The 71,702-nt window shown below is 44.7% G+C and overlaps 1 protein-coding gene and 2 long non-coding RNA genes across 3 annotated transcripts; 1 reads left to right on the top strand and 2 right to left on the bottom strand.

Moving 5' to 3' along the window:
• Window positions 1-23,345: 23,345 nt before the first annotated feature.
• Window positions 23,346-24,894, bottom strand: LOC145532196 (uncharacterized). The gene is made up of 2 exons (XR_014073080.1): window positions 24,822-24,894; window positions 23,346-23,589 (listed from the first exon to the last, which is right to left on the bottom strand). It is a non-coding gene; the product is annotated as an uncharacterized LOC145532196 (long non-coding RNA).
• Window positions 24,895-28,990: 4,096 nt separating this feature from the next.
• On the top strand, window positions 28,991-51,790 carry LOC145532193 (uncharacterized). The gene is made up of 3 exons (XR_014073077.1): window positions 28,991-29,887; window positions 40,714-40,800; window positions 51,632-51,790. It is a non-coding gene; the product is annotated as an uncharacterized LOC145532193 (long non-coding RNA).
• On the bottom strand, window positions 46,235-70,991 carry MSRB2 (methionine sulfoxide reductase B2). Its single transcript, XM_081556779.1, has 5 exons — window positions 70,847-70,991; window positions 60,758-60,858; window positions 54,593-54,669; window positions 48,210-48,357; window positions 46,235-47,220 (listed from the first exon to the last, which is right to left on the bottom strand). The coding sequence occupies exons 1-5, from the start codon at window positions 70,962-70,964 to the stop codon at window positions 47,116-47,118; spliced, it is 549 nt and encodes a 182-aa protein (XP_081412905.1). The 5' UTR covers window positions 70,965-70,991; the 3' UTR covers window positions 46,235-47,115.
• Window positions 70,992-71,702: the final 711 nt, after the last annotated feature.

Below are 71,702 nucleotides of genomic sequence, written 5' to 3'. Positions count from 1 at the left end.
TCTGGAGACTCATCTGGTAAAGAATCCACCTGCAATGTGGGAGACCTGGCTTTGATCTCTGGGTTGGGAAGATCCCCTGGGGAAGGGAGCAGCTACCCACTCCAGTATTCTGGCCTGGATAATTCCATGGACTGTATAGTCCATGGGGTCACAAAGAGTTGGACATGACTGAGAGACTTTCACTTCTATTAGCAGTGATCCAAGTAAATTTTGAACACAATACATTCAGACCCAGGGCAGAAAGAATTATAAATAAACTCTAAACTGCTTTAGTAGGTCTGATTTTCACAGTGGTATAGGTTAGCAATTTTAAAACAACTTTCTGTGTGATCTAGGAGTGAATAAATGAGTAAATATATTGAGAATAATGAGAACTGGGATTTTCATTGTTAGAGAAGAAGTTGTAAACGTGGAAAGGAGAAAAGACTAGAAGGTATAGATAGAGACATGTGGATATAGATATAAACATAGAAGTACTTGTAAATGTATACGTACATTCTTTTTGTTTTCTCCTAGCTCTGTCTGCTAAAAAGGCCCTTGTAGCAGTGAACACGTTTTGTTCTTAGATCTTGGTTTCTAAAATCCATTCTCCACTTACAGGTTCCAGAGATCCTTAGAGAAATGGCTGATTTCGGGCAGGGGCAGACCAGGAGGAAGCTTTTTTTTTTTTAAGATTTACTTATTTATTTTTGGCTGTGCTGGGTTTTTATTGCTGCACGAGGGCAATGAGAATCTAGTATAGCCAATAAATAATAAAATACAAATATATGTAAATAAAAATATTTTATATATACATATATAAGAATGAGATAAAAATACAGATGACAGTTCTAATATTTTCCACCAGGGAAACCCCCAGGAAGAAGCTTTAAGAGCCTGTGTACTATTTGGGTCTGTTGCTTCTCTTTTCTGTAAGGATGGAAGAAACACAGCTTAAGGCAGAACATCTGTCAGCCTGGGACCTTAAATGACTAACAATGAACAGGGTCTCCCTGCAAACTCGAGTAGAACAGGAAATCAGGACTACAAATAAACTTCTGTTTTGTGAGGCCACTGAGATTTGGGAGGTGGCTACTCCAGCATAAATTGGCTTATCTGATGTACCTGTGTCAATTTTAAATCTCTTGGTTTCAGGTAATGGAAATCAACATGAACTAATAAACGTTAAAAAGGAGCTATGATATGGGATTCAGGATATGTCCTAGAATCCATGAACAGGAATGTAGCTAGGCCTCAGGAAGGCAGGAGTACCAGGAGTCTCAGAGACTGAAAATTCTCCTCCATATCAGTATGAATAGAAACCCATAATTTTAGCTGGGCACATGGACACTCAGAATAAAAACCACATTTTCTAGTCATTCTTGTAGCTCAGTGTAGTGATGAAACTGGCTTTGGGGTGTAAGTGATATTCACCTTTGGGGCTCTTTGAAAAGGAAGGACATGCCCCACTTTGCTACTTTCTCTCTTTCTACTGGTTGGAATGCCAATACAATGGCAGGAGTTGGAGCAGCCGTTTTGAACCATTAGTAGAAAGCTACATATTTAGGATGGAAAAGTAACTAGCTAAAGGAGACTGAGTCTCCTACATCATTTAGATCCCACATGAAGCCTGAAATGCCTAATCAGTTTTGTTTTAGTTTTGTGAGAGGGAAATAAATTATCTAATTTAAACCACTATATATTTCAACTCTTTTATAGAGCAGTCTAACTTGTATCCTAGTTAACATGCCATGGTCTGGAAAGATGCTAGGACATTCTCTCCATCTTCTTTGTGCTTCTTTCTGTTCTCCTCTGTGTCCCTGCTTCGTTCTTTTCTTTTTCTACGGATCAGTTTTCAGCTTTCCAAGCTCTTTATAGAAAACATGGCTTCCTCCAAGAAGTACCTTGTTTATTTACAGAACAAATGTTGAAGACCAATTCTGTGCTGAGAACTGTGATAAGCACTAGTCACAGAACAATAAATAGAACAGATCCTTTTTTCATGGAACTTACAGACTAGAGGGAACAGAGAGTAGAGGTTGAAATAAACAGGAAGCAAAAACAGAGAATGCTTAGCATGGCATTCGGAAATATCAAAGAACTTTGTTAAGGATGAAGTAAAGGAGATATGAAAATGAAATTGTAGGCAGGATCTAGATGAAGGAAGTTTCTAAGATGTGTTAAGGACTTTGGCATAAAATATGGACCAGATATTTCCAGAGTGTAGAAGTAGATCCACGGGGGTATTGGAAGAAAATATCTGAACTGTCATCTGTATTTTTATCTTATTCTTTTATATATATGTATATAATTTTATTTTATTATTTAATTATTGGCTGCCCTGGGTCCTCGTTGCTGAGCAGGGTTTCCTCTAGTTGCAGCAAGAGGGGGCTATTCTCTAGTTGCAGTGTGCAGCTTCTCATGGTGGTGACTTCTCTCCTTGTGGAGCCCAGGCTCTAGAGCTCACAGGCCTCAGTAGTTGTGGCACATGGGCTTAGTTGTTCTGAGGCATGTGGGATCTTCCCAGACCAGGGATCTAATCTGTGTCTCTTGCATTGCAAGACAGATTGTTAACCACTGGACCACCAGGGAAACAGTATCTCATTCTTTTAAAATCCGTTGGTCTGATTCTTTATGATCTATGTAATCAATTAGTACAGTAGCAAATGTTTGTAATTTATATGTAATTAATCAGGGAAGGATGCAAAGCCAGAGGTAGCATGATCAAGTCTGCCACTTAGAAAGGATACAGAAGCTGCAGGATTGGAAAATAGATTGGAGCAAAGCAAGATTAAAGGCAGGGAGACTGATCAGAAAGCTGCAGAAGAACAGCTAAGAGATTATGAGACTTGAACTAGGTGGTGGTCGAACAGATTGGAGAAATGGTTTGCAAAGAGAATTTTAGGACCTGGTGTCTTATTGACTGTGGGCTTGGAGGAGACAGAGAAATAAAAGATGGTACTGAGGATTCTGCTGTTGGTATTAGGATGAATGGTGGGCCTGTTTATTGCAGTTTTAGGTATGACGAGGTCAAAAAGTGTCCTTAAATTGAGGGCCATGGAAGTTCCTGGTGAAAATGACTAAATGAGTGAGAGTTCCAGAATGAGTGTGGGCCAGAATGCAGTGTGCTGAGGACCAAATAAAGATGAGGGAATAGAAACTTCCTCCTTTGGATAACTTATTCAAGAAGTTTAGTTGTGACCATCATGTTAGAACAGTGGTAATTTTTTTTTTAATTTGTTTTTCAGATGGGAAAGGCTTTCTTTCACCTTGTAAGGAATCTATTCCTTCTCCTTCATTCTCTCAAACCATTCTTTTCAGACACACACCCTTCTTCACCATTCCTTGTCCAATTTCTCTGTTACTTTAAGAAAAAAGCACTCAGTCATACTCAGAGATTAATTTTAATCAGAGGTGACATGTAAAAATAATGATGATGATGATGGAGCTGCAGAAGGAAAAAGAAGTTTCCAGATAGTATTAGATAATGAAGCAAGGCAGACAACCTCTGAAACTTTTGGGAGTATCTGGAGGCTTCCTACAGACACACCTAAGATTTCTGTCTGCTCATTCTCTTTTTCTAGTTGGCCCTGAAAATCATTAAATAATTAGTTATTTTTTTAAAACTGTCTTGCTTAATATCCTGGCAGTGGTGTTTGGGTTGTCTTGCGGTACTATTTTTCTTTATTAGAATTTTGGCCCCGTGAAGGCTCAAGGATCGACCTAGGTAGTACACTCCATTAACAATCTCCTCCCCAAGGGAAAAAGCATTTCCAGGTGTTCCTTTATAGAAGCCATTCTCGGCTTGCCGGGTCGTGAGGGGGTGGTGGGGGAGAGGGGCCCACGAGGTTACCTACTGAGGGTAAGGTCTTCCTTGGTTTCCTCTGGGTCGGAAGTGACTCTGGCGGTCCCAGGCCTCAGGCCCATCTGTGCACAGGAAGATAGACAGAGAGACGATGGACGGAAATGGGGAAAGTTCAAATTAAATCCGGGAAGGCCCCTGGGGACCCAAGTGGCCCGAGCAGCCCAACAGGCCGGCAAAATGCCTCTTCCTTGCCCGGCCCAGCGCCAGCCTCCACTGGGGAGTTTCAGTCTCCCGTGACCTCTTTGTGCCCTCAGCCTTGAAACTGGATTGGGGCTGGGCAGAAGCTCAAAGCCTCCCCCGACTCCCCTCTCCATCAAATGCAGCCCATAAATAACGTACTGCAGGCTCTGCCCGACCCCCCACCCCCAACCCCCACCCCGGCTGCTTTCTCTACCACCCCCAACCCCCAGGACCTGGGTCTGCGCCCCAGGCCGGCTGCTCTCGTTGCAGAAGAGAAAGAGCGAAATTGCGCGAGCGGCTGGCGCGGCGCGGCCTGGCGCCCCTCTCCGGCCCTCCCCGGCGTCCTGCCTCCTCCGGGGTGCTTGTATAGTGGACACCTGCAGCACGGGCGGCCGCCGGGGCTTCCCGACACAAGGCGCTGGTACCTGAGCCCTTGACTGGTAATGTACCATAAACGGCTTCTTTCAGGCCCTTTCAGAGCGGGAGCGCGGAGGTCAGCGTGTCTACAAACCCCTCTGTGTCCGCCCTGTCTCCCGGGCCCCGGGTGCCCGGGCCTCCAGCCGCAGAGCCCGCCGGCCCGTGGGAATCGCAACACTTGTGCCGCGGCTCGACCGGCAGGGCGGGCGGGGGAGGGAGACCACCCGCCCTCCCCCGGCCCGGCCTCCCCCGCCCGCCCCGCGCTCGTTCACAGGGCGCAGTGACTGGAACGAATGGGTGCTAGCGTCCTCGGACGCTCGCGGAAACCAAATGATGAGGAGGCAGGCGCCCCCGCCCCGCGGCCGACGCCCACTCCCCCCTAGAAAGGTACAGGATGACGCCTGGACTGGGCCTCCCTCCGCCCCCCTCCCCTGCCGGCGTGCGCGGCCCGCAGCCAGAGGCCGGGCTTCCAGGGGCGCGATCCCTTTGGGGGCGTTAGAGGGTAATGGTGGTACCTGTGGCTCCGGTGACCTAGAGTATGAGACCCAGGCCGAGGCTGTCCGCAGACCTGCGTATTCGGGGCCAGCTCTGGAGCCGGAGCCGCTGTTGCGAAGGGAGTGTCACTGGCCGTGGTGGCGAGGCAGCCATTCGCCATCTCCTAGGGCAACTATGCGCCCTTTTAGCGCACGCGGCGCTGAGACGCAAAGGTGGATAAAGGGGAAAGTGTCTCTAGTGTTTCCTCAAAACATCGTTCCGATATTTCCCCGAAATGGGGTGAGGGGATGACACGTCATGGAGAGGACACCCCCTCGCAAGACAGTTAGGACCACCTGTCTTGCCAACCAAGTTTCCATCTCCCCGGCTGGCAATGGGGACAGAGAGGAGAGAAGACATCGCAGGCGCCCGAAAACCGCTCGCGTCCGGGATCCGCGGGCGCCGCTGGCCAAGGTCACTCAAGTCCGGCGAGCGAGCCTTTGGCCAGCTGGAGAGCCGGCCCGGAGGGCAGGTGGGCGGACGGCGGCGGCGCGGGAGGGAGCGCACGGCCAGAGGCCAGTGCTCAGGCGCGGGGCGCCCCCTCCCGGGGCCGCAGGAACCCCGGGGTTACCTGGGGAGCCAGGCTTTGTCGGCCGCGCTGGCTGTCGGCGGCCCCAGAACTAATTAAACGTCTCTTTTGGCGGAGGGAAGGCTCGCGTCCGGCGGGGGTGGGGGCAGCCCGTGGGCACGGGAATAATCAGCGCCATTCTTGCGCTTCCACAAAACCCGCGGCGCAGCGAGAAGTGAACAGCGGCCGCCTGAATGGCAGTTTCAAAAGGCGACACCTGCAAGCGCGGCCGGTTGCGAATTGAATGGAGTCAAACGCGGCGCCCGCTCGTACCTGAGCTGCGAGCTATTAGTGTCAGGCGCGCCCGGGCGCCGGGCGGGGAAGCGCGCGGCCAGGCCGCCCGCGCTGAATGCGACAAGCTGCGGCGCGGCCGCTCCATGGGAATGTCGCCACTTGTGCCGCTCGCGGTCGGGAGGGGGTGCGCCGCCCTTTCAGAGACAGACACAATTAGGCAAAATGCTCAATGAACATTATAAATGATGTGCGATCGCTCTGCAGATTGCCTGGCAAATCAAATTATATGGTCGCTCGCGGGCGATTTCCATGTGCTTTTAAAACTTAAACAGGTATTCGCTGATTAAAAAAAAAAAAAAAGCCGACTCAGGGATTCCGGAAAATACGACTGAAAGCCTCGGTGTTGAATATTCACACGTCCCCTTTGTTAGAGATTGACTTCACAATGGGCTTGGGGAGGGGGCGCGTTTGCATGAGACACATTTTTTACTGTCTTACATACTGCAGAGGACGGCACCAGAAGTTTGCATTTATTACAACTCACAATTACAGTGGGACCCTCTTTTTAAGATTAAAATTCTTATAATGAATGACTTGAAAGCTACTGTCATTCTAATCAGATGGGGCGAAACATTCTAATCAGATGGAAGCTGGCCCGGTGCGCTTTGGGGAGGGGTGGAGAGAGACCCCCGCTTCTGCCTGGCACTGAGTGCTAACACAGGAGGGAGCTGGCTGGGGAAAGCCGGGGCTCCGCGCTCCACACAGCCCAGACTCTGGGCCTGGGGCGCAGCCGGAGGCTCCCCGGCTGCCCACAGGCCTCCCCAACGCTCCGGGAGGAACAGCGCACCGGGTTAGCATAAGCGAGCAGCGCCCTGCCCAGTGCGCCCAGGGCGGCTCCGGCAACAGCACTGGCTTCGGGGGCACCCCGCGCACCCTCGCACCGCCCCAGCTTGGCCCTGCGCTCTGCGGCTGGCGACTCTGGAGAAGGGGCAGCTGGAGGCGCCCAGATTGCTCGGACCCCCGCCGAGGCCGGGAGCTGCGCCTCAGGCGAGGGGCTGTCACCGAGGAAGAGCACAGTCGATTTTAGCTTCTGAAAAAGGGGGCAAGGAAGCGGCAGCAATCCGCTGCCTCACGTCGCTGCCGACCTCCATCTCATTTTCGATTTTCTACTCTTTTGGTTTTCAGATAATTGGGCCAGAGGGAGGGGTGCACAACCTGGATCCTGGGGACAATTGGCAGATATATATCTATGTATCTTGCTGAGGAAGGACCACCAGAAAGGAACACTGGAAATCTGACTGTTTTGGTTGGCCTTTGTCACTTATTCACTGTGTTCTCTTGGGCAAGTAGCTTAATCTCAGGCTTAGCTTCTTTATCTGTGAAATGGGAATAGTATTACCAACGAGAGATATTTGCCTTCGAGGATTTTTATTACTTAGTTGGGAAGGACAATCTTTATGGTAGGTTGTTATTGTTTCTTAGCCTTAAAGTCAAGAGCTATACACAAACTCCAAGATAAAATCTCTCACAAGCACGAATCTATAAAGTGCTGGGCGCGGGGCGGAGGGCTTCTCACCCATCTCCCCTCCCTGTCCCGGCAGAGAAGACTCGCCTAGTTGGGACAGGAGGCCAAGAATGCTTTCCCCAACTGCTTCTACGTGAGAAGAGGTGCTGGGAGTGACAGGAGGAGAATTTAACCAACATACAGCCCATCTGACAGCGTTTGTGTGAGTGGGTGTGCGTGCGCACGGGCCCGCACCTGTGTTCAGAAGGAGTCGATCTCCAATAAATTGACTATTTTTATTTCTCATTGTCAAAAGCTTTTCTGCTGGTAGCAGTGACTACTCCATAAAGAGCAACTTATGAAGCTCATTTCAAGAATTAAGATGGCATGTTTCATTGAGAAAGGGCATTTCTTTATTGCAGTTCTGGGGCGTGAGAGTTCTGCAATGGGGAAAGTTGGGGGATCCCGAAGAACCAGGTGCGCTGGCCTTGGTGCTGAAGGTAACGGCCAGGCCTCTGGAGGCAAAGTCCCTCAGATCAAGGGCCATTGTTAGGGGCTTCTCAAAGAAACCTGATCACACTCTCTTACTACCTCCTGCCCAGAGTGTGAGCTTGTTTTGTGTGTGTGTGTAAAATGGGAACCGCATGTTAAAGCGCAGTGCCTGAAGTATAAACAGGCACTCAATAAATTTTAGTTACTAAATTTCAGTTAATATTTGGACACCTTTCTCTTATCCCCTTCCATGAGTAACTTATTGAATTCAATGTGGGAAACTTTTTACTAAGTAATAGTCTTAGGATGTCTTAAAAGCACGTGAATTTTTTTCTAGCTTTCTGTCCATTGGATTTAAATATTATTTTGGGAGAGTTTGGATAGAGAGCAACATTAATCAAAGCCAAGAGATGTTCACCCAACGTTCTACTTTTGAATGGTAATTTGGTTCTGTACTATCTCTGGGTGCAGAATATGGTGATTCTATCTCAAGAAAAGAGATGATGACTGGGGCAGAGAGTTGTTAGAAAGGTACATGTGGTTTTAATTAGTGATTTTTTCTGAGGTCTCTGAGAAAACAGTTTGTACTGAATTACATTGATGATTAAGGCTTCATGCATGTCATTTGTGGGGAATATTTCCCTTGGGCTAAAACATGGTCAGAAAACTAAGAACCAATATTTCTGTTCACTTTTCTGTCACAAGATCTATTCAACCATTAAAAATCAACCTGCTCATTCAAAATAGGTATCAAGTGGAATGTGCAAATATGTGTATTTTAGTAATATAAGAAAATAAATAAATGGGAATATTTGGGTTGAAAGCAGGAAAAATAATGTGTAGTTGGGATTAAGTTTCGTGTACTTACTAGAGGTGGTCTCAAGTTTTGGCTCCAAATTTCCCAGCAGTCAATACAAAGAGGAAACACAATAAATCCTATGATTCACCAAAAAACAGCTATTTAAGTTACTGATGCCTGAGAGAATTTCTTCCATGTGTCCCCATAAAATGATGATGCCATGAACATTGACCTCAACAATGTCCCTAAAGCAGATAGATTTGGGCTGTGAGGACTGGCTCCTATTTTTGCTGTTCATTATAGCCCTGCACTATCCTCTTGTCTGAGTAAGGATAAAAGTGCTGAGAAAGGAACCCAGCAAATGTTATGCTTACCCACACTTTTAAAGGAATACTGGAATCTGAGTGTTGAAGACAAACCGTTCTGGAAGTCCTTACAGTACAGTTGTTGCAGCTTCTGAAAAATTTGCAAAAATGCTCTGGGTACCCAGCCTGGGATCCAAGGGAAGATCAATGGCATGGCTGCCCTTGGAGAAGACATGTTTGTGCTGGAGCCCTTGTAGCCATCTCTGGGCTCCAGCTTTACTGCTGATAAAAATCATCTGTTTAAACTTCACATTCCTAGGCCCCTAACATTCTGATTTAGTAGGTCTGGGTTGCCTCAAACATACATCAGATCTGAGACTACCCAGACCTCCTGAAAAAAAAACAAAAACACATATATATTTACAATCACTCTAGGTATGCAATGAGATCACCAATGTCATTTCCATTTCCTCTGGGACAGAGTTAAATCACAGTTCCCAGCCTCTTCCACAGCTGTGTGAGACTGGGTAATTGAGTCCTAACCAACAGAATGTCAGCAAAATGATGTAGATCCATCCCTTCTAGCACTGGTCCCTAAAACCAATCCCCCCCCCCTTTGGCCATGCCATATGGCTTGTGGAATCTTAATTCCCTGACCAGGGATTGAACCCCTGCCCATGGCAGTGAAAGCATGGACTCCTAACCATTGGATGGCCAGGGAAGTCCCTTAATACCACTCTTGAATTCTCTAAGTTGGCTTTTCCCCTGTCTCGTTATCTGCAGCTGGCTACAGAGCATCTGGCAGAGGACTCTGTGGCCCTGGACGACTGCAGAGACTTTAGGTGGAGAGAACCTTAGCCAATGAGTGGGAAGACCAGTTGCTAAAGACCCCTGAATTATGAAATGAGCAATGACTAGATCTTCACACTGTTAAGCCACTGAGACTTGGGGACTGTTCATTACAGCTTCTAGCTTTACTGGCCCTAATACACAAGGTTGATTCTAAAAAGATCCCATAACCATATTCAGTGAAGCACTACCTTAGACAAAACTATGGAGAAGAAACTCACTCAGCCTTCTGATGACCATTTATTGAAAGTGAAACTGTAGTCACTCCGTCATATCCGACTCTTTGAGACCCCATGGAAAGTGGCCCACCAGGCTCCTCTGTCCATGGAATTCTCCAGGCAAGAATACTGGAGTGGGTAGCCATTCCCTTCTTCAGGGGATCTTTCTGACCCAGGGATCAAACCCAGGCCTCCCACACTGCAGGCAGATTCTTTACATGAGTCACCAAGGAATTCATTAGCTTGTAAGAATAACTTGGATGATAAAGGTTCCCAGATGTAGTCCAGGTGAATGCAAGAATGGGGAGAAGTTTCTCCCTGTGTGTGCCAAGTCACTTTAGTTCTATCTGACTCTTTGAGAACCCATGGACTACAGCCTGCCAGGCTCCTCTGTCCATGGGATTCTCCAGGCAAGAATACTGGGGCAGGTTGCCATGCCCTCCTCCCGGGGATCTTCCTGACCCAGGGATTGAACCCGTGTCTCTTAGGTCTCCTGTATTAGCAGGCGGGTTCTTTACCACTAGCACCAACTGGGAAGTCCATATACTTGGAAGTCATGATTGCTATGTTTCCTGAATATTTCCCTCTTCTTTCTCTCTTGCTCCTGTAACCATTGGGGGAGAAAGATGGGTCTCAGGAAAAAGGGAAGAAGCAGCACTCACATATGAAGACAGACTGTTATGGGGCAGACACTGTATTTAATACTTTCCATGCATCTTCTCATTTATGCTCACACATATTCCTTCAAATCTGACATTCATATTCTCATTTTACATTGAAGACTCTAAGGCTTTGTTGGAATTATTGCTCTAAGCATTTGGAAACTTACAGGTGAGCTTATAGCTCTGCTCTTTTAAGGAATCTTGCTTGGTGCTAGAAGTGACCCTGAGCTGTGCATCTTCTCAATGGGAAGATAAAGGGGTGTAAACTAATGTTTAGTGGCATCCGTGGACTCGACCAGCAGTTTGGAGAGATAAACAGATTAACTGACCTGGTTCTGGGAGGAGCTATCCCAAAGGGACCCAAGATGACCTCCTTGAACTCTGATCCTGGGAAAGGGACATGTTTTGTGTAAAGAGCCTTAGAAAGAAACTATTTTTGGCTCTTGAAAAATCCATCTCTAGGGATCAATTCTAATGAAGCAGTTTGAAACAGGCAAAAGGCTGTACATGAAAAGCTCTGCCATGACATTGCCTATAGATAGAAAAAGAGGAAATAACCTAAATATTGTTCAAGTTGATATGCCACTTACTGATGCACCATTAAGTGAAATATGTGGTTATTAAAATAATTACATGGAGAGTTTGTAAGAACTTTGAAAATGTTTACAGGATAATGTTAAGTGAAGGATATTAATATATAGGTTTGAATAAATCTGACTACCATGAGAAATAAAACATCAAAAACTAGTCATGGAGAAAAGATTGGAAAGAAATATACCAAGATATTAACAGTATTTGTCTTTAGGAGAAAGAATTTAGAGGTGCTCTCCCCCCCCAACCCTTATCTGATGTTTTTCAAATGTTCTCTTAAGCTCTTGAATATGTTTTCTAATGGAAATTCATAAAAAAAGAAAATTTCAGAGAATTCTCTGGCAGTCCAGTGGTTAAGACTCTGTGCTGCCCAACAAAGGAAACTATAAGCAAGGTGAAAAGACAGCCTTCAGAATGGGAGAAAATAATAGCAAATGAAGCAACGGACAAAGAATTAATCTCAAAAATATACAAGCAACTCTTGCAGCTCAATTCCAGAAAAATAAATGACCCAATCAAAAAATGGGCCAAAGAACTAAACAGACATTTCTCCAAAGAAGACATACAGATGGCTAACAAACACATGAAAAGATGCTCAACATCACTCATTATCAGAGAAATGCAAATCAAAACCACAATGAGGTACCATCTCACGCCAGTCAGAATGGCTGCTATCCAAAAGTCTACAAGCAATAAATGCTGGAGAGGGTGTGGAGAAATGGGAACCCTATTATGCTGTTGGTGGGAATGCAAACTAGTACAGCCACTATGGAGAACAGTGTGGAGATTCCTCAAAAAACTGGAAATAGAACTGCCATATGACCCAGCAATCCCACTGCTGGGCATACACACCAAGGAAACCAGAATTGAAAGAGACACATGTACCCCAATGTTCATCGCAGCACTGTTTATAATAGCCAGGACATGGAAGCAACCTAGATGTCCATCAACAGACGAATGGATAAGGAAGCTGTGGTACATATACACAATGGAATATTACTCAGCCATTAAAAAGAATACATTTGAATCAGTTCTAATGAGGTGAATGAAACTGGAGCCCATTATACAGAGTGAAGTAAGCCAGAAAGAAAAACACCAATACAGTATACTAACGCATATATATGGAATTTAGAAAGATGGTAATGATAACCTTATATGCGAGACAGAAAAAGAGACTCAGATGCATAGAGCAGTCTTTTGGACTCTTTGGGAGAAGGTGAGGGTGGGACGATCTGAGAGAATAGCATTGAAACATGTATATTATCATATATGAAACAGAACGCCAGGTCAGGTTCGATGCATGAGACAAGTGCTCAGGGCTGGGGCAATGGGATGACCCAGAGGGATGGGATGGGGAGGGAGGTGGGAGGGGGGTTCAGGATGGGGAACACATGTAAACCCATGGCTGATTCATATCAACGTATGGCAAAAACCACTACAATATTGTAAAGTAATTAGCCTCCAACTAAAATAAAAAAAAAAAAGACTCTGTGCTGCCAAATCAAGGGGCGTGAGTTCGATCCCTGGTCCGGGAACTCAGATCCCACACAGTGTGTGGTACAGCCGAAACATTAAAAAGAAAACTTCAAGCGCAAGGAATTTGTTTTTAGGGAAATAGTTAAGAATTAACACTTTAAACTTTTCATCTTAGAAGTGTGAAACACAGCACACAGACAGTAAAATGTGTAAAATATACAACTCAAGAATTTATCAGACAAGCACCAGGTGGTCAAACCAGGGTGAAGAAACAGAGCAAGGCCTGTCCCCCAGAAGCCCCCTCAGGTCCCCTCCCAATCACCAACCCCTCCTAGGAGCAATGAATTTTAAACTTCTCTGGGAACTCCTTTCTTTTCTTTAGAATTTTGTCTCTAAGTCCGAATCCATAAGGGCTCTGATTTCATCTGTTTTTTGGACATCTTGTAAATGGAATCAGAGAACCTTCCTTTCTATCTGCTTTCTTTTCTCCAACACTCTGAGTAAGTGTATCATCCACGGTGCTGTGTTCACTGGAGAAGGCAATGGCACCCCACTTCAGTACTCTTGCCTGGAAAATCCCATGGACGGAGGAGGCCGGTAGGCTACAGCCCATGGGGTCGCGAAGAGTCAGACACGACTGAGCGACTTCACTTTCACTTTTCCCTTTCATGCACTGGAGAAGGAAATGGCAACCCACTCCAGTGTTCTTGCCTGGAGAATCCCAGGGGCAGCGGAGCCTGGTGAGCTGCCGTCTACGGGGTCGCACAGAGTCGGACACGACTGAAGCGACCTAGCAGCAGCAGCAGCAGCAGCTGTGTTCACGGCTGCGTAGTACTGCATTGTATTCATGTGAATACACCCATCATTCTGTAGCATTCTGCTATAGATGGTTCCAGTGTGCACTGCTATGAGTGATGACGCTATGAGCCCTCTTGTACAAGTCCCTTAGTGCACACCTGCAGACACTTCTTTGACTATAAACCCAGAAATGGAACTTCTGGGTCATGGAGTATGTGTGTCTTTTACTTCAGGAGATAACTCCAAACTATTTTTCACAGTGGTTCTGACAGTTTATACCCCTGGGAGCGGGAAGCATGTACTTGAACTCTTTTTGAAGTGGGAGCATATGGTTCATAAAAGGAAATTCAAGGAATTGGTTTTCAGCCCTTTCCTTTCCAGGGACAGAGTGGGGAAAGCTTTTGTATCAGATTACAGGGTCTCCAAGGCTCACCATGGGCGCCACCATCACTGTATGTCGGCTGACCAACATCTAAGCTGACCTCAGAGTAAATCTACCAACACAGTGAAAGCAATTCTCCACCCAGAGAACTGAAAGACATTCAGAAATAACACTGGGGTGAAAAGACTTAGACACTGAAGAAAGAGTAAAACTCTGGATCTAAATGGATCTCGCAGATGAAATCTTTTTCAGTAGTTCTCAATCTGGGGACTTTAGGAGGCCATAGAGGTGATATCTGGGGTTCATTGAATATTATTTTCAACATGAAATAAAAGCTTAGAGAAACCAACCATTTACTGAGGATTGAAAAGGGCAGGATTTCTAAAGCTTTCCGGCTTGGCTCTTGCCTGGAATTATTAATAGATGAATTCATAGTGAGAGTCTGGTTAATTCATGCTCATTACAAGCTTTGGCTGAAAGTCAGATGTATCTCTGATGAATAAAAATAGAAAAATTAGCTAAAAATTAACATATGCATAATCTCTCTCCTTCCTCTCACCCCCCACCCCCCACCTTTTTGGGCTGTGCAGCATGTGGGATCCTAATTCACTGACCAGGAATCGAACCCTTGCCCCCTGCAGTGAAAGTGGGGAGTCTTAACTACTGGACTGCCAGGGAAGTCCCCATGCATAATCCCTTAAGCCTTGGGCCCATGAGGTCTGTGGTGATGAAGAGGTTGGGAAGCATGGAAGGGTTTATCAGGCAGAAAATGGGAGCTCTCAGCAACCCCCAAACACACCCACAACTGCTGGCTCCAATAACTCCTTCTTGGTCATTCTTACTTCCTTGGGCAGGATCTCCCAGGGGTTCCCTTGTGTGATGATGATTTTTAACTATACTTGGGGGGCACAGGGTCTTAGCCTTTGACTGGCCTGTTCCATCAAAGTACAGTAAAAATTACAGAGATGATACCTCTGTAGGAAATACACCTTGGGAGGTAGAATGGATGTCACCAGATGATGGGTGGAAAGACTGTATTCATTTTCTGTGGCTGTCATTCAAATGACTGCAAACTTGGTGGCTTCCAACAATGCAAATGTATTGCCTTACAGTCCGTAGGTCCAGCCTGACACAGGTCTCACTGAACTAAATCAAGATGTCAGCAAGGCTACATCCCTTTTGGAGGCTGGTGAGGGGTGGGGAGTGGGTGATGGGGGAGGAATCTGTTTTCTTGCCTTTTGTGGCTTCTGGAGGCTCCCACATTCCTTGGCTTGTTGCCTGTCTTTCCAATGACATAGCACGCCTCTAACCAATTTTCCCCCTTGTCACACCTTCTTCTGCATCCTTTTCCCACTTTTAAGAACCATGTGGTCACATGGGTCCCTCTATCATTCTCTGGGGCCATCTCTCTGTCTTCCAGCCAGCTGATTATCAGCTCTAATTCCATCTTCCACCTTAGCTGCCCCTGATTGTGGAACCTACCATAGTCACATGTTGCAGGAACTGCTGCTAAGTCGCTTTAGTCGTGTCTGACTCTGTGCGACCCCATAGATGGCAGCCCACCAGGCTCCTTCGTCCCTGGGATTCTCCAGGCAAGAATACTGGAGTGGGTTGCCATTTCCTTCTCCAGTGCATGAAAGTGAAAAGTGAAAGTGAAGTTGCTCAGTCGTGTCTGACTCTTCGCGACCTCATGGGCTGTAGCCTACCAGGCTCCTCCGTCCATGGGGTTTCCCAGGCAAGAGTACTGGAGTGGGGTACTTCTCCGGTTGCAGGAACTAGGGTACAGCTATTCTCAGCTTGCTGTTATTCTGCCTACAGCAGACCATTCCTTACACAGGCTTGATTGACGTGGGGCGGGTCTCCAACGGGGAGGAGCCCTGGGCAGAGGCGGGAAAGTATAAAAACAACTGCCTCCCTGCTTGTTCCTGATCAGGCAGAGGTGCAGGAAGATGAGCAAGTCCTGTAAATGACCTGACTGTGCACTGCGGTCCTGGAAAGGACATCCTTGGGTTAACTCAATTATCTATCGACTCTCTGGGTGTTTTCAGGCCACTACCTGACTTGTTGCTGAGACACCAATGTGCTGGGTAGCGGTATGTTTGAGCCCTCTCCTCTTGCATCTCAGGAGACATATTGTCTGGAATGTTTCCGGGTGATGGAGGGACTGTGTGTGTGTGTATGTTAGTCCCTCAGTAACGTCTGACTCCTTGCAACCCCATGAACTGGCTCCCCTCCAGGCTCCCCGTCCCTGGAATTTTCCAGGCAAGAATACTGGAGTGGGTAGCCATTCCCTTCTCCAGAGGATCTTCTGGACCCAGGGATGGAACCCGGGTCTCCTGCATTGCAAGCATGCTCTTTACCGTCTGAACCACCAGAGAAGTCCAGAAATAACAGGTGGAGGGACTAAAAATACTATATATCAACGTGGTCATAACAGCTACAGTGAAACTGCTATGTGCCAGAGGTCAGCCCTAAGTCCTTCCTAGGCTCTGTCTTAATCTTTGTGAAAGTAGGCATCATCTATTACTACACGGATTTAGAGATGAGGAAAAGAGGCAGGTAGCCCACCCCGTTGGCCATCACTCTCCCGCAGGCAGGCCACGCAGGGCCAGCCCGGAGGCACTGTCGGCACATCCGGGTCTTTTCTGGAGAACGCGTGCCTCTCTGAACCAGGAGGCTTTGGGGTTGCGCTTTCTCAGGTTTTGCTAAGTCTCGCGGAGCGCACTTGGCTGCTTGTACCTTCTCCCTGCCAGCCTGGCAAATGGAAGCAAGAAGTTGTTACATTTCAAATTGAGCGGATTAAAAACATGCCAGTTCCCAGGAACGGATGGCAGACTGGCCCTAGGTGCCACCTGGCCCCTTCGAGGCCGCAGCGAGGCCGAGAGGGGCGGGGGTCGGGGGTGGCCAAGGGATTTAGGTCTCCTTTGTCCCCAAACTCTCGTGTTTGGGTGGGGCGGCATCTGTTGTGGGGGACGGCTGTCCTGTAATGAGGCTTGTGGTGCGGCCGTTTCTGCTCCCTGGCCTCGTTGGCGTGGGACCAGCCTTTCCAGGAAGGGTGTGAGCCTGATGCCCTCTTTTTGGAGGAGGCGGGGCAGAGCTCTGGAGATTGGCTTTCCAGACCTTCATTCTGAGGCTTCTTTTTACTCCTATGGTTCTCACTGGTCTCTCCTGCTGGAACCCCCACATGTCCAGGGTAAGGTGCCTGGCTTCCGCCTACATCAGTATCTAAGTTTGTGCTGTTTCCGGGTTCAAATTACTTTCTGCGTGTTACTGTTACTGCTCAAGGAATTTTCAACAATGCAAATACCATCCTTACTCTTTGGTATCTCTTCACTCACCCCAGTGCTGAAACAGAAGAAGCACATATATAGTTGCTTATTTATTTATTTGCTCATTTATTTATTATTTATTTATTTATTCTGCTGAATTCTAGCAGAAATGAAGCTGTCTGGATTGCTGACATACATGGACATCTGGTAGAAATAACAGATCAGCAACTTATGAATAACATGTATAAATATAAAATGCTTTTCCTGCTTTACTGAAAAATGATTTTCCACTATCTACATTTTATCCACCGAAACAAAGAATCATGTCAAAAAATTCTTTCAGCTGTTGTGTCAGTATCTCCTTTATATTTCGGAAATGTGGTATGCCTTCTCCTTCTTGAAAATGAGAACAATTCAGGCAATTCTGTTTTCCTTTTGTCAGCAAGCTCAGAGAGACCCCCAAACTTAGAGCAGTGATATTAAGTCCTCCCTGGGGGGCTCAAACTTTCCATTCTGTCCTTGGATCACTTTTGATGAGAAGTGGAGTGTTTATGAAGAAAGGGAAAGTAGATGTTATAGGAAGCTTAGGGATTGTGAGACTGGCTTACTGATAAGGAAGCATCACCGGGAGATGTTTTTAAAGCATTATACCTATGTTTTAAAAGATTATACCATAAACAAAGATGATTGTCTTCTTGTCAGAGCCATTTGATTCCTGATCCCCTCCCTCAGCTTCCTTCACTGGCATCCACAGGGAGCCTGGCAAGAGGGTTGCCATTGTGGACCCCTCCAACAGCCCTGAATGAAGAGGACTTCCACCCTGATCTGTGCAGCCTCTCCTCACCCGACCTGGTGATGGGAGTCACAGGCCCGCTGACACCAGTGAGTCAGACAGCCTGAGGCCAGAGCAGAAGATTCCTCTGACACTGGAAGCTTTGGCAGTAAATGCCTTAGGATTTCCATCTTTCCCGTTTGTTTTTCCCAGTCGTGAGTTTAGAACCGTGAGTGGGCTCTTTTCCAGAGTACTCGGGGCTTTAAAGCTTGTAACAGCCCCTGGAAGTTCTGCTGGAAGAGGACAGCCTTCACTTCAGCATGTTTAACTGTTCTGGCAGCCCCATCCTGCTGTTTGCTCATAGTGAGCTTATGATATACTGCAATCCTGACTCCCCGCCCCCTTTCCCTGGTGTCACTATCAACACCTGTCTCCCCATCCCACACTTGTGCAGAGGGTTTTCAGAATCTGCGAGCTGGATGTTAGACAGGGCGACAGTACATTTCATTTGTTGGTGGAGCCCATTGTTCTACCTGCTTGTGTTTTGTTTTGTTTGTTTTTGGCCATGCGGCATGCAGGGTCTTGTCTTAGTTCCCCAACCAGGGATGGAACCCATGCCCCCTGCAGTGGAAGCTTGGAGTCCTAACCACTGGACCACCAGGGAATTCCCATGATTGTTTTTAACAGCTTTATCGAAGACTAATGTACATACCATACAAGCCCATTTAAAGTGTACAATTCTGTGGGTTTTAGAATATTTAATATACTCACTATATACTATATCCATCACCACAGTCAATTTTGAACATTTTTATAATCTCCTGAAGCAACTCCACATCCCTTAACTGTCACACCTCTCCCCGGCTTCCTCATCCCTCCAGCTCTAAATAACCACTGATCTCCTTTCTGTCTCTATAGATCTGTCTGTTCTGGACATACCACACAATTGGAATCATGCAACATGTGTCCCATGTGACTGGCTTTCTCCTCCGAGCTTACTGTTTGCAAGGTTCATCCATATTGTACATGTATCAGTCTTTTACTTCTTTTTTAAAATTCAGGCATACATTGTATAATTTATTTTTAACTTTTAAAAATGGAATTGTAGTTGGCTTACAATAGTACATTAGTTTCAGCTGTACAACATACTGATTCACTACTTTTTAGATTATGCTCCATATAAAATTATTATAAAGATAATAATAATTATAAGATCCTCTGGGGGTAGGAAATGGCAACCCACTCCAGTATTCTGCCTGGGAAGTCCCATGGGGGAGGAGCCTGGCGGGCTACAGTCCACAGGGTCACAGAGAGTCAGACACGACTTAGTGACTAAACAACAACAACAACCAGCAGTATTTAAGAGTTACAGTTTCTCCACACCCTCTCCAACACTTGTTATTATCTGTCTGTCTGAGAATAGCCTCCCTAGTGGGCATGGAGTGCTGTCTCAAGGGTTTGATTTGCATTTCCCTGCTGGATGATGGTGTTGAGCACTTTTCATGTGCTTATTGTACATTTGTATATCTTCTTTGGAGAATTAGCTATTCCAGTACTTTGCCAATTTTAAAAATTGGGTTAATTTTTTAATAATAATAAGGTGTAATAGTTCTTTATATATTCTAGATAGAAGTCCCTTCAGTTTAGTTCAGTCACTCAGTTGTGTCGGACTCTTTGTGACCACCATGGACTGTAGCACGCCAGCCTTCCCTATCCATCACCAACTCCTGGAGCTTGCTCAAACTCATGTCCATTGAGTCAGTGATGCCATCCAACTATCTCATCCTCTGTCATCCTCTTCTCCTCCTGCCTTCAATCTTTCCCAGCATCATGGTCTTTTCCAATGAATTAGTTCTTTGCATCAGGTGGCCAAAGTATTGCAGCTTCAGCTTCAACATCAGTCCTTCCAATGAATATTCAGGACTGATTTCCTTTAGGATGGACTGGTTTGATCTCCTTGCAGTCCAAGGGACTCTCAAGAGTCTTCTCCAACACCACAGTTCAAAAGCATCAATTCTTCGGTGCTCAGCCTTCTTTATGGTCCAACTCTCATGTTCATACACGACTACTGGAAAAACCATAGCTTTGACTAGATGGACCTTTGTTGGCAAAGTAATGTCTCTGCTTTTTAATATGCTGTCTAGGTTGGTCATAGCTTTTCTTCCAAGGAGCAAGCATCTTAATTTCATGGCTGCAGTCACCATCTGCAGTACTTTTGGAGCCCAAGAAAATAAAGTCTGTCACAGTTTCCATTATTTTCCCATCTATTTGCCATGAAGTGATGGGACCAGATGCCATGATCTGTTTTTTGAATGTTGAATTTTAAGCCAGCTTTTTCACTTTCATCAAGAGGCTCTTTAGTTCTTCTTCACTTTCTGCCATAAGGGTGGTGTCATCCGCATATCTGAGGTTATTGATATTTCTCCCGTCAATCTTGATTCCATCTTGTGCTTCATCCAGCCTGGCATTTTGCATGATGTACTCTGCATATAAGTTAAACAAATAGGGTGACAATATACAGCCTTGATGTACTCCTTTCCCAATTTTGAACCAGTTTGTTGTTCCATGTCCAGTTCTAACTGTTGCTTCTTGACCTGCATACAGATTTCTCAGGAGCCAGGTAAGGTGGTCCCATCTCTTTAAGAATTTCCCAGAGTTTGTTGTGATCCACACAGTCAAAGGCTTTAGTGTAGTCAATTAAGCAGAAGTAGATGTTTTTCTGGAACTCTCTTGCTTTTTCAATGATCCAATAGATGTTGGCAATTTGATCTTTGGCTCCTCTACCTTTTCTAAATCCAGCTTGAACATCTGGAAGTCTCAGCTTGTGTACTGTTGAAGCCTCACTTGGAGAATTTTGAGCATTACTTTGCTAGTGTGTGAGATGAGTGCAATTGTGTGGTAGTTTGAGCATTCTTTGGCATTGCCTTTCTTTGGGATTGGAATGAAAACTGACCTTTTCTAGTCCTGTGGCCACTACTGAGTTTTCCAAATTTGCTGGCATATTGAGTGCAACACTTTAACAGTATCATCTTTTAAGATTTGAAATAGCTCAACTGGAATTCCATCACCTCCACTAGCTTTGTTCATCGTGATGCTTCCTAAGGCCCACTTGACAAGTCCCTCACCAGATGTATAATTTGCAAAAGTTTTCTTCTATTCTGTATGTTTTCTTTTCATTTTCTTGATATCCTTGGAAACATAAAAGTTTTAAAATTTGATGATATCCAGTTTATTCTTCATTCATTGCTTGTGTTTGTGGTGTCATATCTAAGAAACCATTTCCTAAGTTTATGAGTTAAAAAAATCTTCATCAGGGCTTCCCTGGTGGCTCAGTGGTGAGCTGCCCATGCAGGAGACTTGCGTTCAATCTCTAGTCTGGGAAGATCCCACATGCCCGCAGACTAGCTAGGCCTGTGTACCACAACTACTGACCCTGTGCTCTAGAGCTCAGGAGCTGCAACTACTGAGCCCACGTGCCACAACAAGAGAAGCCACTGCAACGAGAAGCCTGCACACCACAGCTAGAGAGTAGCTCCTGCTCTCCACGCCTAGAGGAAAGCCCAAGCATAATGAAGACCCAGCACAGCCAAAAACAAATAAATGAAAATTAAAAAAAATCTTCCTCTATCATCCAACATATATTTTCTCTTTTCCATACTGGTGTTATCCTCTAATTTAACAAGCTGATAATGTTTATCCTTATGAAAGTGTGTAATGAAATGCTGACTGGCACAGGCCTGAGCAGAGTGTGGTGGAGACTGCTAATTTCCTATCAAGCTTGCTTTTTTCCATGGTGATGAACTTGTCAGCCTGTGCATGGCTGCCCAGTGAGACCTCATTTCCCAGCAGTTACATGTGTCTTTGTGACCAAGTTGTCCTCAAAGCCAGGGCCAGTCCCAGCCACACAGAGGACCCCAAGGCTCTTGGAAATGGAAGGTTCCCAGGATGGAAGAGCCTGGGTCCCCAGATGACCACATGGAAAGAGCTGCCCACCAGCCCAGAACACTCACCCCAGGATATTACATGAATTAGAAATAAATATTTTTTATCTTTAAGCCATTGTATTGGGGGGGGGTGTTCCTCTTGTTACAGCAGCTTAGGCCTACCTAAGACATGAGATAAGCTACTCTATACAAATTTTCCTTAATTGTGAATTAATCGGCATCCAAGCTCAGCTGGTAAAGAATCCGCCTGCAATGCAGGAGACTTGGGTTCGATCCCTGGTTTGGGAAGATTCCCTGGAGAAGAGAAAGGCTACCCACTCCAGTATTCTTGGGTTTCCCTGGTGACTCAGCTGGTAAAGAATCTGCCTGCAATGCAGGAGACCTGGGTTCGATCCCGGGTTAGGAAGTTCCCCTGGACAAGGGAACAGCTACCCACTCTAGTATTCTGGCCTGGAGAATCCCATGGACTGTATAGTCCACGGAGTCGCAGAGAGTCAGACATGACTGAGTGACTTTCACATAGCATATAGTCAGTAAGCAGGCACACATCTGTGTAACCACTCTACCTCTAATTGCCGGGCAGAACTCTATGGTGATGCAGTGGGGGGTCCAGGGAGTTGTAGCATGATCCTGGGGTTCAAATCACATTCTTAGCTTATATCATTCATGACCTTGGGCAAGTTACTTAATCCTCCTCATCAATCTGAGGTCAGTCTTCTCAACTTTAAAACGTAGGTAATAGTAGTGAACATAAAAGTGCTAGTCACTCAGTCATGTCTAATTCTTTACGATCCCACAGACTGTAGCCTGCAAGGCTCCTCTGTCCATAGGGATTCTCCAGGCAAGAATACCGGAGTGGGTTGCCATGCCCTTCTCCAGGGGATCTTCCTGACCCAGGGATTGAAGCCAGGTCTCCTGCATGGCAGGCGGATTCTTTACCATCTGAGCCACCAGGGAAGCCCCAGGTAATAGTAGTACTTATTACTGATTTCATAGGGCATTTCTGAGGATGAAATGAGTTAATACATATCTAGTGCTTAGAGAGAGGCAGACACAGAGAAAGCCTTTGCTATTCCTAACTTTTCTTATTTTACACCCTGTTCATGAGAATATTATTTATTCCATAAAAACTGATTAACTCCTAGTGTGCGCCTTGCACTCCGTTGGATTCTGAGGCTAAAATTTTCTGGAGAAAATTAAGACAAATTTCTTTCCTCAAGACATTAACAGTTCAATAAGGAATTCAAATTTTAAATAATCATATAGTGGACTTGCAGATATAATTTTTTGCAAAGTGCATGGGATCTCAGAAGGACCCACTAGCCCCTGGCTGTGGGTTGAAAAGGTTTAAGGTGGGCACCAAGAAGGAGGGAGGGTGTTTTAAGAATTTGGTTGAAATTCAGAGGCACTGTTTTGCCGGCAGTTCCTGGCTACAGAATGCCCAATCATAGCCAATGCCAACAAGAGGATGTTGTTGACCTCAATAGACAGTCTGCTAGGCCTAAAGCACAACAGAAGCAGAAAATATGTATTTGTCTAGGTGGTTCTTAATGCAGAGCCAACCCCTATTACAGTGTTGTTGTTGTTGTTGTCCAGTTGTGTCCAACTCTTTGCAACCCCATGGATTATGCATGCCAGGCTTCTGTGTCCTTCATCATCTTCTGGAGTTTCCTCAAGCTCATGTCCACTGAGTCAGTGATGCCATCCAACCATCTCATCCTCTGTGGTCCCCTTCTCCTCCTGCCTTCAGTCTTTCCCAGCAGAAGAAAAAAATCACAGTCAAGTCCCCTTAAAAACAGATCCTTAAAATGTTGTCTGTTGAAAATATATGAAAAGTGATCAGCTCAATCTGGTAAATTGTTTATACTCATAAACCATTCTCTCATCCCCTACCCACCCCCTCAGCATTCTTGAGGATTTATTCCTCACTGTGCATCCAGTTAATGGTCTTTCTCAGGCAAGATTTCTCTGGTTATTCTACTCCCTGTTAAGAAGGCAGAGAATCTTCACATTGTTAAATATATCACCACAGCAGTATTGTTTGTTTGAAGTCTGTGAGTTGCTAGGTAAGAAGAGACAGAATACATATTTCTAGCACTATGATTACTTCTGATTTTTTTTTTTTTTTAATGTCTGGGGGATGGGGAAAGATGAGGAGGGAGGAGGTTAGCCAGCAGCTTCCCGAACCTCAGTGAATGATTCTAAAGCAGTCATTTGGCTCCCTCTGGTGGACCTTTTCAGAATTACTCATTTCCCCTACTAAAACCTTGTTACAAACAACAAATTCAACACTTGTTTGGAAAATGGAAAGATGCAATGTGACAATCTACCAACCCAAACTCTTAGTTATATGTCAAGGGTTGGGGGAACTGACTGATGTCTTCAGGTCAGTCTAGCCAGAGAAAGAGCTTAATGGAAGAGATAAAACGGATTCAACTCTGCCCTATGCAACAGAGATGTAGCATTTCAGCAATATTCATATATCAGTTTTCTAGTTACCAATCCTACCTATATCCTACCACCCTAGTCTACAGCGAAAAGCCCATTCAGATTCAGTACATCTCAGGGTCTCACTACCCCTCAGCCCTCTTTAAAAAATAAGTGTTCAAGGGACTTGTAAAAGTGAATGACGCCCCCTATTGGCTCAGATAAGTCACATTTGTGAGGTTTTTTTTTTTCCCCCTTCATTTGGAATACTCAGAATGTATGCCTAAACAGAGCTGTTTCTGAGGCTTTTAGACTTCCAGGACCCCCCTTCCCGCCCCCCCCCATTATTTGTATGTTTCTAATTGGTTGATAAAAGATATTTAATTACAAACAGTCAGTGAAGTTCCTGCACAATTTCCATTCTGTGCATTGTGTGTGCATTTAGCTGGTTGGTGGAATATCACAGGGGTGGAAGATCACAGGGGTGCCAAGGCTTTCTGGGGTCCAAGGAATGCCCCCTGGAGGACAAAAGCGGGTCCGGTAAGACTCTGCTCACCTTGTGGGTATTTCCTTCTACCTGTGGGGTCCTCTGAACTCCCTCCTCAGCCCTCAGGGCCAGGGCCATTTCCTGCCCACCTCTCTGTGATGCTATGTTATTAGATGGGACCAGTTGTGCCTGGAGCCCATTGTGATGGCTGAGTCATGGGACTCCAGGGAAGGGGTGTTTGTCCTTGGTGGCGTCTAGCTGTCCACAGACCTTGGCTTCAGTCCACTGACTCAGGGCAAGCCGGAGGCTAGTTTCTTGTGTGTTCTCATCTCGTCAGCCCCACGTGTCTCCTCTAACCTGACCAGGGCTGCCCCCTATTCCCATCCCCATACAACTTCTAACTGCAGTGGGAGAAAGTACTGAAAACTTAAAGGAGACACACTAAGCATTTGGGCTGTTAAATATATTTTTAATGATCAATTCTGAATTATAAAGTTGATCTCAGATCCAACAGAGGAGAATGACCCAAGAGGAAGGAAGGGAGTAAGAGAAATTTTAATTAAACAATTTATATACACACATATACATAGGTATAATAGGATCTATAAACAAAATGTACATATATATATAACATGTACATAGGAAAAAAAAATATATGTATTCTCTTTTCCTCCAGAAATGTCTTGAAAAGGAGAGACATTTTTCAATTTATCTAAATATGAGTTACAGCACTTAAGATTTAACCACAAAGAAAAGTGTTGACAGTGATTAAGATGTCTAGGAGTTTACAGATACTTAGAACACATTTCTAGATTTCCTTGAATAGGGATACAGGGTTGAAAAGAATCTCCAGAAATCTTGTTGGCCAGATCCTGCTAATCTTCTGGATGCCCCAGTGATCTCCCCCTTAAAGGAAAACTGTATCTATTGCTTTTTTTGAAAAGTCCTCGTGGTTCATGTGAATGACAAAACCCAGCTCTTATTCCAAAAATGGAGCAGAGTAAGTAAAAGGAGCAGGAGAAAGCCCTGTGCTCATGCAGCGGAAAGACCCCCAGCCCAGGTTCTCCACCCGACTGCTGGCAACGTCCCGGGGTGGGAGTGGCCTGACTGCGCCTGCTTGGGGCATGGCCCAGGCTGACCAGGTACCCAGTCAGGTGTGCCCCAGCCCGCTCCGGGCCAGATGGTACGTCATCTGAACAAGATGTTGGGGGTCACACAGGTTGCATGCTGTCTGACAACTTGCATGTTTTAAAGGCACCCACCCTCCACCCCCTGAGGACTCTCTGACAGATAGTTAGAGCTTTTGATTAGTCAGTGGCCTGAGTCACAGATCAGGCTCTCCTGTTACCCCGCCGTGAGCAGAACACATGGCCTTTGCACCTCCACCACCCTGGCACCCGGTCTTGGCGACAAAAAGCTCGATAAAACCTCAGGTTGACACCCACCGGTCGTGCCTGGAGAAAATCTGCATCCAGAAAGGGGTGACTGGGGAACCAGCAAAGGTGGCCCAGCCATCCACAGGGAAGAACTGCAGTGTGGACTCCAGGGAATGGAGCGTGCTGAAGGGATGGGACTTCTCGTTTACCGCTTCTCGAGATTCCAGTTGTCCTGTCTCAAAATGGCTTGAAGCACCAGACAATGCACACCTGTGGCCTCCCTTGTTTTGTTTCCACAAATCAAGCTGACTGGCATCTAGTTGTGTGACCTGGGACCAATTGTTAATTCCTCTGAGCTGCGTTTCCTCCACCAGGGAAAATCGAACTTGACTGTGCAGATCCACTTGGGTACCCACATTCTATTTGGTTTCAGTCAGACTTGAATTACAGGTATATACTAAATGCTACTTACTCATATATGCCACAGGGTGCAGAAGCCCTCCTTCCAACAGCCCTCTAAGGTAGGTCCTATTTATTACTGTGTCCAATTTTACAGGTGAGAAAACTGTGGCATAGACAGGTTAAAGGACTGTCTTAAGGCCACTCAGCTGTTGAGTGTCAGAATCAGGATTCAAATAGTAGCTGGCTTTGGAGGCTGAACTTCAACCACCTGCTGTGCCATGAGATCGCGCAGGGACCTGCCCTGGGCTGCACAGCAGGCAAGTGATGGATTCCGAATGAAAGTCAGATTTTGTCTGAATCTAGGAGAGTCCATCCTTTCACCACTCTGCTGTAACTAGCTCTCAAGTGCTGTTTCTAGTAGCAAACTCTTGTAAACATAAAGGCAAACGTCTAAGGGCAGGGCATTTGTTAATTAAATAAACAGTGGTATAGCCATGCAAAACAATACACTTTAATATTACACGGGAGAACATTTATTTACATGGGAAGGTGTTTATGATACATTAAGTGCAGCAAGCAGTTACAAAACAGTGTGTGGCTTAGATTTACATGCAATCCTGGAAAGAGTCATAACTAAACAGCCTCCTGATGAAAGTGAAAGAGGAGAGTGAAAAAGTTGGCTTAAAGGTCAACATTCAGAAAACTAAGATTATGGCATCCAGTCCCATCACTTCATGGCAAATAGATGGAGAAACAGTGGAAACAGTGGCAGATTTTACTTTTGGGGGCTCCAAAATTGCTGCAGATGGTGACTGCAGCCATGAAATTAAAAGACACTTACTCCTTGGAAGAAAAGTTATGACCAACCTAGACAGAATATTAAAAAGCAGAGACATTACTTTGCCAACAAAGGTCCGTCTAGTCAAGGCTATGGTTTTTCCAGTAGTCATGTATGGATGTGAGAGTTGGACGGTGAAGAAAGCTGAGCACCGAAGAATTGATGCTTTTGAACTGTGGTGTTGGAGAAGACTCTTGAGAGTCCCTTGGACTGCAAGGAAATCAAACCTGTCAATCCTAAAGGAGATCAGTCCTGGGTGTTCACTGGAAGGACTGATGTTGAAGCTGAAACTCCAATACTTTGGCCACCTGATGCGAAGAGCTGACTCATTTGAAAAGACCCTGATGCTGGGAAGGATTGGAGGCAGGAGGAGAAGGGGACAACAGAGGATGAGAAGGTTGGATGGCATCACTGACTCAATGGACATGAGTTTGAGTAAACCCAGGAGTTGGTGATGGACAGGGAGGCCTGGCGTGCTGCAGTCCATGGGGTCACAAAGAGTCAGACATGACTGAGTGACTGAACTGAACTGAGCTTGTAAACATGTAAACGTTCTGGCAATACTGATCCTGCTGAAGGTATGTAGATGTTGTTGTTTTTGTTGTCAGCTGCTAAGCTGTGTCCGACTCTTTGTGATCCCACAAACTGCAACACATGAGGCTTCCCTGTCCTTCACTATCTCCCAGAGTTTGCTCAGATTCATGTTCACTGAGTCGGTGATGCTATCTAACCATCTTATCCTCTGCCGCCCCCTCTTCCTTTGCTTTCAGTCTTTCCCAGCATCAAGGTCTTTTCTAATGAGTTGGCTCTTTGCATCAAGTGGCCAAAATATTGGAGCTTCAGCTTCAGCATCAGTCCTTCCAATGAATATTCAGGGTTGATATTGAAAGATTGTTGCTGAGCCATGAAAAACACTGGAATTCTTGGCCTCCAGAGAAGAGGAATTCAATCTGGGACCAGTGAGGAGGCTTGATCACTCAGAGCTTTTGTGTAATAAAGTATTATTAAAATATAAAAGAGACAGAGAAAGCTTCTGACATAGACATCAGAAGGGGGCAGAAGGAGTGCCCCCCTGCTAGCCTTTAGCAGTATGTTATACACCTATCAGCAAGCTGTTAATTAGAGAAAGGAGATGTCTTAAAACTCAGAGTGGCACCAGGCCCCTCACCCACAACATGCATTTTGAGATAACATTGGCATCAGGTGAGTCATCCCGGGCCGTAAAATGATTGACATGAATCTTGAAGAAAGGCAGGTTTCCAAGTAAATATACAGTTTTATTAACATAGATTAGGAGAACAATGTATGAGTAAAACATACAGATTTGTTGAGCCCTTATTGGTTCTGAGTCTTAAGTGGAACTGATTTGATGAAAGACAGAGTCTAGGGTAAATACATAGTTGATTAACATAGCTTAAGAGAAACATTTCCATAAGAAAAACACATTGGTTAGCTCAAGGTTTGAGAAAAATTAAGTTCAGGTGGAGCCAGGTGTTGTCATGGCAACACAGAATTTTAAGAGAAACCTCCTTTTAATTTTGTATACAAAGGATCATGTGAAGTCATGTCCGACTCTTTGTGACCCCGTGGACTGTATGTAGCCTGCCAGCCTCCTCCGTCCATGGGATTTTCCAGGCAAGAATACCAGGGAAGCCCCTTAATTTTGTGTAGAGAAGGGAAAATATATCTGACACTAGTAGTTTGTTTCATCCTGCTGCTTAAGGGAGAGATAAAAAACGTCTGACACTTGCAGCCTATTTCCTCCGTTTGGAGGCCCCTGGCCTTCCTGCCTGTTACCTTCTCAATATCCTTTAGGATTGACTGGTTTAATCTCCTTGCAGTCCAAGGGACTCTCCAGAATCTTCTCTAGCACCATGATTCGAAAGCATCAATTCTTCTGTGCTCAATTTTCTTTATGGGCCAACTCTTGCATTCATATGTGACTACTGGAAAAAACCATAGCTTTGACTATACGAACCTTTGTCAGCAAAGTGATGTCTCTGCTTTTAAATATGCTATCTAGATTTGTCATAGCTTTCCTTCTAAGAAGCAAGCAGGAAGCGTCTTTTAATTTCATGGCTGCAGTCACCGTCCACAGTGATTTTGGAGCCTAGGAAAATAATATCTGTCACTACTTCCACTTTTTCCCCTTTCATTTGCCAGAAAATGATGAGACTGGATGTCATGATCTTGGTTTATTCAATGTTGAGTTTTAAGCCAGCTTTTTCACTCTCTTGTTTCACCCTTATCAAGAGACTCTTTAGTTCTTCGCTTTCTGCCATTAGAATGGTATCATTTGTATATCTGAGGCTGTTGATATTTCTCCTGACAATCTTGATTCCAGCTTGTGATTCATCCGTCCCAGAATTTCGCATGATGTACTCTGTATACAAGTTAAATAAGCAGGATGACAGTATACAGCCTTGACATACTCCTTTCCCAATTTGGAACCAGTCATTGTTCCATGTCTGGTTCTAACTGTTACTTCTTGACCTGCATACAGGTTTCACAGGAGACAGGTAAGGTAGTCTGGTATTCCCATCTCTTTAAGCATTTTCCACAGTTTGTTGTGATCCACACAGTTACGGGCTTTAGTGTAGTCAATGAAGCAGAAGTAGATGTGTGGGAACTCGTATATACTGCGGGAGGAAGTGTATATTGGCAAAATTACTTTTAAAGCCAGCTGGTCAGTCTTGAAATATTTATACCCTTCAACTCAGAAATTCCAGTTTTAAATACATACCTTAAGAAACTCTTGAAGAAGTGCAGGATGCGGTTTGTGCATGGGATTTCCTGCAGCATTGATTGTAAGAGTAAAATGTTGGAAACAACCTAAATTTTAATAATAGAGGAAGAAGTAAGGTGCTGTATTCATACAGCAGTACTACACAGACCTGCCGTTAACCTGTGTAAAAGTTGGTTCAAAAATATGAACACCTTGAAAGGATTTTCATTTCTTCATTAAGATGTTTTTATTTAATAGGAAGAAGATGTTGACTTGACTGACACTTCTGCAGAGTAGTCCAAATATGTTTTCATCCAAACTGGGACAGTCTTAGGAGGGAAGGGACAACTGACAGATCAGTACAGCCAAGCACACGGGACATAAGGTCATCCTCAGGACAACCATCAGAAGTACTTTGTGCGGCCATGACCCAGCCAGCCAGCCACCCAATAGGCATTGTCATCCAGTGGGGTACTTACTGGGCACCTACTGCAAATCAGGCACATGTAGATCCCGAAAAAACTGCAGTGACCTTGACAGCCTTGGGGGCCCCTCTGAGCTAATAGCTTCACTGAGCGGACTGGCCCTGCCTAGGGCCCACTGCTCCAAAGCAGGACAACGGCAGAGTGTGGCTTTTCAGGCTACACGTGAGACTTGCTCTTTACACCAGTGAAGGGAAAGGGGTGGGGACGGACTGTGGCTGAATGGAAGCCAGGAAACCGTAATGGGGATGTTTGCAGCCCATCATTGTGACAAGAAGAATAAAAACATTATTTTTTTCCTATCAATATTTACTTCAACATTTTTAAAATTAATTTTTATTAGAGTATAATTGCTTTACAATGCTGTGTTAGTTTCTACTGTGCAGCAAAGTAAATCAGCTATACGTATACATATATCCTAAGAGGGGAAGAATGTTAAATAAGTAATTATATAATTTATCGGAGAAGGCAATGATATATATAATTTATGAACTGTAAATGTAATAAGTGATTTCAGAGAGTCCAGGGTGCAAGAATTGGGGGGTCTGACCCTGCCCAGGACCTCACAGGTTTTCCTAAGGAACTGACTGGAAGCTGAGACTTAAGAGAGAGACAGGAATGAGGCCAGTGGGAGGGACAAAGGGGATTCTACGAAGAGGCCCTTCTCATGTTGAAAAGAATGAGCACGCAGCATGTCTGTGGATTCAAACGGGAAGTTCATGTGCTTGGTTTATTTTTTATTTTCCTACATTATTAGAAAAAAAAAATCCCATCCTGCTCTTGAAAGCTGCATTTCATTGTGAGTATTTGACTCGGCAATAAAAGGCAACAAAGGGGACTTCCCTGGTGGTCCAGCGGCTAAGACTTCGTGCTCCCAGTGCAGGGAGTGTGGATTCGATCCCTGGTCAGGGAACTAGATCCCACATGCTGCAACTAAGACTGGGTGCAGCCAAATAAATAAATATTAAAAAAAAAAACAAAAGGCAACAAGGATAAACCCTAAGCAAGCACAGGGAATCAATCATACCCGGTATCTTGTAATAACCTATAGCAGAATATAATCTGCAAAAATACCAAATCACTATGCTGTATACCTGAAACTGACACAATATTGTAAATCAAATGCACATCAATAAAACATAAAAGGCTTTCTGGTGGTTTTGAGTAAAGCAGTCTGCAGACTCACTGGTTTCCTGGGATGTGCCCAGAGTTCCACGGCAGCCACAGAGCAGGGAGAATCCCTTCCTGATGCTGACCCTGGGGACAGACCCACCCCTGCTCCAGCACCGCATGGCCAGGCATCCTGGGACGTATGCTGCGGGTGGCCCCATGCCGCCGGAGGCCAGCAGCTGTGTTCTGTCAGGGCCCCTCTGCGTGTTTTTACGAGCTGACTGGTTTTGATGTCCCCAGCTCCTGCTTGCTGCTTCCTGTGTTAGGGTTTTATCTTTCAAGTGGCCCCGGAATTCTGTATGCGGAGGAGCACACAGTGATGGGACCCAGCTGGGATCATCATGAGACAGGGGCAAATCTAGCGCTGATGAAAATAGTCTTTTTGCCTCTGCCGGGCTGGCTCTGCCCTTTCCTCTGGGCCAGTAGTTTCACTGCCAAGATCTTACTGGGAATCAACCTGGGATGTTTGATGCAGGATTCATGACTGACCAGGGATGCTGGGAGCTTACCTTCTATCACTGGAGTGCTCCTTATTTCTAGGGCTCTTCGTGGACAGTTAAGGAATTAATTTTGCTTAAGATAAAATGAGTTTGTTTGTTTTTTTAATTAATTTTTTTGACTGCCCTGGGTCTTAGTTGTGGCATGTGGGATTTAGTTCCCTGACCAGGGATCGAACCCAGGCCCCCTGCATTGGGAACGTGGAGTCTTAGCCACTGGACCACCAGGGAAGTCCCAAGTCTCCTTAACTTTAAAGATCTTTTTACAATATTTATTTATTTATAAATAAATTGGGTTTATTGGGTTGGGTCTTAGTTGCAGCACACCTTTCGTTGGATCTTTTGTTACAGCACACAGACTATTTGCCACGCAGGCTTAGTTTCTTCTTAGCATGTGGGACCTTAGTTCCTCCACCAGGGATGGAGCCCACGTCCCCCACATTGTGTGGCAGATTCTTAACCACTGGACCCAGTGAAGTCCCTCTCTTAACTTTTAATTCCCAAATTACGATAATTCGAGCTTCTCTGGTGCCTCTCCTAGTGGCACAGATGGTAAAGAATCTGCTTGCGATGCAGGAGACCTAGGTACCATCCCTGGGTCGGGAAGATACCCTGGAGAAGCGAATAGCAACCCACTTCAGCATTCTTGCCTGGGGAAAAATCCCATGGACAGAGGAGCCTGGTAGGCTACAATCCATGGGGTTGCAAAGAGTCAGACACGACTGAGCGACTAACACTTAAATACACCTTAAAAGAGACATAGCTATCTTTGTGTCTCCCAGTCATTCTGGGGAGTCTCTGAAAGGGATTGTGGAGGCAGCCCCCAGCCAGTCTCTGGTGCAGTCACTAAGCCAGCTGCTGCCCCACCTCCCCTCTGCTGTGCAGCTCCTGGTGCAGGGTCTTGGGGTGCAGGGTGCGGTGATGTATCAGTGGTGGCTGCTATGAGGACACCAACACTGACCACTCCATCACCCCACCACTGACCCGGGGGGGAATGAGACACCGCTAGGACACCTGAAGAGGCTGGTGTAAAGGATGTTCCCCAACACTGTGCTGGACTATCTCCTCCCCTCTCTCCTAGTTTGTACTATTCTCCTTAACTATCTCCAGAAGACCTGCTTCTGATTCTTGTTCAAAATCTTACAGAGATTTTCATGAAAAGAGTTCCTTCCCTGGATAGTTCAAACCCCATCCAGGAGGCCTTCCTCTGTAACACAAATGCCCTCATGCATATGGATGAACGCAAGCAGATACAGGAACGTGCGTTCCCTATACTGACAGCATCACCTATACTAACAGCATCTGTTTTTGCCCCACCCTAAATGTTCCATCCCAGGGGCACCTCTGTGCATCTCGTGAGTGCACAGCAGAACACACAATTAGCTGGCTCTGATTTATAATAGGCAGGAATTAGTGGTTGAAAACCAACTTACATTAGTTTATTTATTGATTAAAGGTAAACTGAATCACCCATATCTTTTTTTTCCATATTTTTTTAGTTGGCCGAGTTGGGTCTTCATTGCGTCACACAGGATCTTTCGTTGTGGCACGTGGACTCTCTAGTTCTGGTGGGCAGGCTTTGGTAGCTGCAGCACACAGGCTTAGTTGCTCCGGGGCATGTGGGATCTTAATTCCCAGACCAGGGATGGACGGAACCTGAGTCCCCTGCATTGCAAGGCGGATTCTTAAACCTGGACCACCAGGGAGGTCCCACATCAGTTTAAAAGGCAAAATAATTGACAAAAGTGGACAAAATTACTGGAAAATACATTTAAATGTAGATTATTCTGGAGTGCACAAACATTAATAATAAAAGATACTAGTGATTTGAAAGATTGATTTTTGATCAACAGTCTTTCAGAGGTTTACTTAGAACCAAGGAGGAAATTTTAAATTCATGGAAAACAGTGTTAAGCAAGCAGAGTAAGCACAATGATTCAAAAGAATTAGGAAAATATCCCCCAATTTGGAAACAATTTTCTTAAAAAATACAGAAAATTCATAGGACTTGTAAATTTTATCATCCTCATCCAAACTCTTACATTAAAAAAAAAAATCACGGTAAGTAAAAAAATGCTTAAAGGCTCATAAAAGTTTGCCAGTATTTTGTTTGTATTTATGATTTTTTAATTTATTTACTGATTGCACTGGGTCTTGATGGCCGCATGTGGGCGTTCTCTAGTTGCGGCAAGTGGGGGCCATTAGTTGCAGTTCGAGGGCTTCTCATTGTGGAGCACAGGTTCTAGGGGTGCTCGGGCTTCAGTAGTTGCTTCCCACAGGCTCTGTAGTTGTGGCTCAGGGGTTTAGTTGCTTTGCCACACTTGGAATCTTCCCAGACTAGGGATCGCACCCATGTATTGGCAGGCAGAGTCTTACCCACTGTGCCACCAGGGAAGTCCCTGTATTTATTTTTATTTATTTATTTTACTATCTTTTACTTCTCTAGCTTTTACAGTTGGTTATTTGGTGTCATAAAGCTATCACGTATTTGGTTTGGAGGTGGAGCCACTTTTGTTAAGTGAAGACCACCTTGGGGGTTCCCTGGGCTCCTGGCTGCTTCCTGTCTATGGCAAAACATCTGACACATTGCTCAGCCATTCTAGAAGCATTGCTGAACTTAGACTGAACCATGGTCTAGGTTTCACTGAAGCCATTTTGGAGAGGGTGTGATCACCATGGGTGTCACAGGGACGGGGACCCCTCAGGGTCCTCTTGCCCATCCTCCCTGCTTGTGGATTTCCCGAGGGTCTCTGACCCGGGGAGGAAACCTCAGGGAGCAGCTCTGCCCCTGCAGTCATTGCTCCTGTCCTGGGACCATGTGTTAGCCTAGGATCTGGGGAGGCGGCATGCCTCATGCTCAGTGGGCATGGCCACACCAAGGACCTCTCAAAGGGGCTCCTCCTCCCAGTCCTGGCTCAGACCCCAGAGCCAGCTGAGGGAGGCTCCCCTCCTGCTGGGGACGATTCTTCTCCATCGCCCCTTCTCTCAGTGACCCTCCTCAGTGCCCACCCCCAGTTCAGGTCACCCTGCCCCTTGTCCTTTTCATCCCCCTGTTCCTACACCCTCTGGGGTACCTGCAGGAACAAGCATGAGGTCAGAAAGGCACCTGGAGGCAGAATTTCAGCATGGGCCGCCTCTCGTGGTCTCCTCCCCAGGGCAGGGCCTCTCCCCTCTCATACTGTCCAGGCGCTGAGGCAGATCTTGGCTTCAGTCCTCAGTGTTCCGGCTCCAGGAAGGCAGGTCTGAGGGGGTGCAGGATGACCACCCATTTACGTGGTGGAATGCTGCTGAAAATGGAGCACAGAGCTTGAAGCTCTCAGAGACTCCTGGGTGACCCCTGACTGTGGCCTTGCAAAGTCCTAAAGTCCATTCTTCTGCCCGAAATCAGGATTGTACCTGAGTTGTTATGCAAATTTAACATCCTAGAGAAGCCACCTAATACTGTTTCCACCCATGAAGATCACCTTGGGAGAGGCTGTGAGGTGTGAGGACTCAGGAACCTTGGGTATCCCAATCATCATGAGCTAGTTCAGTCTCTCTGGGATTCAGTTTGCTTAACGGAAAGACGCTTGCTCCTTGGAAGAAAAGTTATGACCAACCTAGACAGAATATTAAAAAGCAGAGACATTACTTTGCCAACAAAGGTCCATCTAGTCAAAGCTATCGTTTTTCCAGCAGTCATGTATGGATGTGAGAATTGGACTATAAAGAAAGCTGAACACCAAAGCATTGATGCTTTTGAACTGTGGTGTTGGAGAAGACTCTTGAGAGTCCCTTGGACTGCAAGGAGATCCAACCAGTCCATCCTAAAGGAAAGCAGTCCCGAATATTCATTGGAAGGACTGATGCTGAAGCTGAAACTCCAATACTTTGGCCACCTGATGCAAAGAACTGACTCACTGGAAAAGACCCTGATGCTGGGCAAGGCTGAAGGTGGGAGGAGAAAGGGATGACAGAGGATGAGATGGTTAGATGGCATCGCTGACTCAATGGACATGAGTTTGAGTAAGCTCCAGGAGTTGGTGATGGACAGGGAAGCCTGGTGTGCTGCAGTCCATGGGATCGCAAAGAGTCAGACATGACTGAGCGACTGAACTGAACTGAAAATGTACAGGGATTGGACCTAGTGCCTTCTCATTCTCTTCTCTCAGTGGCATTTTACGGTGTTTGGAGTCTGTTGGTGTCTGAGGGAACAGTCCTGATGACAGGATACTCTGTGTAGTCAAAGGAAGGGCTTTGCAGGTCATGGTCAGGGACCAGGGAGGACATGGATACCCCTGATCTCCTGCCAGCACTCACTCTGGCAGGTGGTGTCTTATCAAGACATCAGTCCCCAGCAGTGGAGATTGGAGAGGAGTCCGGTGACCCCCAGAAGCACGTCAGGAAAAGGCATCAAGTCTGGTTCTCAAGTTAATGATGTGCTAAGGGATTCACAGACAAGAGCATCCTCATCACTTGAGATGCCTTCAGTGATTCCGAGAGCTGGGCCATCGATGAAGATGCTGATCCCGAGCAAAGCCTAAGACCGAAATCAATCAAGCAGCCGTGTTTATAGAGTAATGTGAAGAAAAGAGATGCTTTTAATTGCTAATTGTTCTTGAGACCCCTACTAAGATTTTTTTTTTTTTAATGTGGCCTAAATGTTCTCCTCGAAGGCATGGGTGAAGGAATTACAGTTTATTCATAGGCTGACATGCTGCTGATTGAAGTACAAAGCAGGGTAATCAAGGTTGGTTTTGTTTTTCGCATATGGCTTTTAACATTTACAAAGAAAATGATTTCAAGGGGTACACGCTAGAAAGAAAGAAGCTGTAAACAGTTACCAATCAGTCAAATACTCCGATTACTAAGAATATCTCCGCCTCCCACCCTCATCTCTTACCACCCCTCCCCCATAATCAGCATATAAATGCAACAGGAATTATTCTTTTGTTCACAACTCTCGGTGGGGAGGGGATAAAGGGTCGGACTTAAGGGTGTCCTGAGCTCTGAGACTCCAGTTCCCTGGCTTGGATACCTTCACACACACAAACCTCCTTCCTGACCCGGGCAGGGAGGCAGCCTCACGGGATTACCTCCAATTCAGGTTAAATGAACAGAAGCCTCTTTGTCTTCCATCCCTGCTCCCCAGAACTAGACTCGGGGAGCTCCTCGATGGTGTGTTTTAATATGGGAGAAAGGTCAGAGAGCATGAGGACAGGAAATTGAGCTGACATAGACAGCAAGTCTGCAGAATGCCTTCTTCTTGGAAGAATTCCTCTCTTGCTGGAATATTGAGAAAATAGCCTTTTCCTGGAGCCCTGCAGCCCCAGGAGTATCTTGCAGGACACCTTACAATGTCAGTGGGTTGACAGGCCTGGGAACCTCAAGGTCACTGGTAATATAATGTGTTCAGATCCCCCTTGCATTATGGGGGGTGGATAACGCTGTTCACCCACCTACGCCAGGGCAGAATCAAGGCATAGTGACCCTTGAGAAACATCCTTGGACTATTTCTCAGGATAGGCAGTCTTAAAACCCCTCAGACCAATGGGGTTTTCCAACATACAGAAAGAACCCCTCCAGTCATCAACCAGCCTTCAGACTGAGGTCTACACCTTTTTAAGGCATGAGTGCCTTGTTATTGTTCAGTTGCTAAGTCATGTCTGACTCTTTGTGACCTCATGGACTGCAGCATGCCAGGCTCCTCTGTCCTCCATTGTCTTCTGGAGTTTGCTCAAATTCATGACCATTGAGTCAGTGATGCTATCTAACCATCTCATCCTCTGCTACCCCCTTCTCCTCTGGCCCTCAATCTTTCCCAGCGTCAGAGTCTTTTCCAATGAGTCAGCTCTTTGCATCAGGTGGCCAAAGTGTTGGAGCTTCAGCATCAGTCCTTCCAATGAATATGCAGGTTTGATTTCCTTTAGGATGGACTGGTTGGATCTCCTTGCAGTCCAAAGGACTCTCAAACTGGGTCACTTTTTAAGCTCAGTTTTTCAGCCAAGCCTAACTTCAGGACAAGATGTGTACACAGGTGGCAATGTGACCTGTGTCTGTTCCCTCCTTTCCTAAGTCCAATATTAGCCCACAGAACTATTCAGGTCTTCCATTGCCTCAAAGGAAACCACAGTTCACAGGAACATACACAGAGCCAGAAGAATGTCAGAGACAGGCAAAATGGAGCTCTGTCTACAAAACGCAGCCCTTCCTCCTGGGCTTCACTGCTGTTTTATTTTTTATTTTAATTATTTGTTTCCAAGTGTAACAGATCTTTGCCGTTTTCCCTGGGAGGTCGTATTCTTCTGGTTTACTGTCTTGGTTGGGGTGAGATGGGGGCACAGTTTGAACCTTCCTATCACGGTTGCCCTTGCTGCACAGATGGGGTCCTGCCAACTGGGAGGTATATGCATCCTGAGTAAGTACTCAGGGACTGGCAATGACTGCAGTGTGGGCCTGTGGGCTCAGTGATCCCCTGTTGAATGAATCTGGACCGGGCCCACGTGCTCTGTATACCCTGTGACCACGGTGCTTCTGGGGTCCCTGGAATCAGTGACAGCTCAGATCTCATATCCAACAGACCTCAAAAGTTCGAGGTTTTCTCCTCCCCAGTGTTCAGTGACCACAGCGCATGACTCTATTTTTCTCTGGGGAAAGACTAGGGGAATTAGTACCACCCTCAGAGACTTGTCTCAGATAATAAAGAATCTGCTTGCAATGCGGGAGACCCAGGTTTGATCCCTGGGTCTGGAAGATCCCCTGGAGAAGGGAATGGTCACCCACTCCAGTATTCTTGCCTGGAGAATTCCAGGGACAGAGGAGCCTGGTGGGCTGCAGTCCATGGGGTTGCAAGGAGTCAGACATGACTGAGCGATGAACGTTTTCACTTTTTTCAGAGACTTAAAGGATGTGGGGTGGTGTCCCCAGTTCATTTCCATTTAATGCAGCCTATTGAAAAGGGCTTCTCTGATGGGTCAGCTGGTAAAGAATCTGCCTGCAATGTGAGAGACCTGGGTTCGATCCCTGGGTTGGGAAGATCCCCTGGAGAAGGGAAAGGCTACCCACTCCAGTGATCTGGCCTGGAGAATTCCAGAGACTGTATAGTCCATGAGGTTGCAAAGAGCTGGACACGAATGAGTGACTTTCACTTTTTTCATTGAAAAGAGCAGACACCACTGTGTATTCAGACTCGAAGCCATTCTTCTCCTGGCTCCTCTTCAGTCACACAGGTCTCCTCTGTTTCTAAAGAACATATCTCCATGCAACCTTTACAGGGTGCGGCTCCCTCTGCCTGGAATGGCTCCCCTCAGCTCCAGGTCTTTTCATAGTACTTCTTAGTGATGCATCTCCTGACTATGCTATCGAAAACTATAACCTAGGACTTTCCCACTGGTCCAGTGGGTAAGAACCAGCTTTGCAATGCAGGGGATGTGGGTTTGATCCCTAATCAAGGAACTAATGACTTGATTACTGAGCCCATGCACTTTGGAGCCCTCCATGCATCGCATGGAAAGATCATGACACAATTAAGTCCCAAGGAAGCCAAATAACTATTAATTAAAAACACAAACCTGTAATCCACCCAACCCATCCTATCCTCCTTCTAGGCTTTTCTCCATAGCATTTAGAACCACCTAAAATTTTATTGTATTTATTAACTGATTCTGTTGCCTGTCTCCTTTATTAGAAAGGATGCTCCAAATGAGGGCAGGGATCAGTTACTGTGTTGGTGATGGCTGGGTCTCCAGTGACTAGAAAAGAGCCTGGCACAGGGCAGGTACCCTTTGGTGGTGGTGGTGGGTTAGTCACCAAGTCACGTCCGACTCTTGCAACCCCATGGACTGTAGTCTGCCAGATTCCTCTGTCCATGGGGTTCTCCAGGCAAGAATACTGGAGTGGGTTGCCATTTCCTTCTCCAGGGGATCTTCCTGACCCAGAGATTGAACCCGGGTCTCCTGCACTGCAGGCAGTTTCTTTACCGACTAGGTTACCAGGGAAGCCCAGGTACTCTTTAAATATTAGTTAAATAAATGATTGAATGATGAATGATGTGGGCTTAATTGCTCTCCACCCCCAGGCGACCCAGCCTTTTCTGAATGCTCACTGTCTCACTTCCTGTTAGAGCCCCACCCCCACCAGTCCCAACGTGCCTTCTGGTGGTCCTGTAGGCCAAGCAATGTAATTCGACACATGAATGTTTCATGCAAGTTCTATTTTTGTTTTGTTTTGTTTAGTCTTGAACGGGAGGAACATCCAAAGAATCTAATTTTTCATACTGATCAGAGTAAAAGCTGAATGATTCTTTTAATACCCTTTGAAATCATTTTGTTAGAAATTTTCTACATGTTTTCACACCCATTTTCTTGGGTGAAATGGGTTTATAGATCTCCTTCCTTTGTCCTATACTCTAGCTGTGACATGATTTAATGCTCATTGTTATGTTATTTTCCCAAATATTAAATTGACTTTCTCTCCCTCTGCCTTCCTCCTAGGATCTATGTTATGACACAGGAATTACTGGACGTTTGAAAGAACTCACTCATGAAACTCTCCAGGCCCACTCATTTTTGCAGGCAACGGTGAGTAATTTCTAGTCTCCTTCATGCACAGTAGTCTGTTCCGGTATTATAGATTTTATTACAGTAATTTTGATAATGTAATATTTTCTGCTAAAATCATCTATTTCACCTATATTTTTCATCTGAGCTCTACAGAGCCTATGTTAACAATTTTAAAATTTCCTGTATCTGTTTTAATACATTTCATATCTAATTTTAGTTCAGATATTCTTTTCTTCTAGATTAACTACTATAAGTTTGTTTTATACTGTTGTGTTTCATTGATATTTTACTCTACATTTCTTTAATGTTTTACTCTGCTGTGTTTCTTCCTAATTCATTAATGTCTCCTTTTAATTTGTTATTTCTTTATCCTATTTTCCTTAAGGTTACCTTACTCTTTTCTTCTAACTTCTTTATATGCACCTTTAACTTCATTTATTTTCTCTTATAAATAAAAAAAGCATTTAAGTCTATGAATATAGTATTTAAAAATCTATATTTTTTTATATGTAGTGTTACTGCCTAAAAGTCCTATAATAAAGAACTTGTCTGATCTTTGTCCTGGGTTCCTGGGCTGGAGCTCCTAAACTCTTGGAAATTCCCAAGTGATGCCTGAATCTTTGTTATTCATGATGAGCAGTGGATTCTACCTTAGTTTGTGCCAAAGACGTGACTCAGGTGGGGGCTGGTCTTGCTGGAAAGACCAACCATGTGATTATCAGGTTTCTGTTCTGAGCCATGAGATACCAGCCTGCCCAGCCTCCTGCCCTCCAGGTAGGGAAGGTGGAATAGAGATTGAGTTCAATCACATGAGCAATGCAATCAGTCATGCCAGGTAATGAAACCCCAGTAAGAACTCTGAACACTGAGGCTTGGGTGAGATGTCCCAGGATGGCAGTGCATCCTGACTGCACAGGGAGAGGGCGCCGAAGCTCTGTGCTGGGACCTCCCCTATGGTCTCTTCACTGGCTGGTCTTGGTTTGTGTCGTTGAGAATAAAGCTGTAACAATAAGCATAGCACATTTCTGAATTCAGCGAGTGTTGCTAGTGAATTATTGAAGCTGAGTGTGACGTAAGAGCACCCCTGGATTGTAGCCAGTTGGTCAGAAGTGCAGGTGGCCTAGGGATCCCCAAAATTTGCCACTGGAATCTGACATGAGGGCAGCCTCGTTGGGAATCATGCCCCAAACCTGTGGAGAGGGTGCTAACTCTGGATGGTTTGCATCAGAGCCACACTGCAGAGTTGCAGTCTATGCATTATTTAATATTTTTTAACACGAGTATATATTTTAATCTCTTTGCTCTAAGAGTTGTTTGATATTACTTTCAGATTCTCAATATAATGAGAAATAGTCATGGGGTGTTTTGTTTTTTATTTGTTGCTGTTTTGTGAACAAAGAGGAGCAGAGGTGTAACCAGCCCACCAGTCCAATGATCATTTCATCAGTCATAAGTCTCTGTAGCTATTCAAACGAGTCATAGTTTCAACTTCTTTATGACTCCTTCTTCTATTTTTCCACACTGTGTGTATGTGTGCTGATTTGATGGTGACGGGTAGGCATTTTCCTGGATATGAGGTTAATCTATAAAGTTGCTAATCCAATAAAAAAAAAATGATTGAGGTTCTCTTCAGTGACCAAAGAAAAACATGCCTAGAGAGGAGATGAAAACGACTTTCTATTACATTGCTATTATTCCTCTGCATGCATTACTCGGTGCTTCAGTGGGAGAATGCTCACACAGTTAGTACTTGGTTGGAATGAGTGTCGGAGGTCTCCAGAAAGCAGAGTAGACTGGGGCAGCAATCACTGTTTCTAGTTTTCAAATTTATTTTATTTAAAAAAAAAATTTGGCCATGCTGCATGGCATGTGGGATCTTAGTTCGCCCACTGGGGATCAAACCCACACACCCCCTGCATTGGATGCATGAAATCTTAACCACTGTTTCTATTTTTTAGTAAAGGTCTTAAATGAAAATATGGTCAGAGTGGAAACATAACAGATATGTGGCAAACACGCCTGAAATCAGGGAAATTGCCTGGAGAAAAAGTGCTGCAATGGTGGGCTCTGAATGAGGCAAAGGATATTTTCTGATAAGTCATTATTTTCTAATGGGTCTTTCCCACTCTCTTGGTCTAGGAAATTCTATCTGAAATGCTATGAGAGCCCAAGAGCTTGAATCATAGTCTCTGACAATTAGAGCAACTTCAATTTCTTTAAGTTGAGAGATGCAAAGAAAAAGAGAAGGAGCAGAGACAAGCAGAATGGGCCCCCTGAAAGTAAAAAGAAAATGGAAATAAACATTTAATATCAAGGAAAAATGGCCACCACATAAATATACAACTCGTCTTCCTGGACTTCCTTCTTTTCTAAAATAAATACATTTCCTCAAACTCTTATATAGGGATAAAAAAATAAAATATTAGAACCCAACTGACAGGCACAATGAAATTGGCACCAGGGATTCTTTTTTTAACCGACAACATAATATCTAGCAAATGTAATCTGTGATCCTTAACAATGATTTATATTTTCTATAATATGATAATAGCCAGCTGTTAACGCTGATTTATATTTTTGTAACGTGATCTCAACTGGCTGTAATATAATGAATATATTTTAAAACACACAAAAAGTTTAGGAGCCAGAATACAGCACATAAATTGTATTCATAGCCAGCATCTAGCACAAAATATCTTGATTTATCAGACACCACAGGAGGAGTTGAAAGGCCTTTGGCTGGAACCTCCCCCTGTCAGTAATTCACCAAAATGATGAGCTCAAGCGAAAGAGAGGAGGAACCTGCTGTATGTTCTTTAGACCTTTAGAAAGCATGGAGTTGTTACTTTGGCCATTTACACGAAAATCTGCCAGAAAGGTGATACTGCAGAGGTCAGGGGACTGTTAAAAATGCATGCCTGGGACTTCCCTGGTGGTCCAGAGATTAGGACTCCGAGATTCCACGGTAGTGGGCTCAGTTATGATCCCTGGTTGGGAAAATAAGATTCTGCATGCCATGAGGTATGGCCAAAAAATTAAACAACACATACTTTTTTGTTTGTGCATGTGTATGTTCATTCACCAGTGCTCCCATTGCAAAACTGGAAGATTCTACAGTGTCACCAGCAGGCCTTTGGTGTTGAAAAGTAACAAGGGCAAGATTCTTACCAAGAGAATCAATGTACATACTGAACCTATTAAGCACTCCCAGCCCTGGGACAGCTTCCCGAAACACATGAAGGAAAATGATCAGAAAAAGAAGAAAGCTAAAAACAAAGGCACCTGGTTCACCTGAAGCCCATGCTACTCCACCCAGGAAGCCACTTCATGAGAAAGGAGGCTGAGCTGCTAGAACCCATTTCCTGAGAATTTAGGAGAAAAATGATCTCAAGTTAAGAAGTGAGACCACAAAGCACAGCCATGAGAGTTTATAGGCTGGAAAATATTTAAATTAACAACCTTTGGCTTTAGAAAAATTTCTCAATGATGAGCCTCTATAACATCAATTTTGAATCTGTGTAGCTTTCTGGCAAATTCCCCAGGACATATCAGCTGAAGAATGTATAACGTCATAGAATAGAAATCCGATTAAAGTTCTGGAGACTATGCCAGAAAGGAGGACACACCACTAAGAAAAGTACCGGCAACTGAGAGTCTTACATCTCCACTTCCAAGAATAATGACTAAAATGCCTTCAGATGATTGTGCTTCTGCAGAAAACGATGAAACTGGACATCATACAAAGAGCAACTACCTGGAGGTACCAGAGAATAAAGGAAGCAAATGACCTCCAGTGAAGAATGCAAGCTTGCTTGAAGAAGGCACAATGGAGCCACACCAGCAAGTCTCATCTGCCCAGATTTTAGCCAGAGGCTAAGAAAAGCCTGTGGTGAGTGCTAGTTGGGGCAGGGAGTAGGTGGTGTGAAAGAGGAGTCATGGGAATATTAGAAAATATGTTGATAGTATATCATATAAATATGATAATGAAAATACATATATCAAAATTTGTGAGATGGCAAAAATAAGGTAAACAGGGAAAATTATTTTTTAATTTTAATTCTTAAAATATTTATTTGGCTGTGTTGAGTCTTAGTGGTGGCACTCAGGCTCAGTAGTTGCAGTGAGTGGACTTAGTTGCTCTGAGGCATGTGGGATCTTGGGCTTCCCAGGGGGCTCAGCGGTAAAGAATCCGCCTGCCAATGCAGGAGACACAGGTTCTATCCCTGGGTCAGGGAGATCCACTGGAGGAGGAAATGGCAACCCACATCAATATTCTTGCCTGGAAAATTCCATAGACAGAGGAGCCTGGTGGGTTACAGTCCATGGGGTTGCAAAGAGTCGGCCACAACTGAGAACACACACACATGTGGGATCTTAGTTCCCCAATCAGGGGTCGAACCTGAGTCCCCTGCATTGCAAGGTGGACTCTTAACCACTGAACTATAGGGTAAGTCCCACAGGGAAGTTTGGAATTTTAAATACCTATGTGGGAAAAGAAAAGTCTAAAACTCGATGATGTAAGCTTCTACTTTAAGAAACTACAAAAAGAAGAATAAATTTACCCAAAGCAAAGTTAAAAGGCTTTGGAGACTAAAATTGTGAGCTGTTATCCATGGGCAATGAGTGGCTAGCAGCATACCAGCACTCCCACCCAGGACAACAAGAACAGCCAGGTAGAACAAGGAATTATTTATTAATTTATAAATATGTAAATCTATTAAATTATTAATGATAAATTATTATCTCCATAGGCAGCAGAAAATTTCTGAGGTGACTAGAACTAAAGGGGATAAGATTCTTGTATTAGTTTTCTGTTGCTGCTGTACCTACCAACCACAAGCTGGGTGGCTTAAGACAACACATTTATTATCTTGCAGTTACACAGAAGTCTGAAAAGCATCTCACTGGGTTATAAAATAGATGTTGGCGGGGCTGTGTTCCTTTTGGGACGCTCTAGGGGGATAAGCCATTTTCTGGCCTTTTCCATCTCCTTGAAGTTGTTCCCATCCCTGAGCTCATGGTTCTCTTCCTTCATCTTTAAAGCCAGCAAAGCAGCATCTCTCTGACCCATGTTCCATCACCACCTCTCTCTCTGACCCCAGCCAGGAAAGGTTCTCTACTTCTAATAACTTGTGATTAGAATGGACCCATCAGAGAATCCAGGATAATCTATTTCCCTGCATCAAGGTCTTTAATTCATTCACACCTGCACAGTAATACAGAGAAAAATGGAACACTTAAGCTTCCTTTCTGTCCATAAAGTCTCAAAGAAAATGATGTAAACGTTTTCAGTAACAAATTATTAAAACTCAGTTTGTAAAAAACACTTGAGTTGCTATTACCATTGATGTAACCAATACCTACTACCAGGTGATCTAATTATTTTTTGGCATTTGATTTAGTCACTTTTGTAAGAGAGAAAATTCACAGATTTAGACAAAAAGCAAACAAATTTTAGTAAATATTTTATTTGGACATTTTAAAGTTTAACTTTGTAGTCACTTGTATTCATTATCACTGAAATCTAGCAGATTCCCATTGAAATTTAGTTGCAGGTAGAGAGGTTGGAACTAGAACGTTCAAGGCAGTTTATTAACGTTTTGGAAAAAAAAAATCATGCATCCCGTGGATCTCCAGGCGTGCTCCCGAAACCCACCTTGTCCACAACCCTCCTCCTTCTCCTCAATGCCTCCTTCCATGCTGGAACTGTGGAGTATTCTAATGCCATATTTTCCTTCCTCTTTTCACTTGATCTCTCACCTGTATATGTCTGGGAAGAATTTAACTGCGATGGAAAGTTCAGGGTCATTTTGTAGGAATTTTTTTTGGTTTATCTAGGGCCTCCAAGCGTCCCTAGAGAGTCATGTCCTCCGGTCCAGGCAAAGCCCACAGAAGTCGGTTTAATGGAAATAGTTGTCCCTCTGTCATTTTGTGAAATTCTAGTCAAAGCCAGAGCCAGGGCTGAGTTGACTCCAGGTACTAAATTAGAGAAGGTGTGGTTTGCATGGTGCCAGCGGCGAACTTAGCCTTGGTTTGGTACTTAATAAAACTACCATTCACAATGGATAGTCATTCACATCAGGCTTCCCTGGTGGCTCAGACAGTAAAGGATCTGCCTGCAATGCGGGAGATCTGGGTTCGATCCCTGGGTTGGGAAGATCTGGAGAAGGGAATGGCTACCCACTCCAGTATTCTTGCCTGGAGAATTCCATGGACACGGAGGCTGGCGGGCTACACCTCATGGGGTCACAAAAAGTCATTCACATAAATCCTGCAAATTGAATTTGGAAGTGAGGGAGTGGCGAGGGGGGGGAAGCGGACTCTTGGAGGTGGTCAGTGTTTCCTTGGCTTGAACGTGAGCGCCACACTGTTGATGCAGAACCTCTGCCCAGCAGGCCCAGGTCCATCGGGGAACACATGGCCGAGGTGAGCTTCACACTGCAAGGAGAGCAGCCTCTGTCATCTCTCACCAGGGACAAGGCTCTTTAAGTAAGACCCAGACAGATGAACCCCACATGGCGGGCCCACTCGCATCTTTGACCTCAGTGTTGGGGGAAAGTCTATTGTATCAGAATTTGATTTAGAAATGAAAGGATGTAGAGCGCATGGGTTGGTAAATAGCTCTCTACTTGATTAGTGAGAATGTGAACAAGTGATTTAACTTAGGCCTTGATTTACTCATCTATGAAATGGGGATGATAATTATACCTACGTAACAGAACTGTTATTATGATTCATTGATACAATGCATTGGGACTTCCCTGGTCCCAATGCAGGGGGCCTGGATTCGATCCATGGTCAGGTAACTAGATCCCACATGCCAAAACTAAGGCCAGGGACAGCCAAATAGATAAATATTAAAAAAAAAAAAAGGCAGTAGCACAGTTCCTGAGTGAGTGAATCTTGTAGGCAGTATATTATTATTGCTTTTTCCACTGAAGACAAGACTAAGCTACATTTATCTGCTTACAAAACCAGAACATTTGAGCACCCAAAGATATCAAGTTGAATCTGCTGTCTGGATTTAAGCCACTCTCTCCTGCCAGGCTCCCAGGAGAAATAGCCCTGATGTCACCTTTAGTACTGCTCTGCTCTGCTTGTAGGTGACATGCTACAGAGCGGGAAGGGGGCAGAGAGATGCCAGCCACCCTGGACCTTCCTGCCGCTCTCCCTGCACAACAGAACGTGAAGGGCCAGCTCTTTCTTTCAGACCCTCGCTCACTCCCATCTCTGCAAGGCTAGAACCAGGCAAGGCTCCTTCTCCAGTCTACAGTGCCGGGAGTGATGGGAGAGAGGAACCGGTAGCAGCTCAGGAGAAACCCAAAGTGCTTCCATGACAAAAGCGCTCCCGTCCATAACACCAGATATGCAACGACAAGTGAGCTCTCAGCTGCACTCAGAGGCTCAGGGGAAACAAAGACACCCACCTGCTTACAGACGACCTCTGTGCGAGCTAGTCCCAATGAGGTGTCCGCACGTCTCAGGATCCCCGTGTTACTCTCATCAGAGCCAGACGTCCCGTGAGCCTCAGAGAACGAAGGCCATCCCGTGCCGGAGCAGAACTTCTTTTCAGAGCTGTGTTAGAAATCACGACACCTACAGCTGTGAAAACCACTATGAACAAACAAGGAGCACTGTGTGCCCCAACCCACGTCTCTACAGAGCACAAATTGATTCCCTTCTTCTCTGCCGGATCTCAAGGCCAGTTCTTTGAACCACAGGGGTCTGCCCCCTGCACCTCCACCATTCAAGATGCTGTCTCGTCACGTCAAAGATTGCTTGTTCCTTTGATTTCTTGTTCCCTCTCAAGCTTCGACAAGGACTAAAAACACAAGGAGCTTTGTGAACTGCTCCACGTTAGGAAACAGATCAAATGCCTGTGTTCAAAACGTAGGGAAGGGGGAAGTTGAAATGAAATGAGTGGTCAAAGGGTTTAGCGTATTGTGGGTTCAGCGAATCAGAGAAACATGAGAACTGATGAAACAGCCGTGTTCAGCCACAGGAACTTTGGGTTATCTGAACACAGAGCCTGACTGCCTTTGGGGATTCAAGAGTTGCCTCTGCCACTTCTTAGCTGTGTGAAACTGGATGGGCTGCTTACCCTGTCCAAGTCACAGTTTTCTTACCTGTAACATGGGGACAATAACATCTATGTTATAGAGAGGCACTGAGGGCTTAGGGAGCTATGCAGTGGAGCACGTAGTGATTAATAACCCTGGGCACCCAGACTCATCACTGCAGTGCAGTGACCCTCCCAGGAAAGCCCCACAGGAATGAATGATGCTGGGGGTAGGGGGTGGGGAGAACAGAGGTGCCAACAAAAGGAGGAGGAGGGCAACAAGCAAATCTACTCATCAGAGACCTACTCTCTAAGTACTTTGTTAGGTGAACTCCTTTTCTTTCTTTTTTAAAAAAATTTTGGCCATACTTTGCAGCATGTGGGATCCTAGTTTCCCTAACTAGGGATTGAACCTGCGTCCCCTGCATTGGAAGCAGAGTCTCAACCACTGGACCACGAGGGAAGTCCCCAAAGATGAACTCCTTTACATCATGCTAGAAAAACAAATTTCAGAAATTTAAATGGCAGGGAAATGGGTCTCTCTATCTGAGGGAGAGACAAGAAATGAATTGTAAATTATGCAAAAAACAAACAAACAAACAAACAAACAAAACTGAGTGAAAAGAGGGGCAAAGTAGCAAATAATCAAACCCCTAGACTACAAGCACAGAAGGAAGCTCAGTTTAGAGCACAAACCCAGCAGAAAGAGTCTAGGGTAAGTCAGTGACTCAAATACTCCGGTCTTGGGACCCATCTGTTACTAAAAAATTATCGAGGATCTCTGAGAGCTTGGTTTACATGAGTTGTGCCTATCAGCACTTAACAAATTAGAAATTATGAGTGAGAGTTTCAAAGATATTTATGCATTGAATTATTTTTTAAAATAATGAATTCATTATAGGCTAACACAACCTATTGTTACAACAGATAATTCTGTTTTCCAAATTGAAACAAACAGTGAGACGAGTTGCACTGTTTTATAACTTTGCAAATCTCTTTCTAAAAAATTAATTTTTATTGGCGTATAGTTGCTTTACAGTGTTGTGTTAGTTAGTACAGCAAAATGAATTGGCCATACATATACAAACGTTCTTTCTTTTTTTGGATTTCCTTCCCATTTAGGTCACCACAGAGCACTGAATAAAGTTCCCTGTGCTATATAGTAGGTTCTCACTAGTTATCTGTTTTACACATAGTATCAATAGTGTATATATGTCAACCCCAATCTCCCAATTCATCCTACCCCCGCTTTCCCCCTTGGTATCCATATGTTTGATCTCTATGTCTGTCTCTATTTCTACTTTTTGCAAATCTCTTTAAGGTCTAGCCTTAAAAAAATGACAACTGAATCTCCAGATGTGCTCATGCATTCAATCTGCTGAAACTTTGTTTTAACTGAAGTGTAGGAAGAGGATGTAGTCTCTTGGACGTGTGGGTGTGTGCTAAGCTGCTTCGGTCATGTCCGACTCTGTGCGACCCTATGGACTATAGCCTGCCAGGTTCCTCTGTCCGTGGGATTCTCCAGGCATGAGTACTAGAGTGGGTTGCCATGCCCTTCTCCAGGGGATCTTCCCAACACAGAGATCGAACCCGGGTCTCCTGCGTTGCCAGCAGATTCTTTACCGTCTGAGCCACTAGGGAAGCCCCATCTCCTAGATACACAGTTAGAAAAGAAAGCACCTCGAAAAGCCCTGGAAAGATCCCAGGAACTCAGGTACAGCTCTGAGGTTGACTTCTGAGAGCCTGGGGGTGTGAATCCGGGCTCTGGTATGTCTGTATGACCTTGGCAAGTTATTTAACCTCGTAAAGTCTCTGTTCCCTCATCCACAGAATAGTAATGGTGTTGTTGTCTCACAGAGTTGCTGAGAGGATTGACTGAGATGCTTTCTTCATTTAGCATTTTTACCATCATGTTGGACACATGGTACCTAAGTTAGTGGTTATGATTTTTTAAATATCATTATTATTAGTAGTAACAGGTATCCATGAAATTTGTGCAACCGTGGGTCCAATTAGAAGTGTCTGCATATTTAGACTGGGGCTTCCTAGGTGGCTCAGTGGTAAAGAATCTGCCTGCCAATGCAAGAGATGCAAGTTCGAGCCCTGGGTCGGGAAGATCCCCTGGAGAAGGAAACAAAAACCACTCCAGTATTCTTGCCTGGAGAATCCTATGGACAAAGAAGCCTGGCAGGCTACAGTCCACAGGGTTGCAAAGAGTTGGATACAACTGAGCACGTGTGCACACACGTACATTCAGACTGGGTTCTCTGCAACCCCTTTTCTTTTCCAAGGGTTCAAAAATATTCATCTGAGCCACTTTGGTCCAGGGAAAAACATTTTAAATATCTTTTAATCATAGCTTTTCCATCCTCAACATTATATATAAACTAGTGATCATTAAAGCAAATCTGATGGAGAATTATGAATATAATAATTTTTTTAATGAATGAATCTAAGACTAATAAAAAGTCATTTAAAACATTTTATGGGAAACAATAAACTTTTATTCATGCCATTAACAGAATCTGGAGATTTTACCAGGTAATATGAGAGGCCCATCATATATCATTTAAGAGTGAAAACTTAAATATTAAGGGCAATTAGAAATTGCAATATATATATTTAAATGATTAGCAGATTGTAAGGCCCGCCCTTGAGAAACTAAAACCATTCTGGATCATCTTTACTCTTAAAGGGAATAAAGATGTATATCATGTATACTCTTTAAGGGATTTCTTTTATTTAGTTTTGTTATATGTTTATTTGCTTTGTTTTTGTCATTGTTTCTAGAAACTCCATGGCCCCCAAACCAGCAGCAGAGGCACTTGATGATAACTGAAGAATTTCCATTCATTTGAAGGAATAGGAGCACAGAAAGGTTAACAATATTATCTAGTTCCTACAACACATGGGATGCCAGGATATTCTATAAAAAGGAAACTAACATCAGGCTCTCGGTTTCCTTCTATTCTAAGAAGATTTATGACCATGAAACATGTGATCTCACAGCAGATTTTAATAAACACATCCAGAATTGGAGAGGAGGAAGGAAGGGGAATAGAGGAAGGGGTTGAAGTCACATAATTCCAAGGTTAATGAAGTGACAGTCTGGAGTCCAGTGCTCTTGACCTGGAAACCCTGGATCAAATGACTCTGAGTTAAGTCAGCAGCTCCCCTGAACCATACTGGTTCAGCACCAAGGGAAGTCTGCAGGCAGCAAGGAGCCCAGTGGCCAAGTGGCTGTGACCCCTCATGCACTTGATTTCTTAACTGTTAATTTTGGTTGACTTTTTACCTCCTTTTGACTGTGTGCGAGTATTTGAAGGGATGTTCATTTCTTCTGTACCCTTGCTTTCTATTACTGAGGATGGAGACTGGGGACAGGAAGAGAGGGAAAACGAGAGGTGCAACAGGAATCCTGACAGTTATCTACCCTCTTGAATGGGAAGCACTGTCAGGAATATAATCTTCATTTATAGATTCTCGTTAATTAGAAGAGATTCTTAGGAGCTCCTCATTATCAAAAACACTTTTATGTATAAGGCCCTGAGAAGGCTCTGTCTATAAGAATCCCATTGCTAACATGTATCCGGTGCTTGGCATGTGTCAGGCATCGCTCTGGTGCTTTCATGTGTATTAATGCATAACTCAGTTACTCCTCCCGATAGCTTTATGAATTCAGTACTACTAACATGCTCATTTTACCGGTGGGGAAATCAAGGCACAGAGGGGTCAAGAAACTTGCCCAAGGTCACACAGCACTTAAGCCAGGATGTATATCTACAGGCTTCACCACCCTACTACATTGTCTCTCTTATAAACAAACGCATCTTTAAGAACACAGAAGGTTCTAGAACATAAAAGATTCTTATGAATATATTCTTATTTTTCTCAGACTAAGCTGCAGGAGGAAAAAACTAGAACAAACTCAAAAGTCCTTAAGAAATGAAAATGGAAACTGCAACTAAAACTAAATGATTAAAAAGAAACAAATAGGTTGGCAGATTGGCAGGTCAGTAAACTGGCCACTTGCTGAAAGGGCTTTTGGAGACCTGGCTGGTTTTGTTAGTCTTGGCTGCCTTGGGGATGGTCACTCAACTTCCTTAATTTGGACTAGCATTGTGCTAATACAGTAGCTACTGCTCATGGTGGTCTCTCACGTTTAAATTACCGTAAGTGAAATAAGATAAAAAATTCAATTTTTTAGTCGCATCAGCCACATTTCAGGTGTTCAATAGCCACATGTGATTAGTGGCCACCAAAGTGGATGGAGCAGATATAGAACATTTTCATCACTGCAGAAAGTTCTACTAGACAGAGCTTTTTGCTCTGGTCTCTCCAGTCCCTCCTTGCCCCAACACTCTGATTCCCCAACAGAGCCTGCGAGGTGCCCATGCTGGGCACTGGCTAGGAAGAAAGTGTCATCTTTACAGGTGCAGAAACTGGAACACCAATGAAGTCAAAACAACAAAGACTAAAACGTAGGAACATGTTTTCACAAGGATGACAGTCAAAAGCTAGAAACAGAAGCTCGGGCTGCTTACTACTGCATAGTCACAAAGCCATCTTTCACATGTTCACAACACGGTTGTTTGGCTAAAAGCAGGTTGGCCATCTCAAGGTCTCACCTCTCCCACTTTAAACAGAACCAAAGGTCAAACAGTAACTAATGGTTCAGAAATATGCGTACATTTTACCATTCCCAGCTTCCCCCAGGCCATCTTCTCAGCCTGACTGCCATCTTTGCTGTCTCTTCACCGGCCACTGACAGAGTGAATGAATCCAGGCGAAGTCCTGCCCTTCTGTGAGCATGAAGGAAAATCAATCCTGATCATTGCTCATTCTTGCAGACAGGGTTTGGCTTTCCAAATTCAGCCCCCATTAGCAGCCAGCAGCCCAGGAAAGCCCAGTCTGCTGAAAGCCCAGAGCACATAATGAAGCACTGCCTAATGGAAGATTCACAGAGCTGGCTTGATTTATATTTTATTCTAAACCAATTTAGGATTGATGTAAAAGAAATAAAAAACATCTTTGAACTTCTGAAAAATGGGACTTCAAAGATGTTTTCCTTTCTTCTTCATTGAATCTACTTTTTTAAGACTGTTTCCTGCATGTCTAAACAAAAAAGCCTTTGTTGAGAGATTTCAGATCCTGATTGACTTAAAAGAGGCTTTGAAATCAAGGGACAATTAAATTTACTTTTAGCTACATAGAAGAGGCATGTTATTCACTACTGTCAAGCACTGTGAGGAATCTATCCTCATAAAATTCTACATTTCCTAAATTAAATTATAAACCCATTTTTTTTCCTGGGAGAGATACAGTTTTAATCACATGGTCAAGCAAATACCATTATGGTTTAGATGTCTTTAAATACTTTCCCAGGGAAAAAACTAATAGCTTTATCTTAAGGTGCCCACCAAGTTTTTTTTTTTTGGTTTGTTTTTTGCTATTTCTTGTGGACACAAAAAGAAAGAATACAGGCTAAGATGTTAATGCTATAAACACTAGGAATAATCAAGACAGGTAAGAATCTTAAATGAACAGCCCTCCTTATGGTAACCAAGTCAATCGGGAAGGGCAATGAAAAAAATGGTTATGTATTGGGTTGGTGGAAAAGTTCGTAAGATCCTATGGAAAAACCCAAATGAATTTTCTGGCCAATCCAATATTTATCCAAGGCTCCAAAAGACAGAGTGGTATGAATTTTGAGGCTCATTCTCCTTTGGTACCTCTTGGTCTTTATCTCACCTGAAGAGCGGGCTGTCACAACACACACAGTGATACATCCCTGGTTCCTTGTTATTCAGGTAGATCCCACTGAAAGGCTGAAAGTAAATGAGATATATCACTGTTCAGGTTTCTCATAACACCGGCAGGACATGATACAGCAGATCTAAATTCACAGTTAAGTTCTCCAATGAAGGAATTTTTGTACTAATTTGACAAAGTGCAAGTATCACTGGAGATAAAATTACAACGGGCCCAGTGAAGCAGTCTGCAGGCTTGTTTACGACCGGCCTTTATCGTGCCAAATACTCAAATTATGACATTAATAATGCTTTGTATTTATATAGCACCTTTCATCCAAGAACATCAAAGCTTGTGAAAAAGCAAGAGAATGGGCCTCTGGATTGTGTTAGATCTCGGCCTCCATTTCAAAAGTTAATACAACAGGAATCTAGTCCACTGACTAAAATACTCTGAAATCTCCAATTAAAGACAGGATATAGATATATTAAAAAGCAAAGCTCAGTGAGATTAGGGTTGTACCTTTAATATGCTTCACGTGGTGTTTAGGATACTTCATACTGGATAAATGCTAAATAATGAGCGAGAGCCTCCCAGTGCCTAAGTTACTACTTAGATGAAATTACCACGTTAATTGTGGCTTAAGGAGTTTGCAGGTTCCGAGAAGAACAGGAGACTTGAAGCAATGAGTGAGCTAAGACTACTATATATTTTTTAAATGTTATTTGGTAAACTGATCTCATTGTTTGTAACAACAACAACAACAAAAGATCATTTTTGCCCAATTCCATCTTCTCTATCAAAGAAGTTTCAAGAAAGAGAAACTGTTACATGAGCCTCCTGTGAAAATCCACAAGCAGTGGCTGGTGGCAGGCACTGTCCTATTCTTTGGAAGAGAAGCTGAACACGGGATGGGTCACTGAGTCCCAGAGCTGATTCAGGAAACAAGTGGCCCCTTCAGCCCTCTCTAGACAAATCCCCAGTCAAACGTTCACATTCCCTGTGGTAGGAGTAACAGCACATTTTCAGGGAGCAGCATAACAGTCAATTTCAAATTAACCTACTGAGCCCACCATCTGGGCACACTTGGATGTTTTCCCTCTTTAAAAACCCTAAACATGGCTGCAGACATCAAACAGTAGTCTTTTTCTGGCCTGTCCCCTTGAAGGCTTACACCTCACGCTGGCACAAAGGGGTATCTGGAATGAAGAGGAAGTTTCGCCTCCCTCCCACCTGGGCTGAAGAGACAAACATGCCAAAGGGCTACCCAGATGTGAAGCTGATCTAGAAATGCCTACTTATGGGATCCGGACAGCCTGCTAATATTCACAGTATAATGTTTGATATTGCAGGACAGTTGGACAGAGGAAGTGACAGGGAACTGGTACCATAATAAGTAAAAAGAACACAAAAAAAATCAGACATAAAACAATCCTTCGCTGACATATTTTATGAAATAACATCTCTCCTCTGCCTCCTTGCCTGATTTCCTACTGTCCACCCTCTCATCCTTTCTCCTTAATTTTATACAAGTCCTGTCATATCATTTAGGGCCATACTCAGCTTCTATTTCACTCGCTCATTCCAGTATTACTTGAAAACCAAGTGTGTATCCAATGCTGGACTGGGTACTAAGGTTGCAGAGATGGAAAAACAAAACAGAACCAAACTAACCCATGCTTCCTGCACTAGGAATTTACTACCAAGTCGGGAAGAGATTTGAGCTGGCAGTGGTCACACCATGTGACCATAGTTCTGATGGGGAGGTTAGCAGGGAGTGGAGGGTACCACTAGTCCCTTTACTACTAGGGAAGTCTTCATGAAACCTTTCTGGACCAGGTAATACATGAGATGTCTGAGATCAGGGTTTTCTTTTTCTTTAACCTCTTATTATCATTAGTTTTCATTGCATGGCTGACGTGTTTATTACAGGAAAATGCCAAGACACTAAAGTGAGTTTTGAAGGATGAGAAGGAGTTAATCAGATAAAGGAGTTAATCAGATAAAGAAATTTCAGACGGAGCAGACTGGGCTGGGCTCACATCACAGAACAGAGCAATGTGGAGAAGGAAGACGAGGTTGCTGGAAAGTCAGAGAGGGCCAGATCATAGCAGCTTTAATCAGACCATGCTTCTTGTTGTTGTTCAGGCACTCAGTCATGTCCGACTCTTTGCCACCCCATGGAATGCAGCATACCAGGCTGCCCTGTCCTTCACTATCTCCTGGAGTTTGCTCAAACTCATGTCCATTGAGTCGATGATGCTAAAGAGTTTAAGTGCCATCTTACTGAAAATGGAAAGCCATTGGAAGCTTTTAAATTGGGTGCACACACACTCAGAGCTGGTTTTTAGAAGGAGCACTCAAAGGACAGTCAAACGGCCACCAGTTCAGGCCTGGATTTAACTATGGCAAGAATAGTGGAAATAAAAAGATGAGGATGGATTTAAGAATTGTTTTGAAGAGAGAACTGAAATGAGTGACTATACAGGGAAGGGGTCAGAGTCAGAGAAGACAGAATGACTTTCAAGATACCCCCATCCCTGGGTTTTCAAAATTTATCCTATGGACTAAATGTTTGTGTTGTTGTTTAGTTGATAAGTCATGTCTGACTCTTCTGCAATGCCATGGACTGTAGTCCTCCAGGCTCCCCTGTCCATGGAATTTTCCAGGCAAGAATACTAGAGTGGGTTGTCATTTTCTCCTCCAGGGAATCTTCCTGACTCAGGGATTGAACTTGTGTCTCCTGCATTGCAGGTGGATTCTTTGCTGCTGAACCACCAGGGAAGCCCCTAAATGTTTGTGTATCCCCCCCAAATTCATGTTTAAGCCCTAACCCCCAAGGTGATGGTATTGGAGGTGGCGTCTTTGGGAGGTGATTAGTTCATGAGGGTGGAGCCCTCAAGAGTGGGATTAGTGCCCTGGGAATAAGAGGCATGGGAGAGATGACCTCTTTCTCCACCACGTTGGGACACAGCAAGAAGGTGACCATCTGCAAACCAAGAAGAGAGTCCTTATCAGAACCAAATTGTTTGGCACCTTGATCTCGGATTTCTCAGCCTCCAGAACTGTGAGAGACAAATGTTTGTTGTTTAAGACTCCCCGTCTGTGACATCCTGCTAGAGAAGCCCAAACTGACAAAGACTATGGCCAACGCAGCCCAAACTAAGACTAAGGCCAACACGGCCTTTCCCTTCTTTGATCTTGTCGATACTACACACTTGTTGGAAACGGATGATACACTTAGATGATTTGCAGGTTATTTCACAGAGAACTATTTACAAAGATGGGGACAGGGTCAATGGATACCAGCAAGGGAAGCTGAAGCATCCCTGGGCCAGTGACAGAGAACACACTGCCGTACTGGCCTGTGGGGCACAGAGTAGGCAGAACCCATGAGGCCGAAGCTGGAGGGGCAGGCTGCCTGTCGGGGTGGGGGGTGGGGAAGCTGCAACCTGCATGGGAAGAACACAGCCCCAGGGGACCCTCGATGCCTGTTTTTCTACTGTGTCCTCTGATCTTGCTGGCATCTCCCAGGGGCCAAACTCAATCAGGAGTCAAGAGGGCAAGAGAGCTGCTTAGCCTCTCCAGAGTTCAGAGCAGAGTGAAGCACGTGGATGGCAGATCTGGAAGGCAAACAGTAACCTGGACAAAACCTAGCTTCTACTGACATTTGACTTAAAAAAAAAAAACATTTATTTATTTGACTGCACTGGATCTTAGCTGTGGCATGTGAGATCTTTAGTTGTGACAATGTGAACTCAGTTGCCGCATATGGGATCTAGTTCCCTGACCAGGGATCAAACCTGGGCCCCCTACATTGGGTGTGCAGAGCCTTAGCCACTGGACCACTGGGGAAGTCCCTCATATTTGATTTTTAGTTACTGTTCAGCTAGTCAGTGAACCCCCTTGTCATACCTGGCAGAGGGCTAGCAGGTTACTGCTGCCCAACAAAAAGCACATGCAACTGAATTTTAATTTTGAGTCACCAAATAGAAGGCTGAGGTGTTTCCCTTCTCTTTTCTTAGCCTCATGGAGCTTATGGAGGCTTATCATTCTGCAGCATTCTAAAAAGTTACATGTGGAAATGAATCAACTGAAAGGGATTTATAACATTACTTAAAATAATGGATGATGCTCATTTTGTAAAATGGCCAAATGCAGAGTATAACACACCATCTGTTTGAGAATCCCACATATTTATTCTCCTAAACATCTGGCACCTTATCTCCAGGCTGCCATTTCCAACTCCAAACCCTGTGTGGCTCTGTCTTTCAGAATAGGGCTAACTTATAAGGCTCTGGGAAGACACACAACTGCTCAGGGAATCACAGGTGGCTCTCTTGTGCTATCTGCATAATGGCAGTATAAGTGTCTTTCCTGGGCTTACCTGGTGGCTCAGTGGTAAAGAATCCATCTGCCAATGCAGGAGATTCGGGTTCAAATCCTGGGTCAGGAAGATCCCATGGAGGAGGAAGTGACAACCTGCTCAAGTATTCTTGCCTGGAGAATCCCGTAGACAGAGGAGCCTGGTAGGCTACAGTCCATGGGGTTTGGGGTTGCAAAGAGTTGGACACGACTGAGCACACACACACATATGCAGTACCTGCCCTATGCTGGGCTCTTTTCCAGGCACTGGAGACCCAGCCATCAACAACACAACTGACCGGCTAAACAACAACAGTCTCTTTCTGAGAGAAGCTTTTATTAAAATCTCACCCACAGGAAGTTTTCAAAAATACCAGTATTTCACCAGAATCTATGGGATCTGCTGGTCTATCTAATGACTTTGGCATTGGCAGTGAAGTTGAAGGTGAGACCATGATTATATGGCCCTAGCATATGGACCGCTCACCTGAATTTTTCAGGGACCGCTAACTTCAAAGATATAAATATCCTACAACATTCAAAACCGCTGTGCTGTGGTCCACTCTAGGGGGTCTGCTTCACAAATGAAAATATCTACTAACCTGCCTCAATAGCTATTTTCCAGCGGTCATATTTGGGCCTAAAACAAATGACTTGTTGTGAAACGCAGCACAGTAAAAATGGTACTATACTGAGTAACCACTGAGGGCTGCTTTCTCAGGAAAGGAAAGAAAGCTGAGGTTATTGAAGACAGTTTCAGTAATATGTCCCCCTCTTGGCCTTCAGTCATTCAACAGTCCCAACGGTTGATTTTTTGAGCACCCGCTATCTGCAGGGATATGTCATGTGCTAGGACGGCAGGTACTGAGCAGGGAAAACCCAGCTTGGGGCTGGGAAAAGGCTTCCCTTTGGGGGGTGAGATTGGGGCCAAGAGCTGAAAGGTGGGTTTGAATGAGCTGGAGTTCAGGGAGGACACAGGGTGAAAGGGCCTGAGGTGGGGAAAGCCCAGGGTCTTGGAGCTGAATGAGGAAAAGTGGCCAGATCTGAGGATGGGCGTGGGAGGTAGGGACCAGAGCTTTAGGGCCTTATTAGCCACTTTTAAACTTTTCTCTGTTACTTTGAAAACAAGAATTTAGAGTAGAGGGTGATGTGGTCAAATCTGTTTTCAAAAGATCTCTTTGGCGGCCGGGAGGAGAATGGCGAGATGAGGAGCAAGGACAGCCATGAGGAGCACAGTGGAGGTAGCTGCTTTTGAGCCAGGGATGGTGGGGCCTGGACCAGCCTACAGGGGAGAGAGGCGGAGAGAAGCAGGGTGATGAGAAGGTCATTCAGGAGGCTGAGTGGGTGGATGGGCCGCCGGAGGGCAGTGTGTCCAGAGAGAGGTTTCTGGCTTGCATAACTGGATGGATACTCATGGCCAGAGGAGAACAGTGGAGGGCACCAGATTAGCAGATAAAATGATGAGTTGTTTGTTTTTTTTTTAATTTTAATTGGAGGGTAATTACCTTATAATATTGTGATACATCAACATGAATCAGCCATAGGCATACGTGTGTTCCCTCTCGCCTGAACCCCCCTCCCACCTCCCTCATCCCTCCAGGCTGTCACAGAGCACTGGCTTTGGGTGCCCTGCTTCATACATCAAACTCCCACTGGCTATCTATTTTACATATGGTAAGGAGAAGGTGGGATGATCTGAGAGAACCGCAACAAGTTAGGTTTTGTAGTGAGATCGATTCCAATTTGTCATGTACCACACCCAACACGCCTACTCAGAAAATGTAAATGAATGTTGCTTACCGGCTCCGTCCCTTTTTCTCTCGTGACATGGAACTGCTCTGGTGTCAGCTTCTTCTGCCACTCACTCTTGGAGAGAGCCGGCTGATGTTTTGTAAGAGAGCCTGTATTGTTAAACAGGAATTTCAAAAAATGAAGAAAGCAAGGAACACTGAGGTTGACTTCCTTGGATTTGTCTAAGACAATTTAGTTATTTCCCCAAAGAATTAGAGTCATGCCTTCACTACAGATATTTGTATTTGAATTGTTTCTTTGTATTTCATTGCATTGTTTAGAATCTCAAACTAACTACTCTATAAGAGTGTATTTAATAGCAGTGGTTGACAAATTGCAAATTATTAGGTGGGTGCTATTGGCTTCAAATGATGTCTTTGATCAAGTTACAGATTTTTATGTATTTCTATATTATTAAAATATATTTTGCTTCAAGAAAAGACCCAGCAAGGCACAATGACCTTTTCTTGCTAAGCCTCTCTCCTGAAGTGCACCAGTTGTCAACAGAACACACCATAACTTCCCCTCTGCTCCCACCCCTTCCTTCTTCACAGAGACTAGAAAGCTCAGGTACAAAATGCTTTAATTGACTCATTAGTTTAGTAAGAGATGAGTAATAAGCAGAGAGCCAGTTTTCCAGTTGCACTGGGGCACAGAAGTTAAAGAGGCGGCTGAAATATGAAATAAAGCAGAATAAATTCTCCTTGGTTTGCTAAGTGTAGAAATCAATCCCTCTTCCATTATTATGTTCACAGGAGTAGTTCCTGTCAGGATACAGCTGGGAGTAGCTGAGAGACTGGAGAGAAAAGATCGTTGAACCAGTGGGTTATTAAACCCCTCTTCCTTGCTGGTTTATAAAGATATCTCTGATTTTGTTCATCAAAGGAGGTCTCTATTAAAAATTCTTCTTGTGTGAAAAAAAGAAGACTCCTACAGCACACATTCCTGAAAGGGAAACTGAGACCTACTATAATCTATGATTGGGCTTCATGGTTTTTATCCACTTGTGTCTTCCTTTCTTCTGCTTCCTACAGCTTCTATGTTACTTTTATTCCAATGAGTATAAACAAAGTAACTAGGATAATACCCTCTTTGGCCAAAGGGGGGGGGGACGGGGGGGGTGCAGGGGCGGGGAGTCTAACATCTATTATAATAATGTTCTAATCATCCAATGTTAAGAATGTGAAAGGATCTTATCATCTGCACACCTCAACTTACACAGGAGAAAACAGAGTAGTGAGCAAAGGCTTTATTAGGAAGGTGGCATTTTGGCACAGAGTTGAAGGAAATGAACAAACACATCAGGTGAATACCTGGAAGACCATTGCAGGCAAGAGAAGCAACAGGCTGGGTGTGCCTGGCATGTCCTATGAATAGCAGGGAGGCCCGAGCGACTGGGGTGGAGTCAGCAGGGAAGGTTAGTAGAAATGAGGACAGACATGCAATGGGGGCCAGATCACTTAGGGCTTTGAAGACTATTATTTCAATCAGTTAGTTAAGGCTGAGCTGGGTCTTCGAGGCTGCGCTGGGTTTTCTCTAATTGCGGTGAGTGGAGGCTACGTTTCATTATGGTTTCATTATTGTGGGTGGGTTTCTCGTTGCAGTTGCTGAGCACGAGCTCTAGATGCATGGGCTTCAGCAGTTGCAGCACGTGGGCTCAGTAGGTGTGGTGCACCGGCTTAGCTGCTCCAAGGCATGTGGGATGTTCCCAGACCAGGTATCAAACCCATGTGCTCTGCATTGGCAGGTGGATTCTTAATCACCAGCCCACCAGGGATGTTCAGGCCTTGAAGGCTTTTGTAAGAACACTGGCTTTTGCTCTCAGTGAGTTTGGAAGGCATCGGAAGGTTAGCAGAGGCATGGAATGATCTAACATATTTTAAAAGAATTAGTGGCAGATGTTCCAAAAAAAAAAATGAAGCAGGGTAAAGGCTGAAGCAGGAGATCCATTACAGAGGCAGGCCTTTACCCTGCTTCTTTTTTTTTTTTTTGGAACATTTCCAGGCCAGCTCTGAGAACCATGGCAATGTATGTCATGGCTGTAGTCTGATCATCATGTTTACTTCTTCCACCTGGTGGGGGTTTCAGTATCTATAAGACAGCTCACAGAATATGGCTCAGAATATTATCTGTATCCCTTGCTAACAGGCAGAGACCTGGGGTGGCAGCAGTAGAGTGGCTTAGAAGTGATCAGTCAGTGGACACAGTCTGATGGTGGAGCTGGAGGGATCTGCTGATGGGCCAGTTGTGGAGATGAGAAAAAGCAAAGGGTCAAGAGTCACAAGCCACAGCTTCTGGGCTCTGGAAGATGGGGAAGACTTCAGGAGGAGTAGGTTTGGAAACCTGGTTTTGAATTTGTTAACTTTTAAAATGCCCATCAGGTATTCAGGTGCAGGCGTCAAGTAGGCAGTTGGCTATATGGATACAGAGAGGGAGAGGTCTAAGGTGGAAATGTGAACTTTAGGATTCCTCAGCCCGAAACTGTTTTCTGTCTTGGGGGCTGTAAGATCCTCAAGTCAGTGAGTGTAGACAAAACAGAAAGGCTTGTACTCTGAGGCTCTCCTTGATATACAGGTTGAAGATACATGGAAGCAAGCAGAGAGGTGGGAAGGAAACTGTGAGATGCAGTGTCCTAGTGAAACAGAGCAGGGCCCTATGGTCCTTCCCCAACATGTCCTCAGTCTGCCTTTTGTCCGTGAAATAACTTTAGCCAAAGAATAAGTTTAATCAGGAACTTTCCTGGTGGTCCAGTGGCTAAGACTATGAGCTCCTAGTGCAGGGAGCCTGGGTTCAACCCCTGGTCAGGGAATTAGATCCTACCTGTCACAACTAAGATCCCAGAATAGCCAAATAAATAAGTAAGTATATTTAAAAAAATTAATCAGAGAAGTGAGAAAATACAGAAACAAAATAAAACAGTCAAGTGAGACAAAATAATAATGATTTAGTCATTAAGCAAAGTCAACGACTTTTAGTTCCTTCTCAAGGGATAGAGATAATATTCTGAACCATAGCCTGTGAGCTGTCTTATACTGAACCCCCCCCACCCCAGGTGGAAGAAGTAAACATGATAATCAGACTGCAGCCATGACATACGCTGCCATAGTTCTCAGAGCTGGCCTGGAAATAGAAACAGACCTACCCTGGAACTGAAGATGGAACTGTACCTGAAACAATCAATGACACTGATTAGATCACCTCATAAGCAATTTCAAGATGACTGTCAGAGCGGACTGTGCTGTTTCTGCATGCAGCCCCCTGCCATCACCTACAAAAGCTCTTGCGCACTGAAGCGGGGCGGAGGAGTCAACCTTCGGACCGCAGTCCTCCTCGGCCCTGCCCTGCCACACCCAGGTTGCTGGCCTCTGAAATTAAGCAAACTTTCCACCATTCCCGCCTCTTTATTGGCTTTTGAGCAGCGAGCAGCGGGACGCTACTTTCAGTTAGACTTTTCGTCTCTCATCATGGGACCGCTGCGCTCTCGCAACACCTGGCTCCCGGGATTCTCCTGAGCAGTGCTGCGGCCATGATGAAGCGCCAGCGTGGCTGTGAGGAACTGCTGCTCCTGGTTTGCTGGCCCCAAGAGGCGGGTATGAGGGGACGTTCCTAGCAGCTGCCGGATCCGTTTTGTTTCGGGGATCCTCCCTGTTTCTCCGCTGCTCGGCACTGGCTATCAACGTACACTTTTCCTCGGTGGAATGGAAACGTGTGTCTGGATGAGCTGACGAGCTCCAAGACCCAGTAAGTCAGTCCACCGGTGTGCAGCCGGGCTAACTTCTCTGTGAGCACAAAGTACTATTTGGGCATTTCGCCAATTGGTTCTGAAATGGGTATGATGTCGAGGAGCGTTTGTGTTGGGGACTCTGTTTTGGTTATTGTCTTGAAGGATTTATGACAGTTTTGTCTTCTGGTGTGTGAGTGTATATTCCATTTGTGTGATTGGTATCTTGTCTTTTATAAAATGGGAGATTTGGTTCAATTTATTTGAAAAATTTAAGCTATGCGATTATGATTAAAGAAAAAGAAAGATAATTTTTTTCAACAACATATGGCAACAGTATTCTTTAGGCGCCAGGGAAAATATGGGTTAAGATGAAACTCTTCCGAAATTCCAAAACTGGTTCTTTTTCAATATGTAGTTATGAAATATGTCCGTAAGTCTGCCTTACGTAAGTACTGGTATAACAGTTCAATTACTTTTTTGGGGTGTTTTTTTAAGGCTTTAAAGGGTTAAAAATTATAATATGTAATTAAAGTTACTAAAAATGATGAGGGAGCATTTCAGTGTGTAAAGCAAGTAGGATATGTGTTTTCGGTGAGAGAAGGAATAAAGAATGGAGGTATTTTTTTGTTAAGGAAAAATGATGATAATAATTTTGTCCTGGAGCTGGTTGTGATCTCGAAGGGGAGAGCAGTGAGAGATTCTGAAGAGAAAGCTTAGTTTCCTGCCCAGGTATTGAACCTGGGTAACCTGGATGACAGAGAAGGCAATGGCACCCCACTCCAGTACTCTTGCCTAGAAAATCCCATGGATGGAGGAGCCTGGTAGGATACAGTCCATGGGGTCGCTAAGAGTTGGACATGACTGAGCGACTTCACTTTTCCCTTTCATGCACTGGAGAAGGAAATGGCAACCCACTCCAGTATTGTTGCCTGGAGAATCCTAGGGACGGCGGAGCCGGGTGGGCTGCCGTCTATAGGGTCGCACAGAGTCGGACACGACTGAAGCGACTTAGCAGCAGCAGCAGCAGCCTGGATGAAAGACAGGAATCCTAGCCAGCAGACCACCAGGGGCAAGAGGTTAGAAGTAACGTGGTTCTGACTCTTTCCCTCATTTGAAAGCAAGAATGTTTCAAGGAGGCAGAAATTGCAAAAACAGGTACAAAGTTTATCGTTAAGAGTACACAGCACAATAAGTGGGAGGGCATACAGACAAATCATTTGTTATTTAAGAGAGAAGAAGAAATACACAGCTGGAGAGAAGGGGCTTGGGCACCCTCTCTAACAAGGAGGAGGGCATAAGAAGTAAGGCAGAAATACACACCCAGAGAGGAGTGTAGGTGTCCTGAATGAGAAGTGCAGTAAAAAGGTGACTTAAATCCCTTAATTGGACAGTCCTTCCCCATCTTTGTTTCAGTTCAGTCGCTCAGTCATGTTCGACTCTTTGTGACTCCATGAATCGCAGCACACCAGGCCTCCCTGTCCATCATAAACTCCTGAAGTTTACCCAAACTCATGTCCATCAAGTCGGTGATGCCATCTAGCCATCTCATCCTCTGTCGTCCCCTTTTCCTCCTGCCCCCAATCCTTCCCAGCATCAGGGTCTTTTCCAATGAGTCAAATCTTCCCATGAGGTGGCCAAAGTCTGGAGTTTCAGCTTCAACATCAGTCCTTCCAATGAACACCCAGGACTGATCTCCTTTAGGATGGACTGGTTGGATCTCCTTGCATTCAAAGGGACTCTTAAGTCTTCTCCAACACTACAGTTTAAAAGCATCAATTCTTTGGCACTCAGCTTTCTTCACAGTCCAACTCTCACATTCATACATGACTACTGCAAAAACCGTAGCCTTGACTAGACAGACCCTTGTTGACAAAGTAATGTCTCTGCTTTTTAATATGCTATCTAGGTTGGTCATAACTTTCCTTCCAAGGAGTGAGCGTCTTGTAATTTCATGGCTGCAATCACCATCTGCAGTGATTTTGGAGCCCCTCAAAATAAAGTCTGACACTGTTTCCACTGTTTCCCCATCTATTTCCCATGAAGTGATGGGACCAGATGCCATGATCTTAGTTTTCTGAATGTTGAGCTTTAAGCCAACTTTTTCACTCTCCTCTTTCACTTTCATCAAGAGGCTTTTTAGTTCCTCTTCACTTTCTGCCATAAGGGTGCTGTCATCTGCATATCTGAGGTTATTGATATTTCTCCCAGCAATCTTGATTCCAGCTTGTGCTTCTTCCAGCCCAGCGTTTCTCATGATGTACTCTGCATATAAGTTAAATAAGTAGGGTGACAATATACAGCCTTGACGTACTCCTTTTCCTATTTGGAACCAGTCTGTTGTTCCGTGTCCAGTCCTAACTGTTGCTTCCTGACCTGTATACAGGTTTCTCAAGAGACAGGTCAGATGGTCTGTTATTCCCATCTCTTTCAGAATTTTCCACAGTTTATTGTGATCCACACAGTCAAAGGCTTTGGCATAGTCAATAAAGCAGAAATAGTTGTTTTTCTGGAACTCTCTTGCTTTTTCAATGATCCAGCAGATGTTGGCAATTTGGTCTCTGGTTCCTCTGCTTTTTCTAAATCCAGCTTGAACATCTGGAAGTTCACCGTTCACGTACTGCTGAAGCCTGGCTTGGAGAGTTTTGAGCACTACTTTACTAGCATGTGAGATGAGTGCAATTGTGCAGTAGTTTGAGCATTCTTTGGCATTTCCTTTCTTTGGGATTGGAATGAAAACTGACCTTTTCCAGTCCTGTGGCCACTGCTGAGTTTTCCAAATTTGCTGGCATATTGAGTGCAGCACTTTCACAGCATCACCTTTCAGGATTTGAAATAGCTCAATTGGAATTCCATCACCTCCACTAGCTTTGTTCGTAGTGATGCTTTCTAAGGCCCTCTTGACTTCACATTCCAGGATGTCTGGCTCTAGGTGAGTGATCACACCATCGTGATTATCTGGGTCATGAAGATCTTTTTTGTATAGTTCTTCTGTGTATTCTTGCCACCTCTTCTTAATATCTTCAGCTTCTGTTAGGTCCATACCATTTCTGTCCTTTATCGAGCCCATCTTTGCATGAAATGTTCCCTTGTTATCTCTAATTTTCTTGAAGAGATCTCTAGTCTTTCCCATTCTGTTGTTTTCCTCTATTTCTTTGCATTGATTGCTGAGGAAGGCTTTCTTGTCTCTCCTTGCTATTCTTTGGAACTCTGCATTCAAATGGGAATATCTTTCCTTTTCTCTTTTGTTTTTTGCTTCTCTTCTTTTCATAGCTATTTGTAAGGCCTCCTCAGACAGCCATTTTGCTTTTTTGCATTTCTTTTCCATTTGGATGGTCTTGATCCCTGTCTCCTGTACAACCTCCGTCCATAGTTCATCAGGTACTCTATCAGATCTAGTCCCTTAAATCTATTTCTCACTTCCACTGTATAATGATAAGGGATTTGATTTAGGTCATACCTGAATGGTCTAGTGGTTTTCCCTACTTTCTTCAATTTAAGTCTGAATTTGGCAATAAGGAATTCATGATCTGAGCCACAGTCAGCTCCTGGTCTTGTTTTTGCTGGCTGTATAGAGCTTCTCCATCTTTGGCTGCGAAGAATATAATCATCTTTGTTTACATTTGGCCAATTATTTTTTTTTCAACTGACTGGTCCTTGGACCTTCCCCGTGATGAGTGTGCAACTTTTTGCTAAGATCACTCCCATCGCAGAGGCCTGGGGATGCATGTCCATGCTTATTATAGGGTGGGGCCCCCTCCCTTTTCAACCCCCAAGAAGCCTTCCTGCGCATGTGTAGACAGGGAAGTTTTCTTTGACCTCAGGAGTCGACACCTTATCTCTTTAGCCGAGCTCAGTTTTTGTCACTAGCTTTGTCACTGGAGGGTCTGGGTGAGAAAAAAGCTTGAATTTTATTCCACTTGACAAACACCAGCTGTCCAGCCCAGGAGCCTATGTATCTCCTACCTCAGTTTTTTCTGGATGGGGACAATGCAAATGGATACAAAGAGTGATAAAAGGTTTGTGAAAAAAAGGAACTTTGAGAAGAGTTTTATACTTGTCAGGAGTGACTAAGATAGGACTGGATTTAATTAGGTAAATATACTTTGTTATTAATAGTAAGCTGGTATAAAAGTGGAATTTGGTTTTCTTTCTCCTTGTTAAGAGATCAAAACTTTCCTGGAATATTGAGGTACTTTTGACAACAGAGAGTAAGTTTCTTTCTCTAGCTAACTTTGAGTATCCCAGAGGGCCTATAGGCATCTCAGAAGAAATGTTAAAATAACTAGGATTATTTGGTATGTTAAATTATATGGAAAACATTTGATTAACTTTCAGGTCATAATGCTGAACTGGGTAAGAAATTTAAAGAATTCTAATGGAAAGCTATTGTTTTGCTTCAAAGCATATTTTTGACCCCAATGTTTGAGATGGAAGTTATCACAGAGTATAATTACTTACAATGTGTACCACTGCTGGTTTTAAGTTTACTGCTATAAGTACATGTACAATGCTTGTGTGACAACTGTATATGTGATAAAATGTATAGACTATAAAATGTCTCCCTGTCAGCATACCTCGGTACTTCTTATGTCTGATTAGTTTTCCCTTAAGGTGGATAATTAAGTCCACAGCATAGGGTTAAATATAGCTATACTTTAATCCTTGCCATTCATTTATGTAATTATAACTAATGCTTATTGTATACCTACTAAGCACCAATATTGTGATAAAACATTTTTAGTTTTTTTCATTTATTCTGGATAATAACACTACTATTATCATTATCCTTATTTTATAAAGAAAAAAACAGGCTTGCGCTTACCATGTTCAAGACATGCCCAAAGACACACAGCTGGTGGGTGTGGCACTGTCAACACTGAAACCCCTTAACCACAAAACTATTAGCTGCCTATCATTCTCAATGGTTGCCTACTAGTTTGTTGAATTGAACTTTCATGATTTACTTAAGCATTCCTTAACTGATAGACATTTGGGTTATAGCCAGTTTCTCCTTCTTAAGAGTTGTGCTGTTAAAAGCATCTCTGCACATATAACTTTGTTCTTCTTTTGAATTATTTCCTTAGAATAAATTCCCAAGAGTGGGTGTCTGATAAGTGAGCAGTTCCTGTTATGTATTGGTGTCTGGCCAAATTTTAATGTTGCTGAAGAACGTCAGATTCCAGGGCAATTTATTAGGCTGTTTCGACAGCACTAAGTACAAACATAAAAGGGCAAATTTCCGCTGAAACCACCACCCTCTAAAAGAGAATGAGGAGGGCTCTGGCCCAGAACTGTGATGCCCGAACCACCACCTGTGGTTCTCAGGAAATCAACACTTAGCACTGAGTAGGTAAAGAACAAATAGGAGATTGGCTGACTAGAGACACCAGGGTGGGGTCTGAAGTCCGTGACCCCACGTCATATTTGATCAGCTCCCATTGCACCCTGCCAGGGCTTTTATTTATTTAACACTACATTTTGAAAACTTCAGGGGATAAAAAGAATTCCAAGTGACTGGGTACATTTACAGCACAGATATTTATCTTTAAATATCTTCAATGGACACATAACAAATGGATTCCAAGATGCGCTAGCTGGGGCAGTTGCCCAGAAAGGCAATCAACACATGGCACTGTGTCCCCCAAACTGGACATGAAATACAGTGCCAGCTGACCCAAGATCCCACTAGAGTCCCCTTTAGTGACTCTGTATGTACTAAAGGATGACGTGTCAGCGTGTCCCAATCCCACAGAGCAGACAAAGCCATGTCGTAGAAGAAACGCACACTTTTCCCCGGTCTGTGTGATAGCCACTGACTAACGATGGTTATCAGGTTAGAGTGGGGAAGGGATTACGAGTCCCCACGTTCCCCCTGGGTCCTGGAAACACAAAAATAGAGATCACAGAGCAGATCCACAGGCATGGAAAGTTAGAACTGCCTGCTTCTGAGACGCGGAAAGCAGCAGGCATAACTGGACGAGGGGGACAGTGTAATTAACAGAGCAGGAGTGGCTGCAGCGGAGAGCGCTCTGGGCGAGCTGCTGGCCCAACACCGCCGTCCTTCACCTGGAAGCCCGGATCCAGAGTACATTTTATACAAAAAAAACAAAACAAGTATGTGTGCACGTGTGAGGAGAGGGCCTATACTTTTCCACAAACCCTCACACGGGTCAGTGACTCCCCCGCCCACGCCTCTGCAAGTTTATAGCCCGCGGTCCTTAGATGGCAAGGGGTGAGCGGGCAGGAGCGCCCGGACGGAGCTTCCCGAGAATGGACGAGTCAGGTCCAGGACCAGCCGGCCGGGGGCCCCCGAGACCCGGCAAGCGAACAAAAATCGAAAGCCGGGAGGTTGGGGCGGGGCCTGCGAGGCCTACCTGCTTGCGGGGATCCAGCACCTGCGCGGAGGCCGCCGCAGTCCGCTCGGCCCCGCGCGGCCCACCCGGGTGCCTCGCGGAGAGGCAGGCCCCGCAGAGCCCGCAGGAGGCCCGCCATGACGCTGAGCGCGACCGGGCGGAGCCCACGCCACGGCCCCGCCTACTCCACGGGCCCGCCCACTCGCGTAGAACCCGCCCCCCCTCTTTGAGACTCGGCTGCACCTCCTTCCCGGTTCCTCTCCGGTCGGCACTGCAGCCACCACGACGCTCCGCCCCTTACCTTCCCGAGCTCCTGCCCCCGAACTCCTCCCCTTCCTGCATCCCCCCTCTTAATCCCTTTCTGCTCCAGTCCCTACCTGCCTCCCCTTGGCCTTCTCTGGTGCCCTCTGCTCACGTACCCCTCCTGCCTCCCTGCGTGCCTCCCCCAAACCCGTCCCTGCCTCTACCCTTGCGGCTCCTCCTCTGGTCCCACCTAACAGCATGCATTCCCACTCTGCTCCCCACCCCCAGCCCACTAATCTGTTTTAGTTGGTTTGCATTTTCTAGAATTGCTTATAAATGGAACCATTTTTTTTTATTTTGTCTGATTTCTTTCATGCAGAATAAATGTCTTGACACTCCTTCCAGTTTTAGCATGTAGCAACCGTTCATTCCTTGTTAGTGCTGAATACTATTCTATTTGTAGCCGTACCACATGTATTATCTAGTCACTTGTTGATAGATATTTATACAGGTACCAATTTTTCCTTATTAGAGATAAAGCTGCTGGGAACATTTCTGTACAAATCTTTGTGTTACCGCCCACAGTTCTTGGACTAGAAATTGATAAAGAGGCCAGATAAGAAATTCAGACAAG

Source organism: Giraffa tippelskirchi, chromosome 13, assembly GCF_054371585.1.
Source record: "Giraffa tippelskirchi isolate mGirTip1 chromosome 13, T2T-mGirTip1v1.2.pri, whole genome shotgun sequence".
Classification (NCBI taxonomy): domain Eukaryota; kingdom Metazoa; phylum Chordata; class Mammalia; order Artiodactyla; family Giraffidae; genus Giraffa; species Giraffa tippelskirchi.
The sequence above is the reverse complement of the archived record's forward strand: the minus strand, read 5'-3'. Positions and strand labels throughout refer to the sequence as shown.

Excerpts from the sequence above, each read along its gene's own strand:
- MSRB2 (XM_081556779.1), bottom strand. The coding sequence starts at position 70,964 with ATGGCGGGCCTCCTGCGGGCTCTGCGGGGCCTGCCTCTCCGCGAGGCA. Across the intron at positions 60,859-70,846 it reads TGCTGGATCCCCGCAAGCAG|GCTCTCTTACAAAACATCAG; the intron begins GTAGGCCTCGCA and ends TTAACAATACAG. Across the intron at positions 54,670-60,757 it reads GAGAAAAAGGGACGGAGCCG|CCTTTCAGTGGGATCTACCT; the intron begins GTAAGCAACATT and ends ATTTACTTTCAG.